We start from the raw sequence: 61813 nt of genomic DNA, 5'->3' as shown, positions 1-61813 counted from the left end.
GGGCTCTTATGTGTAATGCATAGCCTTCGTATGATGCTTTAATTTTGATAATTATCAAGTGACCAACCATCAAACCGTTAATGATATTGCTTTGATTTTAGGATATTAAGTGCTCCGTTTTTACTGTTCCATTGAAAATCATGGACCTGTCCTCATCCACCCACCGACTTCATCAAGAACCGACTTGTGCACATGAAGGCTTTTGCCATCGTTCTCTCAGATTATTTTCTTCTCTTTTATTCCAAGTTTCCAGTTTAAGGATTCCATCGAAATATGAACGTTGCAAGTATAAACAATGCGTTTCGGGCATGGTCTGCCTTGACCCTAGTACATATATTATAGGGAGTTATTAATCTCATGTTGCTTGAGATAGTTCTCTCATGTGTGAGAGATAAATATGTGGGGTCTACACTTTAAAATAAAGGAAAAAGAAATGGAAAAAGCTGGCACAAAATTCGATGGGTGTATAGCATGAGATAGCTATCTCCAACGAAATGAGAAAAATATTTCCCTATATTATATTGGTTGTTGATGTAACCTTTTATTCTTAAACAAATTTCAAGTGTATAATTTAAGGGACATGACATTATGACAGTCACTTAATGTCACAACTCAACCTTATTCTATATAATATGAAAGTAAAGAAATAGAATAATCGAGAAAAAGAAAAGTGAAGTGCCATCTCTTGTCTAACTAACTTGACGGAATAAAAAACCTCCTTTGGCGTTAACACCTGAAAAGTTCCGTAAGAGAGGTTGGGGGTGGTTGAGTTTGTCTGCTTCGTCAATGTTCACCCACAAAACACCACGTTTGGTCAAGCCTATCTTTGTATTTCACAATTATCATTTTGCCCATTAGTAGCTAGGTCCCCTTGCCTCTGGAATTCAAATTAAGCATGGCTTTTTTTCTTTTTCTTTTTCTTTTTCTTTTTGGTAAAGTAAGCATGACTTTTCTAATGCTATAAGAATATGATCTTGATAGTTTTGTAACGATAAGATACTTGCTCACGGGGTGCTAAACGAGTCAGGGGCCTTTCAGGGCCTTTGACTCGGCTCGTGAAGTCATATACATGTCTAAAATTAGTTGTTGGCACCAAGTTTGAACTTGTATAAAAGCTCGTTTGATAAAAAGGCCTCATGCTCCAATTCAAAAGCTCGGCATTAGAGTCTCTCGGGCCGACTTAGTATATTATTTTATATTTATATTTTATATTTTTTATACTACTTGTAATAGTCTTCGCTTTTTCCTCATTCCATTTTATTGGTTAAACAGAGTTTTTGAATGATTTTGTTCTATATTATGCTGTTTGGATATACCTTGAATTTATGAATATTTATTGAATTACTAGTGTTATTGATTATATATTTTGTTTGAATAAATTTTTAGTGTCTTATTTTTTTAAAGCAGGTTAACAGGCTAGATCAGACTTTTATTTTTTGTAAATAAGACAAACTGATCTATTTAAATACAGACTTAATCTTTTAAAAGCAAAGCTTGGCTCGACTCGTTAACACCCCTACTTGCTTGTATTTGGCTTTAAGGTTGAGACTCAAATGACATAATCGCCCCTCCACTTTTAGGTGCATTTAACAAATTAATTATAAAAGTACTTTTGTATTTTAACAAATTAACGTTAACTGAATTCGTATGCGACGGTGTGTTAATTTTACAGAGTGCCACACCATGTACCATAATATGAACAGCGTATGACTTTTTTAAAAAAGAGGTTTATTTTTTATGAAATTTAATGTTGATATATTATCAGCTAAATTTTTTTATAATTACATCTAATGATACATTATGAAATTATTTAATAAAATTGACATCTCGTAAAATTGTTAATATAATCAAATTTATTAAACAAAATATCAAATTAATATTGGATGATAACGTAAAAAATATTTATACTAATAATACAACAGAATTATACTAATTATTATCGTAGTTAAATTTTATTTAATGATACATCAATACATAGTTAAATAATAACTTAAATGTTTACCCAAAAAAAAATAATAACTTGAATTTTTTTTATGAACAGTGAAACAATATAATTTTTTATTTATTTATAAAACTAGGCATATAAGAATATGTAGTTTTTACCATATCGACACATCCATGAATTAAATGCGGTTAAGTTTCTAAGTCACGAAAAGTATATAGACTACAGAGAATTTGGCATGTACCACCAACCTTGGCTTGAGCAAGTTGAAAAGCTTGAAAGCAAGCATTCACAAAGTTCACATCGTATATTGTAATCTAATAATCCGTCTAATAACTTGAAAATGAATGGCCATGCATCCACACAATTTGGTAGACGTTCCCTTTCGGTTAGTGCAATGGTTGTTGGAAAACAGCTACCTCCACAGGCTCCAAGTTATAATGATGAAATTAAAACTGATCATCAATTGTTTGTGGCCATCTCATCCAAATTATTTGCATCTGTTTCGTAGGATTTGCTTCCTAAAGTAGGGGAAAAATTTATGTCCGGTGAGATTATTGCACTAACCTATTAAAAACATAACACAGAGTATAAAAATATATATATGGTATTGTATTATTATTTATTACATGAAAGTTCAAAAGAGAAAAAAAATTATTTTTAAAATTTTTAAAGTATGTCATAAATTTCATAAAGATTTATAACAATATTTGCATGTGAATTACTAATAAATGACCATTAATGTAAATCAAATTTTAAGACTTTTTTTGTTTCACATTATTTAATCTTAAGTCATTTTTCGATGACATATCGATTATAATATACAAACAAGTATTTTTCCTAAAATTGAACCTTATCCCTAGAGCTCCTAGGATGTCGAAATGGGATCGTGATTCATGAAAGTTTAATGCATAAATAACAAGGAGGAACGGACATGATATCAGACACAAAAGTATGAAGGCAAACTTTACTAAAAAGAAAAAAAAAAGGATGAGGGCATAGTCGGGAATTGGACAAAAAGAGTGACGAGCACCACCGGAGTAACGTTCAAAAAATTCAAATTGGTAGTTCGGAACCAAAGCAGTTAGGTTCGGGAAGGCCCACGAGAGCGTCTTAAAAGGGACCCACTTCACTGAAGGTCATGGGTTGTTCATTCAGAAACAAAAAAAAGAAAACATCAGACGGCGATCCTCCAACTGGAGTGAGAGCGAGTCATGATATTTGGCCACGTGGCGCGCCTGCAACCGGCAACTTGCTACTGCGTCATCCAGCGGATGACCCGCTCAATCCAATCCTTCATACGACCACTGCTACCTAAGCGCGTGGATTATCCATAGCTATGTAATAAATTAATATTCATAAATCACTTCTCAGTTAAATTGCTCATTTAGTTTTAATTTTCATGGATTTTTTAAATTTTAAAATAATTTTTTATCATAAATTAATTATAAAAGTATTCATTTCCAAGATTAGTATAAATTTTTTTAAATATATTACAGTTTAAAATTAATTTATATTTAATCTTTGAATTTGAGTAAAGTTAAAGTCAATTATCTATTTTATACCTGCTTTGCAAATATATCTTCGAACATAGTTTTTAAAATTGTCCCAAAAAAAAAAAGTAGTAGTATGAATAATTATATTAATTTAAGAGTATCACCATCTTCCATCATTCCTTTAATATAGATACATGTCTAATATAGTCTATGCTTACATATATACTTGACTGTTAATTTATGTTTATGACAGATAATGTCAATTGTCAACTTAAGAATGTTTCAAAATAAAATTTAAGCTACGAAATTCAAAGCATAGATACAGAATATTACACGCATGGCCTGCAGAATTGCTGATCATTCTAAAAGATAACCAGAAAGGTAATTAATTATCGATAATAATTTGAAATACTGACTAATCTAAGAAAACTTAATAGTTGCAGTTATTATTGAAAGGTTAAAGTAACGTGTTATTGCTTTTTCTTTATGACTTTCACATGTTAAGTGAGCCCAGCTGCTGCCAACAGTACATGATTATATTCGTGAATTCTCTTTGTAAGGTTCACGTCACTTTCTGGTGCAGAAATTTGCAATTTCATGCTGTCAACTCTCAAGATGGCCTGCCACATCATACAATGGAAGCACATGCACCTTCATTTTGTGGAAAGCAATACTCAATCTCTGGACAAGTGTATCCTCCTCCCCCAAAAACCAAATAGTCTCTGCATCATGTATATAGCCCTTTTTTTTTAATCCTTTCCTCCTATAATTTGTATCAATACAAACCCGAATTCCATTTAAAAAAATGGAAATATTCAAAGATCCGTGCATTAAATTTTTTTTAGCTTCGATTCTTATTAAATATATTTTTGAAAAGGGATAAAAAACTTTAACCAACTAAGCTCTTACTCGAAATTAGTTACATAACTAGTTCAATAAATTAAAACTTCTGAGATATCCGAACCGACTTATTTCATAAAAAAAAATTAAAGTTGATATTAAAAAAAATGGGATATTTGAAAATACATGTATTTTTCTGTGGAAGATAGTTTCTGATTGATGACTATAATTAAGACTATGACCGGTTGTTTGACATGGTTAAAAGGAGAGAAACTCTTACGGAGCGTTTGGTAGAAGATAACTTTTTTTTGTCCGGAAATCTCAATTTTCAAAAATATAATTTTTACATTCAGTTTACGATAATATTCAAAAATTAAAAATTTAGAAAAATTCAATTTTCCGAAAATCCTGAAGAATGCTGCGTACCAAACGCCCCCTTAGGGTAACTCAATTGGCACCTAGGGGTTAATTTGTATTACTTAAGGTTTGATCTTTGGTAAATGATTCTTCTCTGAAAGTGGATTAGTCTTACCTTTTTTACGGTGACGAAATCTAATGCGTCCACTATTTCAATAAGAAGCTAGTCTTAGGGCCATACTCTAAAAATAAAGTGACAAGAAAAAGTTGTATAAAAATACCTCGTAGTTAACTATTAAAAAAAAGGGATTTTTTTTCTCATGTTACATGAGATAACATCTCTCGTGTTATAAACACAACAAGTGGTAGGTCTCATCACTTGTTAAAAAAAAAAAAACACGAATTTCGATGACTCACAACATGAGAAAACAATTCCCAACAACATGAGAAAATGATTTAAAAAAAAAAAAAAAAAAAGGAGACAAACGTGTGAACATTTTGATGCTCCTTAATTTTTACAAAAGAAAAAGATTAAAATGAAAAGAGACTTTCTCGATTTCAATACTAACATAAATCAGCGATAATTTACAGTAAAACCCTTGAATTCAAATCTATGCAAAGTATTGTGAATGAAATGTCTATTTTCTATGTTCCACTTTAATTTTTATGTAACATCGGTGTAACTTTTGTCCACTATCCATTACCCCAAAATATAAGAAGATTGTCACTCACTGTATTCATCATAGCAGTGACTTTTTGGAGGATAACTTCGGGTTTCGTAAAAAGGATCCCACAAGGTAAAAGGATCAAAAGAGCTCATTTTTGCTGTCAAAGTTAAAGCATTCATCAAAGTGATCATAATTCCAAGTTTATAAACAAAATTTTTTACAAAATTTAAGATATATGGACATATAATAAATATTTTATAAACTAAAGGGAAGAAGGATAAAGGCCCGGCATAAAGCCTAATCTTTACTTTTTGCAATTCTTTTTTCTTTTGGGTTCTTGTTGCCTTACCAGAATTTTTAAACTCTATAAAAATATTCATTGCACAATAAATTAAGAAAAAAAATGTGTATTATTTTAAACGATAAAAATTATATCATTTTATAAATGTAAAAAAATATGACCCACACCTTTATTTATTTTTTTCAGTGAAAATCACATCTTTTTTGTTTATAAAATAACATAACTTGTATCATTAAAATAATATACATTTTTTCAATGGAATATCATGGTCAAATAAAAAAAGACTTTGATTTTCTTATGTTGTATAAAAATATAATTCTCATATTGTGATTTAATTAATGGTGGACTTTATACTTATTAAAAAAATAAAAAATAAAAAATAAAAACTTTATATACAAATCAAAGGATTACAATATGAAAAAAATATTTTCAATGAACATAAAAAAGTGTTTTTCCCAATAAAAAATGGTGCAGAAAAGAACGATGGTCTCTCTCTCCGAAAAAACGGCATTTGTATAGCATTCCAAGACGAATCATGACAGTTTAGCACTCCCGGTTCCTTTGATGGGTTTAGGCTTTTTGGACCTACCAAGCTATGATGAAATTGAGGGCCCGTTTGTTAGCAAGAATTTTTTTGTTTTTCTGGAATTTTTTAGTTGGGTAAATAAGAATGCATCGTTTGGTATATGTTTTTTAAGAATTTTTTTCGAGAATCTGATGTTTTAGGGATTTTTTTTTTTGTGTAAATTTTTTTAAAAAAACCATCAGGGATACCATTCAGGATATGGTATTTTAGGATTTCTATGACAAGGGAAAATTTAATACAACTAAACACAGCATCAAAAAAATTAATCCAATATTTCCGGAAATATGTTAGTCTACCAAACAATTTTTTGGTAACATTCCTAACAAATTTATTTTCTTATCATATTCCTAAAAATTGTGATTCCGTAAAAAAAAAATTCTCTGTACGAAATGCCCCCTGAAGCTAAAAACTGAAGGAGGACCTGCTCTGCTCTTCATATCCCACTCTCAATCCCGGCCTCATGTTCTCCTTGTTATTCTATATAATACACGGGAATCGTTCCTCGGTGTTAATATTTTATATAACATGACTATATAAATTTTTTATATTTATGATAATTAAACCCTATTTATTTATGCATACAAAGAAAAAAATAAACATAAAAATTTTATATAACCAAATCATATAAAAAATAATTTAGTACATAAACCATGTGAATTTCTAACCTGCTCCGTAGTACAATGACATCTTGTTTCTTTTATCACAACAACACTAACGCCACTCGCACTCAATTTCAATTAGTACCCTCTTGACTTTATCTATCTCGTTTCGTAGCTTCCTACTAATAATAATAAATCATGTTGACAAAACTCCAATACGCTGAAATTAAAACAATAGTCGTTTTCTTTTATTCTTCTCGTTGTGAAAGAAAAGAACTGGACAAACGAATCCAATCCCATGCGTCTTTTCTAGCCGCCTAGGGATGTCTTAAACTTTGGATGCCAAGCAGTGAACGCTAATGCTTAGGTGGGGAGGGAGCAAACTTTTGCTTATTTATTTTTATATTTTTCTCCTTCAAATTTTCTTCATTTAATAAACGAGTATATCAGGTTTGGTATACCCGTAATATTAAAAATGTATAACCCATATTGTACCTTGTAGATATTGGGTGTAAATTGTGTGATTACGAGGGAATGTATTGGATTAAAATTTTAAAAGACTATTCAGAATTGGAGAAACTTTAAAAAAATAATTTACAATCAATATTTCATAAGATTGGATTTTAAAGGATTTTAATAAAATTTATAAGATTTGAAAGGACAATATGAATTTATAAGATTTTAAAAAATCATATGAATTTTTAACAAACATTAAAAATTACAAGAGTCAATAAAAAAGTTAACAAAGAAATGCAATGATATTAATAAAAAAAAAAGTAAAACGTAATATAATTTTCTCAATTAATAAAATTCATGATAAATTTTCGTTTGAAATTTTTTGCAATTGATCTTGTAAACCTTGGAGTTTTTGTTCTACGTGATGAGAGTTTTCTAACAATATATCATTTGCGTATTTTCATTGAGTATTCCAAGAAAATTTTGAATCTGAATTTCTGGATTTTATTACATGAAAGTTTAGAAAATTTCTCAAATTGTTTTCAATCAATACATTGAAATCTTAAATTGCTTTGGAGGTTTCGAAAAAAAAAAATTTAATGATCTATTGACACAGAAATTGTTTGAAATCGTTTCCTGTAGCAAAGGAATTTCGTTCATGAATATATTATTATGAAACATAGGATTCATATTATGCAAGTTTCAATTTTTTTTTAAATCGATCTTGTTTCATTGATGTAAAATGAAATTTGGTTTGAGAAATTTTTGTTCCCATGTTGTTTTCTCACTATTTTATGTTGTTTTTAATATAAAAATCACATATTTTCTACCAAGAAAAATCATGAACAATAGCTTGAAAAAACGTTTTTAAACTTTCAAAAATTGCTTCAAAATCTGTTATTTTTGAGATGAATTATATTAAAATCTTGTTGTGTTGTTGTTTCTGAGTTGTTTTGTGATAAAAATGGCTCAAAAATCTGTTATTTTTGAGTTTTGACAAAGCTCCTATGACGGAACTCAGTTTTGAGTGGGACGACCCACCAAAGGAAGAAGAAGATACTGCACTAGAAAAATTTCAAGAAATCCTAGGAGTTAATGGGAGATTGTGATAGAGACATCCTATTTATATTTCTTACTACAAAGTCTCGCGAAATCCACACAAATAAAAAATCCATTAAAATTGTAAGATTTTTGAAAATCACAAGATTGTTTTTTTTTTTTTGTTTAAAATATTGATTGAATACCAACGGATTCGGACGGACCCTAAAATAATCTTTTAAAATCCTAATCGAATATCACATGACTTTTTTTCAATCCTTTACAATCTTAATCGAATACCAATAGATTTTTTTACTAAAAAATAATCCATTAAAATCCTTTAAAATCTCAATCCAATACACCCTTAAGATGTAAATTTTAACTCAAGTCAAATTACAAGCACTCATACACCCTTACCATTGACCATTCCATAAAAATAACTAAAGTCAAAGGATGTCACACTCATATAAAAATAAGTGGAATTCACAAAAAAAATTCCTCTCTTATCTTTACAACGGAATCCCCTTATTTTTATACTAGTGTGGAGAAATATTTTTCCGAAGTTAGTAACCCCGCTTTATATTCACTTATGAGTTGTCCAATTATGGGCCATCATTATCTCAATTTGCATAACTTAAGTGGCGTTCTTCTTCTTTTTTTGTGGAAATATGTTAACTGGCGTTCTCGTAGAAAGAGGAGGAGGAGAATTTTCTAAACGAGATCCAGCGTAAACTTCAAAAGCTGTATATTTTTTTGGGTTTTATAAAAGTTATAGTGTAAGAAAAGTGATTGTGTAATGTTATAGAGATTCGTTTTGAGAGGCGTAATTTTCTTTTTTTCTTTTTTCTTCAAAAAGTATGAGTCCCACAAAATATTGTGTGTGTAGAAAAATTTGTTGTGTCATGTCGAATGACAAATGCAAACCCCATTTTTTTTATGGCGTAAAAAAAGTAAATAATAAAAAAAAAAAATTAATCGATAATACATGTTCTACTTTAAACACAATATAATGGAGTCATCTAACGGGGAAAAACTCATCTACAGTAAGAAAGGTAACATGCTTCGCAAGGAAACTGATAGAGACGTCTTCTCTTGCTAGAGATAAAACCTCCCTGCTGTTGGACGTTTTGTTTGGTATTCGAAGTCCTTCTGATTTTGACAACTTAACTCGCCCAAAGCTTTCGTCTTCATAAATGTTCTCTCCTACAAGAGCTAGGACCTCTAATCCTATGTCCAAATCGAGTGCTCTTCCTTATTTAATATAATTTAAGAAGAGGAAAGCAACCCACCGTTTTGAGTCCCTATGGGTCTTCCTTTCTTTTTCTTCATTACATTTTAAATATAAAAAAGAAGAGCCATCATTTACACTTTCATTTTCTTCTTCTTCTTTTTTCCTATTAGAATTTTTATTCAAAAAACGATTGTAGGAACCTGCTTACAGCAATATTTATGCTAAAGGACTAAATATTTTTACATAACGAAATTAGCTTATTGTTTGATCATTTAACACACAGTTACTGCATGTCCGATGATCAATTTTTCCTTTTTCTAATTTTCCTCTACCTTCACACATTCCCTTGCAAAGGGGATTTCCCACGCACCCTCTACATGATAACAGGTGACATTGCATATTGTTTTATGCAGTAATTTTGAAGTTGCGTTCAACCTAAGTTCATAACCAGGGCCTACAACCCTTCAATATTGTGATTGCCCTTTGCCACTGAACCTTTATTTCTTGATGAACATTATGATAATGGGTCACCACCAGTAACTTTCCAAAGGCACAAATAACACCCCGCCGCTAGGTGGAGCCCCAATTATTGAGAATCCAAAACACTGTACGCCCCCATCATGCAATAATAAACGCTACATGTACACGTACAGAGTTCTAGCACTTGGGGAGTCTGTCTCAGTTCATAGTTTTAGAATTGTTTAAAAAAATATTATTTGTAGGAAAAAAAAAAGATTCTTTGAATCTTTTACCCTTGATTTAAGGAATATCAGAATGGCTAGAACTGTGAATCAAGATTATTGATGTGGTTAGTACACGGATCTGGATCAAGAATTCAAGATTATTAGATGCAAGCGATGTGAAGCAGCGATTGTAGTAGAGAATCTTAAACAGGATATGATAATTTTAAACAGTTTCCAAATGAAATAAGCAGGACATCCTCGTGCCACCTTATCATTTTTATCGTCATTATCACTCTCGAATCTATAATTATCCCTCGGTCTCCCTACAAAGACAATAACTTGCACAAGTTTGACCAGGGAGACCAGGCTCAATTATGGCTAAAATGATGTGGGACTCTACCGTATATAAACTAAAAATCACAAAGAATGGGATCTGCATTGCCAGGAGAAGGATTACTCAGCTGTACTAGCTTGTGTTTCGGAATCTACTGCTACAGATGACAGATGACAGATGACCGCCATGATCAATCATCACAAAATTTGAGGATGTGGATCAGAAGGAAAATGTGAAACAAGAAAACGGTGTATCATTTCAAAGCTGGTGAATGTGATCACAGCAGCTGGTGTTGTCCTCAGAAGGTTCGTGGCACACCCTCGGTAAAAACCAGGTACACCTTCTTGTTGAAAAACCTTTCTAATACAGTCAATCACACCAGAGTACCTTTTCTCTGAGTGGAGCCCTTGTTCTTGCAGTCTGGAACGTACAACCTGCAAGCAAAATACCAAAATATTTGTTACATTTTAATACTTGTCTGCCCAACAAAATGATAAGTAATAATGAATTCATGAATCCCACCCCAATTAATGGGTATATGGCTTTCTAAGTTGACAATGAAATAAAAAGAGTAAGCTCAAAATATTCAAGAAATAGCTAAATACAGTGAAAATAATATTATTCTAGGATGCTTTAAACATTGAAAATGGACTCTATACCATCTTTCGGTCAAATGATTGGCAAGGTCATTTCATTCACAAGACAAGGCAACTAGAAGTATGATACCTAAGTTTGTGCAGATATCTTGAACTACACTAAGTCAATCAGTCAGCAACATACCTCATGAGGATATGTCAATGTGGATGCAAAAATTTTGGAGACTGATGAGGCAATTGCAACATCACGTGCACCAAGTTTATCCATTGCTGCGTCATCTGATACAAAACAGTGACTGCACTAATTAACTGCCAAAACTCACAAGAGTTCACAGAGAACTAGGACAGGCATGAAATTACCTTGATTAGCCAAATAAAATTTTATTGTCTCATACGTTGGAAATTGGATGGCAACATGACTGATACCAGCCAGGGCAGGTACAAGGCCACTGTTTATGGCAAAGAAAGTAAAAAATGTCGTTAAATTATTAAATATTATATATAACTACATACCATCCTGTTGCATTTATGATAATCAACACAAACCTGTACAGCCCCCGAATGCCCTCCTCATGGGCAATTCTCCTCAATGCAGATAGCGTGCTCCTATATGGCACAACACCAGGTCTCATTCCCTGGGTCTACATTAAAAAAGGCAGCAAACTTTTAGTGCAGAGTACCCACGCACACGCACACACATGCACTGATCACAAGCAAGGTCAAAGAAGCCCTGTAGTTCTATTGTTTCAACACAATATATATGCAAGAAGAAGCTCATAAACCCTTGCTCCTAAATGGATAAAAAGATCTGCCCCAGGCAAAAACATCAAAACTAGATGTTTCATGTGCTTGTTCTTTTCCTGATCCACTAAATAGAGGTTTTGTCATCTTGCATAGATATCATACAGAAAGCCAACAAACAATGTAAAACTTAGAAGGCCTTCATTGCCTTCTCATTTGATTACCACGATTCTAGGAATTCTATGCCAGAAAGAAAATAAAACTCTAAAGTATCGAATTCCATGACACTAATGGTAAATGAGACAATCAAAATAGTTTTATAACCTCTAATAAAGTACAGTATATCACGAAGGATTTAATTAACTCATGCATTATGCCAATTATATGTGATAGGCTGATAGCATAATCAATTAGATCATAATAACATTCAGCATGAACTGAAGATACATACTTGGAGTCTAGTCTTCACAACCCAAAGTGGATTTGTAAACAGGGTAGTTGCAGCCCCAGCACCAGAAGCAGCTATCATATTAGCTCCAATTGAAAGATGATGACTTTCATCTGCATACATACCATAGCTATTACAATTCGTACATCTACATTTTTTGGGGGAGGTGGAGGGCACATCAACTTTGAAAAAACAAAAGACAATTCCTTGTTTGGTTGAATAGGAAAGTAATCAGCAATGGACAAACCATCAGAATGAAGAAGGCTCTTGAGCTGCTCATACATGGTAAAATAAACCTACAAGATTACAATACAAATTGATACAATTAGAGTACTTACTAGAAGAATAGTATTCTTCTTTAAAAATAATGTAGACAGGCTAAATATATAGATTTCTACAGCCCAGTAAAATAAATTATCCAATAGTAAGCTAAATTGATTAAGCAACGAGAAAACCTAAAGGTATAAGTTTAAAGATCAAATCATCTTATTAGTTTGGCTTTAAAAGTAATATTAGAGCTCAATTCATCGTAATACTCATAGCTCTGCGCTGTGTCATAACAATAAAAAATTATTAGGGTTAGTATGTGGTCAATCAGTTTCACTTTAGTTAAGAATCTAAGATGATATTGTTTTAGTCCAGGGTATTTTAGCAATTTCAGTTGGTGTCTTAAAGTCTAGTATTTAGTCTCCACGCTGTGCGCTATTCCTTTATTTGCCGAAATTTGTTTATCCACTTTGTTTGTTAGTAGCAAGTTATTTTAGGTTTAGCTTGGGTATTAAGTTGTGAACAATTTGGTCCACAAGTTGTGAATGGTCCTATACTCCTATTTAAGTTATGTCCACAACAATCGAAGGTTCCATTATTCTAAGCCAATAATTCTTCCCCTTACTTTAGTCCGATATATTCAGTCTTAATCCTACCTAGTCTAAAACCTTAAAATCCTAAAGCACATCTCCATGTGATGAAAGGTTAACTGATTATGAAAATTGCAACCAAAAGTAACTCCCCCTTTGCTAAATACTTTATGGAGGCCAAGAGTTTTGGAGGGATGAAGGGTATGGTGTTATGGAGAGAGCTACATTTGCAATGATACAATGTGTCTTGTTGGAGAGAAATGCAATAAGTTCTAGGTAAAGTTTTATTCCATTGAAAACCTCTGTAGTATGATTATTGGCATCCATACAGTGCTCAGAAAATGAAGCACTCTGAAGAATTTCTTGAATGACAGTGGAAGATATTCAAGGATTTTATTATTTTGGTATACTCTTCGTTTTCATTTTGTTTTTCCTTATTATACGATATAATTAGATAATTTTCCTTGTCTTCTATCATCATACCTTCAGTTCTTCTTGAATAAAATTATAATTTAACACAAAAACACAGTCTATTTCTCATCCTGTTAGCAGAGAGCATTCAAGTAACTTGAACACCCTGAGCCAGCCATAGAAAATAATAGTTGGTACTTGGTTGGGTTATGATCAACCGCACAGCCATCTAGTCCTCTAGCGTATTTCGAGAAAAAACAAGTGAAACCCAATCTTTGTCAAGAAATCATAAAATGCTCATAATCTTAACACAGAAAGGAAGTATGAAAGTTACTCATAAATTACTTCATACTCTCAGAGAGACAACACCAACCCATGGACTACAAACAAATATCTTTAATACAACAGTTTCGTATATGTCAACCTTCCACAAGAGCGAGGTAGGTATATATATATTTCATTCCCAATATGAAGCCAAAAATTGAGAAGGTTAGACATATTGGACGTGAGAATTATACATTGGTGAAGACTCTATTTGTTGTTTACTTCATTAAGAAAATAATGGATACAAAGAAACATTGAGAATGAGCAAGGACTCACCGCCCAGTTTGGAAGTAAAGCCAGCGCAGTGGGAGCCAGCCCACGGTACATGCCGCGTAACCCCTCCTTGTGTAATATTTGTTCCAGACTAGCAACTATTATACTGCGTGCTGACCAAAAAAAACACCCAATCCGCAAAAAAATACAGTATTCAGTTTCAGTATTCTCAATGTTGTTTTATCCTTTTTCATATAATATTAATAACCTCAAATCTGAAAACAATGATTTAAACTCTCAAAGTAAAAGGCTAAACAACGAGTCTTTTGTATGACCTACATGGCAACTCTTCGTTGTATTGTTTTCTCCCCCAAAGTTAAAATTAAATAACCAAATAAATAAATACAAGTAGCATAAGGCAGCTTCTACCTTTAACATTTCCATTAGCGAGCTGCGGTACCCCATGAACTTGAAGCCTAGTTTTGATGACATCTAAAGGACACACAAACGCAGCAGCAATAACTCCTGCATCAAATTAAATAAATAGATGAAACAAACGGACAAACACCGTGTTCGTGTATATACATAAATCAGACAACCAATCCAATTGAATAGAAAAATAAAAAAGAAAATTTAATAAAGAAAATTGATAGAGTAGAGAAGAAAGGGGAGGATACCGGCGGCTGCACCGGCGGCAGCATTGCAGAAGAGACCCTTGGGATTGATATTAGGGGCGGCGTGGGTATCGGAGGACATGGTTGGTGAAATCGAGAAGAGAGAAGGAGATAGTAGCGAAAGTGAATAAGGAGTCCTCTCTGGAGAGGGCGATGGCGGAGGAGCAGAGTCGCATGGCCTGAGAGAGGGAGAAACAGAGTCTCGTTACGATCGAGACCAAGCTTTCAGATTAGATTAGGGTTCAATCAGATCCAAGAACATGAACAAGAACATGAGGAACGCGCAAGTCAAAAACGCCACACTCGTTCCTTGCCTCAAAGCTTCGTTTAATTCTCCGTCACAAAACCACAAATATTAGTCACCTCTCTTTCTTTCATTCACCTCTCGTTATAGTGGGTCCCGCCTTTAAAGTAATAGAATGTTTATCATTGTCCTTAATTCTCTCCTGCTTTTTTTTTTTTTTTCCTTAAAAATTTAAAATGGGAAATATACATTGTTCTCTTTTGTTTACGGGAAAGGATATTGTGACAATCAAGTTATGTTACTACCAAGTGATTACCAATTAATCTTACCGTTAGATCGATTTTATTGATCCAGCGGTTATATTTATTTTTATCTTTGTATGGTTATGATTCCCCAAATTTAATATTTTATATTTATTTTTACCTTTGTATGGTTATGATTTCTCATATTTAATGTTTTCACTTTAAATATGGAGAATCGTGACCATACAAATATGAAAATAAATATAACCGTTAAATCAACATAATCGATGTAACGGTGAGATTGATTAATAGTCACTTGGTAGTAACACAACTTGATCGTCACAATATCCTTCCCCATTATTTATTTTTAAGATAGGTATGTTCTATTTAAGATAAGTATTTGAAATCGGGAAACAGATTCAGTTTTTATCTTTTTATTTGGATTTACTTCTTTACTTCTTGGACCTTCTGGAAGTTTTTTACCTGATTTTTTTTTTTTAAATACTTCCTTTTTTTTATATTTTCTTATTTTTCTAAATCAGGCTGATTTAGTTTTGTATTATGAAATCGGTTTCTCAAAAATCGACTTTACAAAGTTCTATTTTTTTTCATTTAAAAATTCACTTTTCCTTTTGGTAGATAAAAACTTGCTTTAATAATTATAGAAAATGTTAGGAAGTTATTTGTAAGAAATCAACTTTTCAACAGGGAAAACCAATAAAATGGTTAGAAAATCAGTTTAAGGAAAATCAACTTCCTAATAGAATAAATAAAACATAAAAAAGTTAATTTAATAAAAGGGAAAAGTTATTTCTCACGTTATTGGAAATAAAATTATCTTCAGTGAGTTCAAAACGACATCATTTTGAGATATAAGATTAAAAATTTATAATGATAAAGACTAATATAACTTTGCAATATCTTAGAATTATAATAACAAATTAATTTTTATTCTAAAACGACGTTATTTTGAGCTCACCAGAAATAACTTACCTGATGGAGAAATCTTTTACCCTTAATAAAAACCAACTTTCAATATAAATAAAAAGATCTTATTTTATTTTCAAAAAAGGCTTATATTTAAAATAATGAGAAAAGAGTAGTATATTTTTTAAACTTATCTTCCTTTAAAGATCAGACGGAACAACATATGTTGTAGACATAAATTACGAATTTTGTGCATGATCTGATCTGTTTGACTTTAATTACAGAAATAAAATAGATAAGGTTAATCCCAACCAATTTTGTTTTTCAGTTAATCTCTTTTTAATGAGAATATAATTAATGTGGATTTTTCTTATGCTTGAACAGATTTTTAATATTATTTTTCGTATCTTTGAAGTTCCTACATTTAAAAACTATTATTCTCGATAATTTTTTAAAATTTTGTTTAAATACTACAATGCATAAATTCCAAACTCATAATAGTCAATCTAAAACAGATAGCAGAATTAGGGCTGGCAATATGGGCCAGCCCGCCCCGGCCCGCCACTAGCCCGCCCAAAATGGGCTGGCCCGCCCCGGCCCGTTTTGATAAAATGGGTTGAATTGAGTAACCCGGCCCGTTTTATGAGTGGGCTGGCGGGCTACGGGCCAGCCCGCCTAAAATAAAAAATATATAAAAATAAAATACAAAAAATTAAATTCTGCATAAAATCACATAAAAAAATCTGCATAAAAGCATACAAAAATCTGTATAAAATCCTAATGTGCTTATGAAACCAAGAAGATCAGTGTTTAATAATCTGCATATAAATATGCATCTTTCAATCCAAAAATAATAATAAAAAAATAAAATCATATCAGGATAAAATAGAATAACAAAACAAGTAACAAAGTGTTGTATGAGCAGTCCACAACAATTCAAAAAAGCCACTTGCAAGCAGAGAAATCTAAGATACGGAGCTACATAACAATTGGGTAACCTAAAAAAAAAAAAAAAATGACTTGGTGGGCTGACCCATATGGGCTGGCGGGTTTGGCGGGGCGGGTTTGGCGGGCTGGTGGGTTGAAAGACTCAACCCAGCCCGCCCCATTTGGCAGGCGGGGCGGGCCAGCCCGGCGGGCTCAGCTCATTTTGCCGGCCCTAAGCAGAATTAGTCCTCTTTTAGAGTACTATTAAGTCAAATTTAACCTTCTCCGGGCACCATGCCCTTGAGGTACGGCTCATTTGGGCTAGTCCTTCATTGTAAGGGATCTGAACCCTGTTCTTTTAAGGAGGCAATGAAGAGTAAGGAATGGATGGATGCCATGAGTACTGAAATACGTGCTCTTGAGGAAAATAAAACTTGGCGTATTACCGACTTGCCGTTTGGAAAACATGCACTTCCATGTAAGTGGGTCTATAAGATCAAGTACCATTCTAATGGCAGTATTGAGAGGTATAAGGCACGGCTAGTTATTGCTGGGAATCGTCAAATTCCAGGTGAGGATTTCACTGAAACTTTCGCTCCTGTAGCAAAAATGGTGAGCGTTAGAACTCTCTTGGTTGTTGTTGTCGCAAAAGGGTGGGAGCTTCATCAAATGGATGTACACAATGCATTCCTTAATGGTGATCTTGACGAGGAAGTCTATATGCGACTTCCGCCAGGCTTTGATACCATAATAAACACTTCCGCAAAATTGAAACTCTGAGTGAGTGCCTTACGTCAAGTGCGAAAGCTTGGTCAGTTGAGAATGGCTAAGGAGGGAAGTAGCAAAACAAAAATAATCTCGGATCATGGCTCTCCTTTCTATCTGGGAGGGTCTGATAATCCCGGGATTTTGTTGACAACAGTGATGCTAAAAGGTGAAGCCAATTACGAGAATTGGGCTAAGCTCATGAAAAACGCACTCAAGGCCAAAAACAAATTGGGGTTCATTACAGGGTCTGTGAAGACGCCAGAAAAGAATGACACTGAAGAGTGGAATGCATGGGAGATGTGTAACTCAATGATTAATGGTTGGATACACAACACTATTGATCCTACGCTCCAGCCATTCATCATGTGTTTTGATAATGTCAAGGACCTCTGGGACGACTTAAAAGAGCGTTACTCAGTTGCAAATGCTCCAAGAGTATATCAGCTTAAAGCAAGTTTGTCTGCAATTAAACAACAAGGTAGCAGTGTGGGAGCGTATCACACAAAAATGCGAGCCGTATGGGACGAGCTTGAAGGGAGTAAAGTGTACAAGTCTTGTACTTGTGGAGATACATGCGCATATGCAAAAGAAGTAGAGGAAGAGAAGGAAAACGATAGAGTATACCAGTTTCTTATGGGACTCGATGAAGCCACATTCGGGCACCTACGCACACAGATATTGAATACCACACCACTCCCATCACTGAACAAGATTTATGCCATTGTTACACAGGAGGAAACACATCGTTCCATAATTCGTACACAAAATGAAAGAGCTGATGTCATAGGTTGTGCTGCACAAACTGTAGCACCTACAGGGATGGAGAAGTTCGCTGAGCGTGTACCTTGCCGCCATTGTGGAAAGACTAACCATGAATCATCTAAATGTTGGCAAACTTTTGGCTATCCCAATCGTGGAGGTGGCAGGGGGCGAGGACGTGGGCGCTTTGCAGGAGGACGAAGTCATCCAAACTCTAACAACTTTCACACTGCACAGAATAGTGCAAATGCTGCAACAACTAAGGAGTCACAGGAACATGTTGCTGCCTTTTCTGCTCTAACTCCAGAAGTTGTGACAGACGTGGTGACGCGCTTGCTTTCATTGGTGGATAAACCTCATCCTCCTGCTGAAAAATTATCTGGTAACGTTGTTTCTTATGATTGGCTCATTGATAGTGGTGCGTCTCGTCACATGACTGGCTCACTTGAACTGTTGGAGAATGTTAAAAATATTGAATCACTTGCAGTAGGGCTACCTAATGGAGCTGTAACACATGCCATAAAGAAAGGAACTGTTGCACTCAATCCACATTTTCTTTTATCTGATGTATTATTTGTACCCAATCTGAGATGCAATCTGATCTCTGTGTCTCAATTGGTGCAACAACAAGAAGAAGATGTGTTGTTTACTAATGAGAATTGTGTTTTGCAGGACCGCAAGCTGAAGATGGTGATTGGGTTGGGTGATCTCAAAGACGGAGTGTATGTGTTTCGGCAGAACCAAACAGCAGCGTTTGCAGTTCGATCCCATGAATCTCTAGAGCTATGGCATAAACGGATGGGTCATGCCTCTCTTGAAGCTGTTTCAATGATTCCTTTTGTTGCAAAATTTAAATTTGATAGTGTAGATAATAAGGCCTGTGATGTGTGCTGTCGGGCCAAGCAAACTAGAACTATGTTTTCTGTCAGTAATCATCATAGCAATGATTGTTTTGAACTTCTTCATTGTGATATATGGGGACCTTATCGTACTTCTTCTCATTCTGGTGCTCATTATTTTTTAACGATAGTTGATGATTTTAGCCGTTCAGTGTGGGTTTGTCTAATGAGCGAGAAGAGTGAAACTTATGAGAAAATGCGCAGGTTCCTTCTTATGGTGCACAATCAATTTGGTAAATCAGTAAAAATCATTCGTTCAGACAATGGAACTGAGTTTAAGTCTAAAAATATGCTTGAGCTTTTCCGTGAGAAAGGTATTCTCCATCAGACTTCGTGTGTGTATACTCCACAACAAAATGGGAGAGTCGAACGCAAACATAGACATATATTGAATGTGTCACGAGCTTTGTTGTTCCAAGCTCATATGCCAATCGAATTTTGGGGAGAAAGTGTATTAACTGCAGCACACCTCATCAACAGAACGCCCTCTAAGGTCCTTGGTGGAAAGACTCCACATGAGCTCATTCATGGCAATGCAGCCAACTATAGCAATTTAAAAGTATTTGGGTGTTTGTGCTACGCCACTACACAACCCAAACCCACAGATAAGTTTAGTCCGCGCTCAAGGAGATGTGTCTTTGTAGGGTATCCTTATGGACAAAAGGGGTGGAAAGTTTATGATCTTGAGACAAATGAATATTTTGTGTCAAGAGATGTGCAGTTTTGCGAAACAGAATTCCCTTTTGCTATAACATCAGTCACTTCCTCTCCTCCTCAACTTCCTTTGACAATGCCTTTTGATGAAAGACCAGTGGCTGGTTTTTTTGCTGACAATGAGGATGATGAAGCTACCATTTCTCTTGAAGGTACCACAGAGACAGACCAAGAACCATTGCAGGAAAGGGGGAGCACACCAGAGCCTAGTCCTCTTGATGTAATTCCAACAACACCAATACTTGCAGCTCATGAGGAAAGGGGAGCATCACGTCCTACACGTGTCCGTAAGCTGCCTCAATATCTTAGTGAATATCAATGTAACTTGGCGGAAACACATGCACAAAGTCACGATATCACCTCACCTACTCCCATCTCAGGTATGCGATATCCAATACATAATTATGTCACGTTAACTAAATTCTCTAATCAACATCAAGCCTTTGTTGCAGCTATTGATGCAAGATCTGAACCCTGTTCTTTTAAGGAGGCAATGAAGAGTAAGGAATGGATGGATGCCATGAGTACTGAAATACGTGCTCTTGAGGAAAATAAAACTTGGCGTATTACCGACTTGCCGTTTGGAAAACATGCACTTCCATGTAAGTGGGTCTGTAAGATCAAGTACCATTCTAATGGCAGTATTGAGAGGTATAAGGCACGGCTAGTTATTGCTGGGAATCGTCAAATTCCAGGTGAGGATTTCACTGAAACTTTCGCTCCTGTAGCAAAAATGACTTATCGTCAAATTCCGGGCACCATGCCCTTGAGGTACGGCTCATTTGGGCTAGTCCTTCATTGTAAGGGTGAGTGCACTAAGCTTCGCAATCGGAGAAAGGATGAGACTAATACCCCAACCGAAGATTTTTGACTTATCCTCTGGCCCCTAAAGATTTTCCAAGAAACTGCTTGAGGCAGGGTTTGATCCCTGCACCAAGCAATCGCTTGGGAGCTCAGCTGCCAACTGAGCCACCCTTGGGGTTGCGAATCCATTTTTAATATTTGAATTTCAAATCAAACTCAACCCTGACATCCTATATACATATTCTAATTATATAAAAAAACCTTTGTAGGGCGAGGACATTTGATGCTAAAAAAAAAAAAAAAGTAAAAGGTGTGTCATTTTAAATGACACACCTAATATCTTTTCACCCTCATAAAGAGATAGGACTCACACTTTTAAGAATTTTCTCATCTATTTTCTCTCTCATGATTTATCTCTTTCTCTTATTTAAATTGACACAACTTTGTGTCCTTGAAATGATACACACTTTCCAAAAAAAAAAAAACTAGCACAAAAGTCAACACAAACTGTAGGTGTTCGCGGTCTGGATTGGATCGGTTTTGAAAGCAAAAATCATCAGATCCAATCCCTTCGGTTTGGATTTTTTTTCAAATCTGATCCGATCCAATCCAATTTTTTCGGTTTGGATGTGATCGGTTTTCGATTTTTTGAAAATCCTAAAATTTGTTTCATGATTATTGTGCAAATAACTCTTTTTTATATATTGGCTTTGTAGAAATTTTTTTATATATATAAAAGCATTAGGAAACGATAATATACTTTTTTTTTTTTTTTACAATGAGATATGATGCTCTTCGTAGATGAAATTTTGTTGATGAGACGTGACTAAGTTTTTTCTTGGATTTAGTTGATGGGTTAACGGGTCTTGAGTTTAAAATTTTTTGGATTATGATTGGAAAAATACCCAAGTAGGTAGAGGGGAATTAATATATTAGATCAGTTTGGATTGGATCAATTTTCATCAACCAATCCAAAATCTGATATAGTCCAATTAAAATTTGGGATTGATTGATGAACACCCCTAACACAAACTCATTAGGTGTATCTGTTATGGACTTATGGACCCATATCTGAAACCCACTATTGCTAACTGAAACCCACTATTGCTAAGCCCAACAAGGGACAATCTAAGCATAAATCGGACATAATTAAGAAAAGATATTCATCAAGGATACTAATCATAATACGATAGCATAATACATCGGCTTGGGCCATTAGCAAAAGTCATGAAAGTCCAGCACCCAATATCCACAGGTAAACTCTATAAATAAGAGATAAAACCTACAGGTACACACGCTCTCTCTTACTGTTTATGTTCTCATTGTGCATACACACCCTTTGGCAAAGTCGTATATTGTCTTCTGTGTACCTTGGTCTGCTTGACTCAAGGGCATCTAGCTCATAAATACTTTAGATAAGGCACTTAGATCCAAAAGCAACATACTAGTCCATTGAACTAGACATCTCTGTCTCTACCAAAAAAAGAAAAAAAAAAGAAATGTACCCAAATATAAAGGAATTGAACTTGTAAAATTGAACGGACATTATAGCAAAAAAATAAATAAATAAAATTACCATGTCAAAATAAACCATATTAAAAGCATAAAGACACAAATTACATACCCTCCTTTGAGCAAAATTTTAGAAAGGATACTTTAGTCTTAAAATATTAACCCTTTTGGGGACATGAATTTTCAAGGCAAATGCATTTTCAATTTGTATATCTCACAACTCCTTCTAGGCAAGTATTAGGAATGACAATAGTTTTTAGTAAAAGGTTAAAATTATGAAAATCAACACTACAGTAATAAACAATTATGCTAACTCATACATTTTTCACATTAAAATTTAAACAATCATTTATTAGTTAGATAAAAACAATGCAAATTAATACAAACAAAACACTTTGGTGATAAATGCTCATATTAACATAATTTTCACCCTGAAAATTAGAGTAGCTCGTATATGACAACAGAAATATCGTTATGTAATAAGTCAAACATGAGATACAAAACAAAATATATCCATACCAATCATTAAACAATCAGGGGGTGTTTGATAGGTGAAATTTGTTTGCATTCTTGGGAAAGTGATTATGGGAATCTTAATTAGCCATGTTTGATATAAAGGAGTGTAAAAATTTTCTGAGAAAATTATATTTTCAGGATTTTAAAATATGAAAAATAATATCATCCCACATATGGTATTCTACAAATCCCAACCGGTGGAAAAATATCAACTAATTTTTGAGACAAAAATATCCCTGTAGAAAATCACAAAATCAATTTGCTTGTATCCTTGTTCATTCACGCTGCTCTGTTCATCTTCCTCTCTCTCGGGGTTAAATTGACCAGGCTAGCTTCTCTATTTATCTTCCTCTACCCCCTCTCCCCCCTTATGGTTTCTTTTGGTAACCGAATCAAGTACTTTTTCTTTTCTTTTCTTTTTTAATTTTACATAACTTTTCAAAATTTATGCAAACGTGTTTGGTCAAAAAGATTCCCAAAAAAATGCTTCCTTGTGGGTTTTGGGAATGATAAAATAAATTGGCATACATATTTAAAAGTAATGTCACAAGAACATAAATATGTACACAAAACTTAGTTTAGGATATAAAGAGCTTGAACGAAGATTATTCTCAATTGTTTTGGACCGTCAAATATGAAGTCCAATATGTATGTGTGCATGGTATAATAATTAGCATGAATTAATAAAAAATGAACCCAATTTAACAAGTCCTATTAAAAATCAGTATAAAATTATGTTTTGAAACATTGAATTAACGAGGATTGTCCTCAATTGTAAAGGACCCACAAGCACCCATGTCAAGTCTTTTCATACATGTACAAAATATTAGAACTTGGTATAAATCAAAAATATTCGTGGATTCGAATTTGAGTTATCTAATTGGAAAATTTTACAGGAGCACAATAGTCAATCACACTACTATCACATATGATAGCAATTTTAATTTATATATATATATATATATATACATATGGATTTAATGTTTGTCCCTTTAAAGGATAGAGTTTTGTTACTTTAAGTGAGAGAAAGACACAAATAATGAAATTATAAGGAAAGAAAGTAGGTATTTTTTTAATTAAACTTTAAAAAAATATTAATTTATGTATTCCTCTCATCTAAAATGACAAACATTATATTTTTTAAAATGACAAATATTTTTTCCTAAGTGGGAATTTATGTTTTTCATGTTGTAAGAGATAATTTTATCTCCTAGACGTAAAAGCGTGTAAGGCTCACGTTTTCTTTCCTATCTCTTCTCTTCACTTGGTCCCATATGGCGTCCAATATACTTTTATGTTTGTGTAAGAGATAAAATTATCTCCTGCAACTTGAGAAACGATAACTCGTGTATATATATTACAGAAAAATATTTCTTAAGCAGCTTGAGATATATTTATCTCCATCTACCCAAAAACTACGTCATTTTATTTATTTATTTATTTTCTTATATTAATTGATTCACCTTTGTTATCGTTTCTCAAATTGCTGGATGTCCAACTAGGAATCGTAACCATAAATGGGTGGATAAAAGCATTAAATATAGGGAATAAATGAAAATCAACAATCAAGATTAATAGCTGGATGTCCAGCAACTTGAGAAATAATTTCAGCACATATATATTGTTACTTTAGATAATTTTGTCTAATGTTCACCGAAACGACGTCGTTTTGGGTTGAAAAATAAAAAATTGAATGATGAAGACTATTATAACCTCGAAATAAATTAAAATTATAAATACACAATGATTTTCGTCCCAAATCGACATCATTTCGGTGAACATTAGACAAAGTTGTCTAAAGTAATTTTAAAAAAATGAACTCATATATATATCGAAAAAAAATTCTTATGTTAGCGGAAGTTTGTTATATCATGCTCTCCTCACTTCGATTTTCGTACTATTTTTTTCTTTTCTTTACTAAGATTTGGTAGGTCCCGCTTTTTGTCTCAGCAAGAAAATTGCTTTCTCTCCAATTGTTGGAGAAAAGTAAAGCCACACACATATATGTCTGAAATCAATGATGGACCCAAAAAAATTTATGACAAGGGATGAAAATAAAATAAAAGATTATTTATAAATAACAACTTGATTTTTTTTTTTTTTTTTTTAAGGATTTGATCAAAATTTATTCCATTTCAAAGCACTCTAAATCTAATATTTATACAATATTTTTCCATAAAGACTTTTGCTCTGCTAGTACTAAAGACACCACCTCTTTTGAATGTTGTTGGCTTTAATGTTATGACAAATTTATTTTTCTATTTAATTATGAATAAAGCAACATGTATACAGATTTGTACGCACGAGAAGAAATCAAAAGAGATAACAAAAATCAAATGAGATTTTGTCTCGTCACAAAAAAAAAATCATGTGAAATTACAAGTGGTTATATGTGGTATCAAAATTCGCGAATAACATCGTGGGTTGAGATTTCTCGAAAGAATGAGATAAAAGTTATCGTAGTTAATGTTTTATTATTTTTTCTTTTTATAGCTATTTTTTTGGAAGAGTGACCATTTTATCATGTTTTGGAAAAAAATTGATCAAACTCCAACAGTAAATTTTGTCAAAATACCAGCGGCATATTTCGCTACATTGTGTAACGAAATATGTTTGCAAGTAATTCGCTACACAGTGTAACGAAATATGCCATATCAGGATGCACAGTTAGAAAAAAAATGACACGTGTCAAGCAGACAGAATTCAAGCATAATTCGCTACACAGTTTAGCGAATTTCTACATATTTGACACATGTCATTTTTGCTGACTGTGCAGCCTGACAGGACATATTTCGTTACACAGTGTAGCGAAATATGCCACGTGACATTTTGACAAAATTTACTGTTGACGTGACAATTTGGTAAATTTTTTTACCAACGTGACAAAATGGTCGGTGTTCTATTTTTTGTTGTATAAATCATCCGATATTCGATGGTCAAAAGTCCCAACTAATTTGGATTCTAGCCATACATGACCACAAATGTCGTAAAACTTATCTTACCAAGTTTTTAACATAACTACATACTCAAGCTCGAACTCAAAATAATTGATTAAGTTGAAACAGCTCTGTATTAGTTAATCCACAAGAGTTGAGGCAACCATAATAGCGTTTTCTTCACGAATATTATTAAAATATTATTTTATATATATAATAATTAAAAAAATCAAAATAAGGAGGCGGCTGTCAACCATCGTCTCTCCTTTGGATTTGCTGATGTGCGAAATAAAGTTTATAATTTTTTTTTGTTTTGCTTAACTGGTAATGAAAATAGCAGATTAATTTAAGAGTGATGATTTTCGTACTCTTATACTTTTTAACGTTTTATTAATTTACTTTTAATTACCTTATCAAATCAATAATTTTTATTTTCAATATAATTTTACCTATTTTATTCATATTTAATCAAAGATAATTTTGTATAAAAAAAATAAAGATAATTTATAAAATATTCAATTAAAAAAAATATAATTCTGATAATATAAATAATTTTATATTATTTGATAGAATTATAGAACAGTAAACGAGCTCAGCATTAAAAGAAAAAAAGGAAAGACATAAAAAGAAATAAAGAAAAGTAAATAAATGGAGAGTTGGACTCGGAGACAAACAGACCAGCATCGGGGTGACAAGGGATAACCCTAATAGGGTTAGGGTACTATCGTATTCCCTCGAAAAAGCAGATTCACCCTTGTCCTGGAAAACCTTATCCCCACGAAAGCAAACTTCGAACTCTCACCAAGGTGCTCTTTTTTCTTTTATCAATTATCATTAATAATAATTATTTAATTTCAAGAGTCTTATTAATTTATTTAATCGTTTATCGATTTATCTTCGTAACACAATTTGGCACGAAATGGGTTCTTATTAGGTACGAATAATTGTGACTCTCTCACTCTCATTGTGATTCATCATTCTTGCTAATCTTTTATTTTGTCGGATTAGCACGACTATTATCCCTTTACGGTTTATAATTGTTCAATATTGATATTTTTCATGTTCAATTTTTCATTGAGTTGGTTAGTGCAGGCCTTGAACAATGTATACTTCGAAACTCACGCACTGTTTATGATTCTGTTGCAAAAATTCATCAATAGTAATAGGATGAAGTTGATAGTGATACTCTGTTACATTGTAGATAAATGGGTCTCCGAAATGGCAGCGAACGTCTCAGAACAATGTGGACACATGAGATGGATCGGTATTTTGTTGGTCTTTTGTTAGAGCAGGTTGGTCATGGAAGTAGATTTGATGATCATTTGTTCAGCAAAAGAGCTTGGAAGCATATGTCCTCAACGTTCAATGCAAAGTTCAGATTTCAATATGAAAAAGATGTTCTAAAAAATCGCCACAAAACGCTAAGGAATTTGTACAGGGGTGTTAAAAACCTTCTTGCCCTGCCAGGTTTTAGCTGGGATGAAAAGCGAAATATGGTCACTGCTGATAATCATGTTTGGGATGAATATCTCAAGGTATCAAAATTTGAAATTTTTCTAAATCCATTCAACCTTACAAAAGGTGTCTAATAATTTATCTTATGCATAATATCTGCAGGCACATCCCAGTGAACGATCATACAGAATAAAAAGCATTCCTTATTTCAAAGATTTGTGTACTATTTATGGACATGTGGCGATGGAAGAAAAAGGTAGCTTTTCTTGTTGAAGACTACTTTATATATGTCATGCTTGATGCTTAGGAGGTCTAAGATATATTTCAATATCCAATGAATATGGATTCCCAGGTGATAATGAACCAGAAGGGTCATCTAATTCTGGTGAAAATGGAACAAACATACCCTATCTAGCTAAGGATGTTGGTGAGGATGCTGATGAGGTTCTTCATGGCATAAAGATTGATGAAGATTATGGAATCTCTACCTTGGAAAGTACAACTGATGATTCCGAGCAGAGGGCACCTAAGGAAACAGCAACCTCATTTTGTACCCGGACCCGGACCTATTGGCAGCCACCAATGGATCGTTACTTCATTAACCTAATGCTTTCCCATATGCACAGAGGGAGCCGGGCTGATGGTGTCTTCAGTAAACAAGCATGGATGGAGATGATTTCATCATTCAATGAAAAATTTGGTTTTGACTATAGTTTGGATATTCTTAAAAATCGATACAAAACTCTGAGAAGGCAATATAATTTAATTAGAAGTCTTCTTGATTTGGATGGGTTTGTCTGGGATGAAGCACGCCAGATGGTAACTGCTGATGATTGTGTCTGGCAAGATTATATTAAGGTACGTACCTACATGAGAAATCTGCTAGGAAATTGAACCTCTTTGGACTTCTATACAAAGGATTAATTGATTATATTGCGATGAGAATTGCAGTTTGTTTTTATCTGTGTTACCTTCTATGATGATTTTGCCTAGGATATAAGTCTTATTTTTAGTTCTTGGTAGTCAGTTATCTTTCCTGAAAGTAGTTGTATCTACTATTTTTTTTATGCCATTTTTTTAATGAATTTAATGATAGGTTGCTAGCCTTCCTCTGCAAGGTAAAACAGTTAAAACAACTCCATAAATTCTGCAGAGCTCAAGGGTGTGCTTGGTAGTAGAGGTGCAAAATGGAGAAAATAGGAAGGTTTTAATTTTTATTTGCTGATTGTTGGTTATGTAAGATGAATCATAGGATCAATAAAATATTTCTTATTCTTCCTACTAAGATTTTCCCCCATTCTTCGTTGTTTGGTATAAAGGAAAGTCCCACGGAATGAGAAAGTAGGATTGGAATCATCTCATGATTATGTTGTATGAAAAGAGAGGTAGACACAATATCTCTTGCATGGGGATCAAATCTCTGTATTTAGTCGTACAATCTTGCATAGGATATTGTGTTTATTTCTCTCGTAATGTGAAACTCACATGAGAGATATTTTTCCTAGAAAGTGTTACAAATAATTACTGTAATATCCTCATTGGCAATGCTTCTGAGAAAATACAAGGCTAAACAAGTTAATCACATATTTCTATAGTGTTTGGACTCTTGACATTGCATTTTCACTCATTTTTTCTGGAATGAAAATGAAAGACAAATGTTACTCAGTTCATTTTCTTTTACTCTTGTACTTAGAAAGCATGCGGTGATTTTATTTCCTAATTGGTAACCTTCCCATTTTCATCTCAATCTAGCACGCATTAAGGAATTTCAACACTTCTGATGATATCCTGATCTTAATTTTACAAGTTTTAAAAATTTCGAAATGATTGCATGCAGGTGCATACTGATGCACGGCAGTTTATGACCCGACCTTTGCCATATTATAAAGATTTGTGCGTCATATGTGATCCAAATTTTGATGAAAAAGAGTCTACTCTGCCTCTGGATTTAGAGCATGAAAATGTAGTTGATGTTAAGACTGATAGTCATTTGACATCTAAAGCCGGTCAGTCTCCAATTACATCCAGTTCCAATGAAGACCAATTTAGTGGTATCAAGGAGTTAGCTCATATGGGTCGGAAACAAAAGCGTCAATTAGAAAAGCATTGTGGTTCTTCTAGTCCTAAAAAATCAAGGGAGGATGAACAAGGCATGGCTATCGCTCTGCATGAGATGGCAACTGCAGTTTCTACTCTGTCTACAAAAAAGAATGATGATAACTCGATATCAATAGAGAATGTCATAGAAGCAGTACAAGCATTGCCTGATATGGATGAAGATCTGGTTTTGGATGCTTGCGATTTCCTGGAGGATGAAAAAAAAGCCAAAACATTTATTGCATTGGATGCTAAGTTAAGAAAGAAATGGTTGATTAGGAAACTTCGCACACAGGTGTAGCCTGTGCACCCTTTCCTTTCTATTAGTTTATATTTTCTTATTGGTTAATGGTTTTTATCCTTATACTTTTAGCAGGAATAGCTGAATAGATCTTTCTTTTTTGGCAGTCTAAGTAGATTAGTAATTTGGAAGGCAAAGTAATCTTAGATGTAAATACTCATGTTATATGAATGGAAAATGTTTGAAAAATTAGTGGCCTGCAATTGATTGATAATCTCCCCCGTAAAAGTTTTTTTTTTTAATATCATAACTGGGACAGCAGATCATCAAGGTCGCCGCATAATAACTTGCTTTGAGGTCTGTCTTCTGGGTTTGATGTATAAACACTGGCCCTTGCAGTGCTACTCAATACTAAGATTTATTTTACATATGTACCAGTCATTTAATATTTTTTGAAATGTTATTTGTATATTATTTTTTATTACATTTTTATGCTCTTTTTTTAAATATAGTATCTAGCAACATATTTTTTGACATTTTTTTAACATTTCATTATTAAGTGAAATTTCATACTGGTTTCAATTTAGTAACTTGGATTTTCTCTTTATTACTTGACATAAAGTTTTATCTGAATAATTCAAATATGAGTCTCTCTTATATTCATAATCATAAATATTTGAATTAAACAACCCATGCAATGCATAAACTTGATAACTAATACATTTCAAAAACTTCAATTGACCCAATGTGTTAGCAGTTGGTAACACACAAGCTGAGTAGGTGAGGAGAGAATCTGAATTTAATTTTCATCAAATACATCTTTAGAAAGAGGAGATGAACTTTAACAAAAAGAAGAGTGAAATATTCGGAAAATCCAAAGATTTGAATAAGGGCTTCAGTAATAAGTACTAAAAATATTGGAAAGGTTCGAGAAAAATCAAGAAAATACAGGAAGCGTTGACTGCAAATTTTAGTTAACGTATGTAAATTTTTTTTTGCTTGGAAGCTGGAATTAAGGGCATTCAGGATCACTATTGCTTGATGAACTCATCAGGCATCGTCAACGTAACATCATAATTAGCCGAAACAGGGTAAGCAATTGCATTCTTGAACACCTACGGGGTCACAAGTGCTACCAGGACATCCCATCCATATTAAACACATTTTCTCATGCAATGTCAGTTATAGCCCATAGTAAGGCAGTAAGCAACTAAACCACTAACTATTACGATGCAAGAAATGCTGAGAGGGAATAGAAGAGGGTATGCAATTGTTCTGAATTAGTATCTGCATTGCCTTGAAATTCATTACATTTAATTCCTACACATAGCTTAGCTCCCTATAGTCTATACTAGATATTTCACAAAACGTACAACAGAAATATTGATACTATTAATATGAATAATTTTGAAGATTGAAACTGACTTCTTTTTCTCTCCTTTTCCCCCCATCGTATTGAAACTAACAGCTAATGTTCTTGATTGCCTCAATCAGAAGTCAGGATCAATGATAGCAGACGCCAAAAGTCCCAGTACAAATTCACTCTGCCGTGCTTTCTCATCTTTGTCATATAAAGATGACTGAACATCTCTGCAATAATAGAAATATTTGGTCAAATATTTAGAAGAAAGGTAAAAGTATTTACCAAAAAAAGAAGAAGAAGAAAAGATAAAAGTAGTTACGTAATTAAATATCTTAACAAAGAGTACAATGTTAAACAAAAGAGGAAGTGCAAGTCAACCGGAAGTTAAAAGGCACAAATAAGATATATAACCATTTGAATGCCAGAAAGAACCAAAAGGAGCTCAGAAACCCGAGTGTTTTTGGGGACTTGCATATACAGCCAAGTTTTTGGCTCAAATCATCATTGCCTCATTGCCCGACCTATACTAGATGGACCTCAGGTCCTGAAAATGAATACACTTAAATTGCCTCCTCATTAGTATATTACCATGACTACCGTGAAAGCTAGAGATTCATGCATTAATAGTTCTAAAAATTACTCCAAAAACGATGTTAAAGGGATGCTTCCAGTGATTTCAGGCGAAGTGCCTGTTTCCAATATTTCTAGATTACTGCTTCACAAAGTGAAAGGTGATCTCAGAATGTCAAGCTTTTGGCATTATCAATCATCTAATAATGATTTATTGGTCTTGGTCTCAAAACTGACTTTTTTTCTTCCACAAACTCAACAATGATGGATCAAGCAACTTGCATGGGCAACAAATTTATGATTTCTTAGTTGATGTTTGATAATACATGAGGTCATGAGGAATGTGGTATGACACAGTTGACAGAGTGATACTTCATCATACCTTTCTAACACTGTATCATCTGAGGATATTTCTTCAATGCATAATTCACTTGAAAAATCAGGCTGCACATTTTCACGTTCATCAGCAGCAGCTGTACCATATAGAAATGAAACCAATGGATCACATGCTGTCTTAGAGGTAAACATCGCAGGAGATAACCCAGCAGAGAAAGATTGCCAGTGTCCATCCTGTAATCCCTTTCTTGAAAGGGAAAGAGCTGGGTAGGATTCATGTTTGCAGCGTTTTGATTTGAGCTGACTGTAATCTCTAGTCAAGGAAGTATAAACAGTAAAATAATTTCGTAAAAGGAGACAAAAGAGAAACAAATTTAAAGTGTTTATTTTGAATAAATAAAAGCGTTTCTATCAGGCATATCAGAAAGGATATCTTAAATATGTTTTCATGCTGCGCTGCTATGTGCTCAACCATATTCGTCCCCACCCACATGGCACAAACAGGACAAATCTGCAAGTACACACAATGACATAATTGAGTGTAATTCAACAAGCACAACCATTAATAGTACTGCAAATGATTACTTAATAGACAAATACAATAATTGTATAAGAAAAACTATACACACTTTCGAATTTTGGAGCTAATTCAAGTAGCCACCATCAATTATTGAATCCACCAATTGAACCCTCAAATCAGGAGAAATATTACAACTGGTCATTCCATTCCCTTTCTAACCAATTTTGTTAATAATGTGACAATCATGCAATGTCTGTCTAATACACTTGAAAAATATAATAAAGTATTCAATTGTTTTCATATTCTTAAGCATGAAATACTAAAGAAAATTCTCACGTAATGACAAGCAATTAGTGATCACATGATTAACAGAAATTGTTAGACAGATCTGGATTAATAGCCCATTGCAACATTTCTCATAGTTTAAGGGTCTAATTGGTGTTTTTTATTATTATTTTTTTGGGTACATAATTGATGGATTTGAAAGTTCATGGTGGTTACTTGCAATCTTCCTAAAGTTCAACTGGTGAGTGTGTGTGCATTTACATATATTTTTGCCTAATCATATTTAAAATTGGTGGATAAAAAATTAACATCAACTTTACATGGAAGCTCATTCTAGATGTGCCAAACATGGTTATAGAAATCGTCCCATTCATGATTTGAATCATATTGGAGCAAAGTAGTTAGATTCAAGTTGGAGTAACCACTTCAAGTTCTACAAGCTAAGATCTTGTCAGGAACCACATCTTTAAGGGCTTCTGCATAGATGCAAGATATATAGAAATCCAATAAGAAAATCAAGACAAGGTTTCACTTTACAAAACTACATGAATGGTCAACTCCGAGTTGGGATAAACTAGATACCAATCAAGAAACAAAAATAATAATGAATATTTCAGAAGCCATAGGATCCACAATTGCTCAGAGGTCTCAATTGGTTTAACGGTGTTAAAAGGAAAATTTTACACCTGTTGTCTGCAGACTATTTGACAAGGAAGAAATTGACTAAAATTACAAGCATCAAAACCATGGTATATGATATATTCACAAGGTATCAGTTTTTTGCCCCCCTATCAAAATAGGTGGTACTTGTTGGATGCATTATATCTCAAATGCAATCGTAAACAGCTGCTTCTTTGTGAATTTGCTGATCAAAGATAAAAATATGGTTTGGTCCTTCTGGCATTTTGTTTTAAGGGGGAACAAAAAGCAACAAATCAACTAAGCAAGCAGTAAAACAACCCTCAGGGTGATCTCAATGAGGTCTTATTGAAAAAATTACAACATTATAAGGCTTATGATGGAAGTGAAATAAGGTTATCTATGAAAAATACCAACTTGGATAGATAATAGCTAGACAGCAATAAACGAAATATTCCTATGCTAACAATAAAATTTAAAAGTTAATATGAACTGGAAAAGAAGGAAAATAAAATACCCCAGACTTTGCTTCTATTGGATGGTCCACGTCAATATGACAACATAACTCGAGAAGATCAAAATCCTCTGCACAAAACGGGCATGGATAAACCGTCCCTAACTCTTCATCCTCATTGAACTCCTCAAAATCGATTAAGAGCTCTGCTTCAAACATCCAAACAAAAAAGGTTAAACATTTAGCTAACACAAAAGACACCAAAAAACAAAAAAAAAAACAAAAAATAGTTTCCACAAGATTGAAATGAATAAAATGATGTTTGAAAGTAAGGAATCACCGAAGTGGGACATAAGCCTCGATTGGTAGCTTCTAGAAGCAGTAGAGAGGTCCAAGGTCAGAGTCTCGCCTTCCATAGAGTTCTGCTAAGTACTGAGTGATTTTCAGCTAGAAATAGAACAAGCACAATGAAAATCAAAGGGATTTTGACAAGGTATTGGAATTACACAGTGAAGTTGTTTCGGGATTTATCGTCCTTGTTCTTGTGAGTGGTAATGATATATATACATATATATAGTGCTGTGCTGCTATGCTATCACAGGAAGAAGGACGAGGAAAATACCAAGGACTTTCGGTTTCAGATTGTGCGTGGTTGTTGCGTTGGGGATCCTTAATCAGCACGAATTCTAGTTATTCTGTATTTACCAAAATGCCCTCATATTGTCCTGGCTTCGACAAGCCTGGTCATCGGTCAAATACTATATAAATTGTTATTAGTAATACCCAAATCCAATTTTATATTCATATCTCTACTTTTATATATATATATATATATATATATATATATATATGGCTTATCGTTTCTCAAGGTACTTGAGATAATTTTATTTCATTTCTGGCTACTAAATCATAATCGTACAAAGATGAATCAATGGTCATAAAAGAAGAGAGAAAAAGAGAATCACAACCATTCAAAGATAAATCAATTAATATAAAGAAATAATTTATAAATAAATAAAACGACGTAATTTTGGAGTGGCCGGAGATAAACTTATCTCAAGCTGTATGAGAAATATTTTTCCCATATATATATATATATATATATAAGTAAGTTGAGTGATCAATTAAGGATTTATGACTTGGTTGATCTTCTAATCTTGTTTCAAAATAATCTATTTAATAAAATGGATACGTTTTTTTTGTAAAGATGTTTAATTTATTTAATTTAGTAGGTTAAATTTTGAGTATATTTTCAGCGTTCCGGTAGTAACTAATTAACTACTCTCTTAGGAGAAGGTTATACTTACAACCTATTTTTGTTTATAATCTCTTACAACCAATATCTTAATCGTTAATTTTTGTCAATCAACGGTTAAGATTTTCGCAAATAAAATTTATTAATTAATTATTAATTCGCAATAAATGATAACCGTTGATTGACGGAAATCAACGGCTAAGATATTGGTTGTAAGAGGTTGTAAACAAAAATAAATTGTAAGTATAACCTTTCCCACTTTTTTATTTTAAGTAATAAAAAATAAAATTCACGTGGCATAAATCTTAAAAGAGTAATATGATAAATAATATGTGATGGACTTTTTTTCATTCTTAATAAGTTCAAGAGTACTAAAAGTATTGGATCGAAGTAAAAAAAAACATGATTATATAAAAAATCATAACTATATAATGGTAGATTAATGATAATAAAAGAAGAAAAATATATATTAAAATGAATAATTGTAAGATTATAACCGTTGATTTATTTTTGTATGGTTTTTTTTAACACATGACTATATTATGTTTTTTTTTTTTACACAAGAAAATCCATTTCCAAAAGTAATTTTCTAGATCTTAGAGTTTTTGAAAAAACTTATTCAATATAATAAACAAGTTTATTTATTTATTGTTTAGATATATAAATAAAAAATCATAATACTTACATAATTTATTTATTATGAATTAAAAAATATATTAATTTTATTATAATTACACCAATTTAAAAATTTGACTTTATTATCTAATTTGAGAGCTTTTATATAAAATATATTTTTAAACAGACTTTTGAAATACATTTGACTTTATATTTAAAAAAAATAAAATCAAACCAAAAAAAATTATATTAGATAACATATTAAAGTAAAAGTCATACCGATATTTTGTAAAACAAACTTAAACTTACTTAAACAAAACTAATTTATATGTGCAAGCCAATGTTAAGTTGTTATTGTTAAAAAACGGAAAAAATTAAAATTAAAACTCCTTAAAAACGAAGAAATAGAGATGCTGTTTAGGCCCTTTCTTCTTAATGAAATGGATGAGATCAATTTACGAATCTGACCCTTTATGATTCCTAAACCCAAAAACTTGTATGTATGATGACTAATGACTAATGATCGTTCGTTGGTTGTTGTTTCCAATTCCACACCCTCTGTGAGTTTGTGTATTAATTAAGCCAAGGAAAGGAACGGAACGGAACCAGAGTCACCGAGTTGTTCCTTTTCGAAACTTGAATGAATGGCGACGAGAAATCGAACTTTAGAGTTCAGGAAGCACAGAGACGCCGTGAAGAGCGTACGTGCTCCTCTGTCTTCGTCAGCATCTGCTTCCGGCGGTGGTCCTGTCATTGAAATGGTTAGCACTTCGCTTCTTCGTTCCAATCGATCTTCCTATACCCCTCTAAGCACCGAGGATCCAGGTCCAGCAACCTCAAGGTTTTCCTTTTCCCCTTTATCATAACGCAATCCACGTTTGTTTCATCTTTAATGCCTCATGCCCATGATTGTATTAGTATTTGGCCCAATAGTTAAAATTTCTGTCTGGTCTTTTGTGAGTGTGCAAGTTTAGATTTTGATTTGTGGGTAATTGCCCCATCCAATCATCAATAACCTAACATGCCTTTACTAAGTTTGCAACACTGTTGAAATTAGTACCTTCAAGATTTTTTGAATTTCAAACTCAGTGTAATCTCATCAAATGTTGTTGTGTCTTGGTGTGTTAGGGATGCATTTACTGTGGGCTTGCCTCCTTCTTGGGTGGATGATTCCGAAGAAATAGCTACGAATATACAACGTGCTCGAGTTAAAATTGCTGAGTTAATAAAAGCTCATTCAAAGGCTTTAATGCCCTCCTTTGGTGATGGCAAAGATGATCAGCGTCAGATTGAGACTCTCACCCAGGAAATTACAGCTCTCCTCAGAAAGTCTGAAATGAGGCTAAAAAAACTTTCCACTGATAGTGGATCTTCTGAGGATTCTAATGTCAAAAAAAATGTGCAGGTAATTTTGTTTTTAAAAATATTTTATACCATCCTATGCAATGCACACTATTTTGTTCAAACTTTACCCTTTTTTTCTTTCAATTGAGGTTAATTAGTATTGGTCTTAAGGTAGATTTAGGCTCTTGCACGATTAATTGTAGTAGGGGCAAAAAAGAAAGATATAGGTTACTGGATAATCTAAGTTCTGCTTGCTCTTAGTCAGGCCTCGGGAGATTGTCCCAAAGATATATATGCTATTACAGAAAGTTTATCTTTAGTTCCGCTATGATTAGGCTGTTTAGTCAAAATTTTGTTAATAGACAAAGTTAATTGAAAGGTTTGTTTAAAATAAAGTAAAAAAAGAAAAGAAATAGTGTCATACGAACCTTGAGAGAAACTTACCCCCAAAAGCTAGCGCATAAGGTAGAAGAGTCCAAAGTACATATAAACCCACACCATAACCTTATGTTTCCGATGTGGGACTCAAGTCCCATACCTTGCAATTGGATTGTAACATTTCACCCACTTCGTAGCACCGGTGCCCAATCGACATGGCTTTTGCTAGCCCTGGACGAACACTGCAATGCCAGCGTCACTAACTGCGCCGCTCGATTGCAACTGGGAGACATAGTGGAAGGCTCTAATACCAATTTATATGGACCTTGAGAGAACCTCACCCCAAAAGCTAGCTCATAAGATAGGAGAGCCCAAAGTCCTTATAAACCCTACACCAGATGCTTATGTTTCTGATATGGGACTAAAGTTTCATACTTTACAATTGGATCGTAAAACAGTGCCAATCAAATTAACAAGCAAATTAAATTAATTGAAAATGAGTAAGAGACTGTGAATAAGAGCATGTAAATTGAGTAAAGACTAGCAATAATCAAAGACTATGAATAAGAGCGTGTAAATTGCATTTGAATGTTTAAAGAAAACAAAGAAAGAAATTAATCTATGCAATGAAACTAATCAAAGAAATCAATAACAAATAAAAAAATCGAACAATGAAAACAACAATGGAAATAGCAACAAAGTCAGAACAGCACTCGAAATAAAGAACTGACAGGTAATTATCAAAGATAAAGAACAAGTAACTGGTATGGAATTTAATGCAAAGAAAATAAAGAAATGCAAGGAAAGAAGTCAAATAATCTTAAGGATTATCTGATTGAGAGATGAAAAGAAATTGTGAGGAAATTTAAAGAAATAAACTTTTATTGTGTGTGAATATTACATAAAATAAGTCAAGGTGGAAGATATAATTGACTCTCCCCAGACACCTCTGCATCAGAGTGATTTGGATATGTGTAAGGATGTGTTTAAGTGTTTAGTTTCCAACTCCTCTAATGTCTTTCATACTGACAGGATCTCGACTAATATCTTAGTATGATAACTGCCTGACTTTGATGGAGACATTTCTCTTGCAAATTCAACTTCTAATAACTGATGATCTTTAAATTTGAATTCAAATTCAAATGCGTAAAGCTGCTAGCTCTCTCAAAGTCTTCAACACTTGATTTTGATTAGGTTTTCCATGTCTTGGTTTTCCTTCAACTACTTTCTTCAATTAGATCTTCATTCAAGAAGGAGACCAGAGGGTCTTTCTTTTCGATCCTAGTTATATGATGGTTCCTCTTGATAGCCTTAACTATGTTGAGCATTTTTGCTTTATTGCCTGAATAATCAAAATGCCTCCTTTTGATTGTTTGATACATGAATCAAAAAGTTTATTCTATACCAACACTGGCCTTATTGGTGAACTATAGCTTTAGCCTTCCCCATCCTTGAAAAGGTCCAGTTGGCCCTTTTCTTATTTCTCTTTGTTTTTCATGTATTATTCGACATGAATTTATATCCTATCTTCATTTAGATTTTGTTGTTCTTTTAGTTTAACTCAACTGATTTTCTGTCATTTTTTAAAAAACAGTTCCTTGGTAAAAGGTGGTGATTTGTAAATAGATGAGAATTTACTTCTATCTTGAATGCGTGCTTCAAATTTTAAGCAATTTATGATATGCAAATTTTTTTAATATACTTGGTGATTTCTTGGGATTGGCATGACTAGCTTCTGTATCTACTTGTGGCAGCGTTCCCTTGCTACAGACCTTCAGAACCTATCTATGGACCTCCGGCGAAAGCAGTCGGCATATTTGAAACGTTTGCAGCAGCAAAAAGAGGTTGCAACTTTTTTTGTTAGTGAATTTTTCAATTCCAAATTATTTCATATTGTCTTCCACCATTTTTATCAATCCTGTTTCTTTATTTGCTAACTCATGAATCTACTTTCGTGGACTCATTGCTTCTTGATTTTTTGCTATTTTTAATTCTTTTGGTATTTAAATGATTGAATTTATGGTTGCGATCCCAATTCCCAACCCACAAGTCTGTTGTGTCTAGAACTACACCTGTGTTACTATTTTATATTTTTGCTTCACTGATGTTCATATTTGGGTGTAATTATGCAGGGTTATGATGGGGTTGACTTGGAGATGAACTTTAACGGGAATAAATTTGGTTTGCAGGATGATGGATTCAGTGATGTGGTATGTTGTTTATTGTAACTAATCTCTCTAGCAGGGCCATATTATTTTAAGAAATCTTAAGCTGTGCAATTTTAGGAAGGATGCATTTCTTTTTCCTAGTTAAATGACTATTGATAGTTTCTTTTCTTTCCTAGCAATTATTAATGCAAATTATATGGTGAAACTGTAAGACTTCGGTTCAAACTAGGCAATGACCTTTTTTGAGTTTGACTCTTCAGGATTCTCCAGTTGCAAAATGTGGGGTCTTGTGAAAGTCTATAAAAAACCAGAATTTTCAAATTAACATTGCTAGCAATGGTTTTTTATCATGATTTTATGACTAAATTAGTATGATTTCAAAATTATGATTCTGAGATATAGATTCTTTTTATGTTGTATAACTAGAATTTTTAATAATTGATAGTCGACAAGCAAGAAGATGCATATCTTGCTTTATGTGGCATGAGTTTTTCTTGCTTGGTTGTGGGTTTTGGCTCATGGATTTAAAGATATTTTTTTATTTACCCTTTTTTCCTTCTACTGTTTCTATTTTTGGGTTATAATATGCTGTCTCCATTTGTTTAGAAAGAGGATTAGAGATTCCTGATCCTCCTATTATTGTCATTACTTTCTATCTTGCATTTCCTATCCCAAAAAAAAAAAAAAGGAAAAAGAAGAAAGTTTCTGCAATTGGATCTGAATTTTGTAAATAATTCCCGTGTACTTTTTATAAAAAAAAAAAAAAAGGAAAACAAATCCCTTGTCCTTATTTTCAGCGCTTTATCTTTTCTTGAACTTATTAAAATATGAGGATTAAGTTAACAGTTATCTGACCTAAAGGTTCTTTCTGAGGGAGGTAGTGTGATTCATTAGGATCATTTTTGCTTGTGATGGATTTAATCTCTTGGTCCAACTATTTCTATCCTTAGGATGAAGCTGACAGTTTAAAAGGAGTATTAAATGCTATGAAATATTTATTTTTTGTTCTGTCTCGTACATGGATATGGATGAAGTTCTATCCAAAGAAAGAGATAATGATAGTTGGTATTTGATATATTCCAGGGTTTTAGTGAACAACAAATGTCAAAGCTAAAGAAAAGTGAGCAGTTATCAGAGGAAAGGGAAAGAGAGATTGAACAGGCAATTTGAAGGCATTCGGTGTATTGCTTGAAGAAAAATCACTTTGTGTACCTTGTCTGACAATGAGAATTTTGCTGTAGGTCATGAAATCGGTAAACGAACTTGCTCAGATCATGAAGGATCTTTCTGTCCTTGTGATAGACCAGGTTATTGCCCCACCCTTGTTTAAAATGGATTTATAGAATGAAAGGTGACTCAGGAAGCTGATATTCCTGCAGGGAACAATTGTGGATAGAATTGACTACAACATTCAGAGTGTTGCTACATCGGTTGAGGAGGGTTTTAAGCAGTTACAAAAGGTTCTGTTTTCTTTTACCCTCTTACTTGCGTTGAGACTTTTATTGGTTTTTATTTGTGCAAATTGGAGCTTTTATCCACATTTGTTTTGGGATTTTTATCAGCTGTTAGCCTGTAATCATCATCTTTAAACATGTACTTGCAGGCTGAGAGAACGCAGAAACAAGGAGGGGTGATTACGTGTGCAACAGTGCTTGTTATAATGTGCTTTATCATGATAGTTCTCTTGATATTGAAGGAGATACTCTTTTAGTCATATTAATGACCGCTTTACCGTCTGTCACTTTCCTCGTGTCAATATGAATCAAATCACATTGTTTGAAGACTGTATCATCGGCACTGTGATAGTGCACTTCAGGTATGAGAACTTGTTTTATAGAAGGGGATCAGCTCCTTCTTGAGTGGCAATGGGAGATAGCAAAGTACAGTATTGCTTCGTGCAATTATATACAGATAAATAGTTTGTTGTAGGTGCTTGAGATTTGGAAAGAAAATTTGTGCACTATTTAGTTTTAACAAATCATGTAAAGACTGATTTTCAGCAAATTCAAAACTTAAAAAAGAAAAGAAAAAAGAGAGAGAGTTGTGTTAGACACAATTTAGTCATATTCAAAGATAGATCTTGGATAAGACAAAATGGTAGGGGAAATTATATACATCCAAGGGCCATCAAAATGTTAATTTTTTTTTTTTTTGGACATTACAGGGAATAGAACCGCACACCTAATACACCTTAAACACACCCAACACCACTAGGCTGTCCCTTGATGGTACAAAAAATGTTAATTTATGTCAGTTATTCTGTTTATTACTCTACCTAACTACAATTTTTATTTTTATTTTTATAGATGTTTGATTTCTAACGTTATTTTTATCCCACATTCTTTTAATACCCCACTAGAAAAAAAAAATTAAATTATTTTTCAAAACTGTAGTGATTTTAATACCCCATGGCGCATTTTTAGTGCCGTTTTGCGCTCTCGCCATCGTTTGCCCCACCTTGTACCTTGCGATTGGACCCGACCATAAATATTTGATTAAATGTTGGTGTAATTCAAATTTTATGTGAACTAGAAATTAAATGACGAAGGAGCGAAGGGAGGGATGGTTGAAATGGGTTTTCGAGTTAGGTTTGTTTGAAATTTAGCAATAGTGCAGCAGCACCGTAAATTTTTTTGGGGGGCTGTGGAGGGTCATGGGGAGATAGGGAAAACATGCAAGGTAATATGGAAAATCTATTACTTGTTTTTTACCAGGTAATGCGGTGTATTACTGAAAACATCAGAAATTGAAGTCCTTTATTCTTAGGAGGTAATATACTATGTCATGTCCTCATCTAATGCTTCATCTTGAGAGTTGCTGTTACAGAATTTCAAAATGCGAAAAAGCATTTGATTTTATGAAGTATCCAATAAGTATTTTGTAGATTGTATGGGAATTTTTTAATTTAAAAAAATACGAAAAATATAAATTAAAATATTTTAGAAAAAATAACTTATAAAAAAATTTAATAAAAAAATAACCTGTTAATTAGTTATTTTGTAAAATACACTTTAATTTAATATATAAGAGATAACTGTTTGATCCAAATTAATGCACGAATTATAACTCAGTAACTCAACTCAAAGAAACAAAAAATTAAACAAAAGAGAGAAGATGTTGCGATTGCGACAGGTTATTGGACCGTTGAGCTATAAAAGTTGAAACTCGTTTAAGTTGACTCTCTCAAACGGACCGTTTAGATTATTAGAAAGCGAAAAAACGAAAGCATATTCGAGATTCGAGTGAATCAGCGATCTAGATCTACTGACCGTTGGATTTAAATCCCAATGTGTGAACCTTTTTCTTTCCAATTCAAATTCGACCGTTGCTCATTTCTCAAGCTACTTGTGCTTCTTCTTCCTCCTTCTATTCACTTCACTTCACTTCCTATCTCTGTTTTCTCTACTATCCCTTTCACTTTCTGAATCTTTATCGTTTTCTGGGATTCAATAACATGGTGAAGATGGCCTCATCTCCTTCTTCTTCTTCTCCCTCTCCGGTGACCATAACGGTGTCTTCGGGAGGAAAAGCAGGAGGAAGTAGAAGCATGGGGATAACCAGTCCCGTACCACGTGCTTCAGTCTCTAACAACCCAAATTCCCCTCTGGGTGCCGCCAGAAGGAGGGTATCAGGTGGAGGCAACTATTCCTCTATGTCCAAAGAAGATGGTATGGAAGAAATCAATTCACAATACGTAACATACACTGTTCATATTCCTCCAACACCTGACCGCAAGCCCTTATCAACCTCACAGACAAGCCTCCCTGAAGATGGTTGCAAGAACACAAGTTTCATCTCCGGCACAATCTTCACTGGTGGTTACAACTCTGTTACACGAGGGCATGTCCTTGAATCCTCCATGGAAAGCGTGGAGCCACAAAAATCTGGATTGGCTTGCGGAATGGAAGGTTGTGATGAGAAAGCAATCCAAGGGTTTCAGAGTGGTTGTTGTGAGTGCGGGTTTAAGATTTGCAGGGATTGTTACTTGGAGTGTGGTGGAAATGGAGAGGGTAGGTGTCCTGGATGCAAAGAGCCTTACAATTATGTGAGCGATGATGATGATGATGATGAAGAAGAAGAAGAGGAGGAGCATGTATCTGAGGCCAAAGACCAGGCCTTGCCTTTAACTTCAATGCCGGACTTCAAAATGGACAAGAGGCTTTCTTGTGTGAAATCGTTCAAAGCACAGAACCATCCACCTGACTTTGATCACACTCGATGGCTCTTTGAAACTAAGGGAACTTATGGCTATGGAAACGCTGTGTGGCCTAAAGATGAATATGGTGCTAATGGATTTGAACCCCCTCCGGATTTTGGAGAGAAAGCTAGGAGACCTTTGACCCGTAAGGTTGGGGTTTCAGCTGCCATTCTCAGTCCATATAGGTGAGTGAGTGAATGAGTCGAAAGCTTGATTTTTTTATTTTTTTTTATTTTCAAAATATCATAATCCTAATGTGGCTAATGTGTACAATTATTGTGCTTGTTTGTTTCAGAATACTTATTCTGATGCGTCTTGTTGCACTGGGTTTGTTTCTTACATGGAGGATTCGACACCCCAACCGGGAAGCAATGTGGCTGTGGGGGATGTCCATAACTTGTGAGCTATGGTTTGCATTTTCTTGGCTTCTTGATCAGCTCCCTAAGCTCTGCCCTGTGAACAGAGTCACTGACCTGTCTGTTCTGAAAGAGAGGTTTGAGTCACCTAACCTCCGCAACCCAAAAGGTAAATCTGATCTCCCCGGGGTTGATATCTTCGTTTCCACAGCAGACCCAGAAAAGGAGCCTCCTCTTGTCACCGCAAACACCATTCTCTCCATCCTCGCAGTTGATTATCCGGTGGAAAAGGTTGCGTGTTACTTGTCTGATGATGGTGGAGCTCTGTTGACATTTGAGGCTCTTGCTGAGACTGCTAGCTTTGCAAGAACGTGGGTTCCTTTCTGTCGAAAGCACCAAATAGAGCCGAGAAATCCCGAAGCATATTTTGGGCATAAGCGTGATTTTCTCAAGAATAAGGTCCGGTTAGACTTTGTGAGGGAGAGGAGAAGGGTGAAGAGGGAATATGATGAGTTCAAAGTGAGAATAAACTCCTTACCTGAATCCATAAGGAGAAGATCCGATGCTTACAATGCTCATGAGGAGTTACGAGCCAAGAAGAAACAGATGGAAGGTTCCAGTGTCTCCGAACCCATTAAGGTTCCTAAAGCAACATGGATGTCTGATGGTTCTCATTGGCCAGGAACTTGGGCATCAGCAGAACCAGACCACTCAAGAGGGGACCATGCTGGTATAATTCAGGTAACTTCTTCAATACTATCAATATCATGTTGTCTGTGTATTATGTAGTGTTTAAATTGGGTGCTTAAACACTAGGCTTATCTTCTCTCTCTGCTCTGCAGGCAATGTTAGCTCCACCAAATGCAGAACCGAAATTTGGTGCAGAAGCTGATGGGGAGAATTTGATTGACACAACAGATGTTGATATTAGGTTGCCCATGCTTGTTTATGTGTCTCGTGAGAAGAGGCCAGGATATGATCACAACAAGAAAGCAGGAGCCATGAATGCTCTTGTTCGCACTAGCGCCGTCATGTCCAATGGACCATTCGTTCTGAATCTTGACTGTGATCATTATATCTACAACTCCTTGGCTCTTAGGGAAGGTATGTGCTTTATGCTTGATAGGGGCGGTGATAGGATATGTTATGTTCAATTCCCTCAAAGGTTTGAGGGCATTGACCCCAGTGATAGATATGCAAACCACAATACAGTGTTCTTCGATGTGAGCATGAGAGCTCTTGATGGCTTACAGGGCCCAATGTATGTGGGAACGGGCTGCATATTCAGAAGAACGGCTCTTTATGGGTTTAGTCCTCCTAGAGCTACAGAACATCATGGGTGGTTAGGCAGGAAGAAAATCAAGTTGTTTCTGAGAAAGCCCAAGGTGTCAAAAAAGGAAGAAGATGAAGTAGTTGTGCCAATCAATGGTGATCCCAATGACGATGATGCAGATATTGAGTCCTTGCTTCTTCCCAAAAGGTTTGGAAATTCTACTTCTCTCGCTGCATCTATTCCTGTGGCAGAATACCAAGGAAGGTTACTTCAGGATTTGCAAGGAAAGGGAACACACGGAAGGCCAGCAGGTTCTCTTGCTGTGCCTCGTGAACCATTAGATGCTGCTACTGTTGCAGAAGCTATAAGTGTCATATCTTGTTTCTATGAGGATAAAACTGAATGGGGGAAACGAGTTGGGTGGATATATGGTTCCGTTACAGAAGATGTGGTGACCGGTTACAGAATGCACAACAGAGGTTGGAGATCTGTGTACTGTGTTACAAAAAGGGATGCTTTTAGAGGAACAGCTCCAATCAATTTGACAGACAGGCTCCATCAAGTGCTTCGTTGGGCAACAGGATCGGTTGAGATCTTCTTCTCAAGGAACAATGCATTATTGGCCAGTCCTAGAATGAAGTTCTTGCAGAGGGTAGCATATTTCAATGTGGGAATGTACCCTTTCACTTCAATGTTTTTAATTGTCTATTGTTTTCTGCCTGCATTATCCCTATTTTCAGGGCAGTTTATAGTCCAATCCTTGAGTGCAACTTTTCTAGTGTTCTTGCTGGGTATCACAATCACGCTGTGCTTGCTTGCAATACTTGAGATCAAGTGGTCAGGAATCAATCTACATGATTGGTGGCGCAATGAACAGTTCTGGTTAATTGGTGGAACAAGTGCCCATCCTGCTGCTGTTTTACAAGGGTTGTTGAAGGTCATAGCAGGAGTAGACATCTCATTCACCCTGACCTCAAAGTCAGCCACTCCAGAAGATGGAGATGAGGAGTTTGCTGATCTTTACATCGTAAAATGGAGCTTTCTAATGATCCCTCCAATTACAATTATGATGGTGAACACGATTGCTATTGCTGTAGGAGTAGCCAGGACTTTGTACAGCCCATTTCCACAATGGAGCAGACTAGTAGGAGGGGTGTTTTTCAGTTTCTGGGTCTTATGCCATCTTTACCCGTTTGCAAAGGGCTTGTTGGGAAGGAGAGGGAAGGTTCCTACCATCGTCTATGTTTGGTCTGGATTGCTTTCAATTATTATCTCTATGCTTTGGGTGTACATAAACCCTCCTTCTGGAAGACCACAAGATTACATGAATTTCCAGTTCCCTTAGTTTGAGGAAGATGAAGTTTCTCCAAAAGATTACATGAATTTCCATTTCCCTTAGTTTGAGGAAGATGAAGTTCCTCTGCTTCATCTTGTACTGCAAATCATGTGTATGCTTTTTTCTATGTTGTATTAAATTGTGAGTATATCTTACTTTCTGCTATTCTGATTACGTGTGGGCCAATCTCTTGCTGTAGTTATTAGTCCAATTTTATTGTTAATGTCTCAAATGACTGAGATGATATATCATGAATAGCGATTATGTTGTATTAAATTGTGAGTAATCAAGAACATAACAAGAAATGTGCCTTTGTGACTTTAGCCCCTAGTGAGTCCATTCATCACTGTCTAGCAGCCAATAAAAAAAGGGTTTTATAAGAGTTAAATTGTAGGAAAAGTGATTGTGTAATGTTATAGAGATTCGTTTTGCGTGCTTAATTTATTTTTTATTTTTTTTTTAGAAAGTGTGGACCCCACAAAATGTTGTGTGTGTAGGAAAGTTGTTGGTGTCATGTGACATGATAGATGTAAATCCCATAAAAAAATGTAACATGATATTTACAAACGAAAAACAACATAACAAGAAATGTGCCTTTGTGATGTCTAGCAGCCAATAAAAAAATGTAACATGATAATTACAAACGAAAAAGAACATAACAAGAAATGTGCCTTTGTGACTTTGTATATCTGGTATTGCCCCTTGTTTCTAGTGAGTCCATTCATCACTGTCTAGCACAGCCAATAAAAAAATGTAAAATGATAATTACAATCGATAAAGATCACAAATTTTAATAGGATTTTGATTCTCATTCAATAGCTGATATTTGGTTTGTTAACATTTTCGTCAAGACGTCGGTCATAACATACCAATAAAAGCCACCTCGCATAAGAACAAAATCTCCCCCGCGACAACTTACCAAATCAGAATTTGAGTAAGGATTAATGTTTCATTTTGTGCTTAGTATGTGGTTATTGATGTAGTCTTGTTGACGCCAAATTGGGACAAAAACCCATTTGTCATTGGCTGAGGCAAAATTTTCACCTCAAGACCATTTATAGCCGATGGAGAGCGGAACAAAATTACAATGCTCAATCTCATTATTCTCCCTCTGCCCAGAGTTAAAATCAAGACCATATTTACCTACAACTCGTTTACAGCAAATCCACGAAAAGATTTGCATATTGACAATTAAAAATAATAATAAAAGGAATCAGATTCCAATTCCATCCACATGAATGAACTACCTTTACCCACTGAAAATTTGGTGGGAAACAATTCTTTTCAGTGAATATAAACACCTCTTTTATTTAAGGGAATGTTTTATTTTGTTTCATGCAGATGAAAAGTGAAAACCATTGCAAAGTGCCGAGAGTCAAGAAGTGTAAAAATATTCAGGAAATAAATAGAGCCACTTAGAGACCCATAGCCAATTAAGAGAACGAACCACTACGAATCTACGATCACTTGTCGATTGTCCAGTGCAGCTAGCTGCCCCGTGTTAGGCCTCATCTAATCAATATCCCGCACCTATGTGTCTATCTTCACATTCTTGATCCGTCCAAAATATATAGATATCTAATCAAAAACTTGTATTAACTTAGGATTATAATTACTTTTTTTTTTTTTTACTCCACGCCAAGGTAAATTTTGTCAAAATGCCACGTGGTATTTTTTGCAATACTGTGTAGTGAAATATGTGTGCAAATAATTCGCTACACAGTGTAGCAAAATATGTCGCGTGTTATTTTGACAAAATTTATTGTTGACGTGACAATCTGGTATTTTTTTTTTTTTACCAATAGTAACAAAATGGTCACTGTTCCCATTTACTCGGTCAACAAACACGTCAATGACAAAAAAAATTGAGCGTTCACCGTTTGCCTATATCTTCGGCCCAAGTATTCGTTGCCATGTCCAAACTCCTTATTAATAGTATTTTATCCTAAAACCGACACTAGACTTATATTCCACGATTTAAATTACCAACCAAGTATTATACAGCAATTATTAGCAAGGCTAAAAGCCAACGACGTTGCTCGCATATGCATAAATTTGGATTATTCCCAAAGTATATTAGACTATATAATTTATGACAAAACTATCTAGATAGAAACACTTCAGTACAATTCGCACCGTCAGCAATTTTTCGTGATTTGAGAATTTCTAAATGTCATCATAAGTACTAAGTACTTGTCAAAATCTAAAATGTATGTTTAGAGGGGAGTATCTAACGATAGGTCAGTTGGAACTGAGCAGTTGAGGATGAGAGTATGTATTCGATCATTCTCAGTATTATATTTGGAAGAAGTTTAAAACTTTATTCCTGAACTCAGTCCGAACAGAATTACTTTCCGTGGGGGATAAAAAAAAATTAGTATCTAATACTCTCTTTAATTTTTTCTTCTTCTTAGTTCTTTTTTAAAAAAATAACTTTCCGTGGATGATATTTATTTTGTATTGAGGAGACATTTAAAGGCAAAAACGATGTCAGGACCCCTCAGCTCAGACCAGTAGAACCATTTAACTTGATTTATTCCTCCACTAGCTATCACAATCTTTTATATAATATTTATTTTTAAAATTAATATTAAAGTATCCAGCAATGTCAGGAGTCAGGAATAGGACAAACGAGTTTTGTATTAAAAAAAAAAAAAGGAAAAAGGAATAGGACAAACGAGTTTCATTTAGTGTGGAATGTGGAAAATGAAGCATAAATCCTATGGCGATGAGAAAACAGAACACAAAATAATTGCCAGCTATGCGCGCGGTGCCAAGGACAAAGTGATTGAGATAGAGTGACACACAACAAAGAAAAGAGTGGGGAAGACCGAAGCATATGCTTCCCTCAGAGTGCCCCCGAACTTAGCTTAGCTGCCAACTCAATCCAGAGACTCATTGGATTTTTCTCATGACTTATTTAGCTTTGCCTCCGGCAAAAGATTAGATACCTCATGCCCCCCATATATCTTACATTCTTCAAAGCAGCCCCTCGGTTCCTTTTGGCCTCTCTCTGTAGACGTGGACAACTAGGCTATCCACCAAGCACCAACCTACGTGTCTTCCACCTTTGGCTTATATTGACTATATATAAAACATAAAGCATACAAATTCAGCTTCCTTTTCTTTCCTTTTCCTTGTTCCCATTAGCAAGTAGCAGTAGCAACTTAGTCCCTTTTCCCAACATAAAAAATTGAACAGGATAAAATGCAAACTGGTGCTTGGTAAAGTAATTTTTTTTTGGTTGAAACCATGGCAATATGGGGTGGGAAAATTGTTTTTATCATGTTTGTTATGAGTAAAAGTAAAAAAATTTCAAAATATTTTTTTTCTATCATTCTCATTTTTAACTACACATGAAAAACGAAAATGTTATTTCATGTTATGGTATTATTTTTTTCTCACCAACTAAAAAAACACATTTTCACATAAAAAAGCTTATACAATATATCAGCAGATGTGTAAAAAATAAACAATTTTGTCATTTAAGTTCAGATTCCTATCAATATTTTACAATCAACCAAATATAACATCAGTAAAATTAACTCAACTTTTCTGGAAAAATTTTAACCTACTAAACACTTTTTTTAATTTACTCGGAAAAAAAAATTACCATATTCCCATAAATCTTTTTTTTTTCCGATAAAAAAATATTTTTTATCCGTAGGTTGGTCTCCCCGTGAGTTGGCGTATGCAGTAAAGATCATATCATCATAGAAGATGGCACCGAGAAGAAATTCTCCAGAATCAAGCTAGAGCCAAGAACACTAGTCTATCACATTAAATAAAGTTATTTATCCACAGTCGAAGTAATTTTATTGAACGTGTTTACAACAAGCACATTATTTTCTTAATGTTGCAATGTTTGGAAGGCAAGCTTATTCTTTAATTGAGTTGATGCACCAAACATGAGGGGACGTTTGACATAGGAGAAATTTTTCTTTATTTGAAAATTTTGATTTTTAAAAATAATTTTTAAATTCAGTTTACGATAATATCTGAAAATTTAAAATTTTAAAAATTTCAGTTAACTAAGAATTCGAAAAAAATCGGTGTACCAAAGGTTCTAAATGCCACCGAATAATAATATATCTCGCTTAAGCAAAAGAAGAAACCAGAAGACTCACCTGCGCCTTTTTTTTTTTTTTTACATCTTTTTTCAATTTTATTTTCAGTTCATGAATCACAGAATTTTGTAGAATACAAAATGACAGACAAATTGCCTGAGAAAAAAGGTCTAAAGAAGAAATATATAAACAACTAATATGTGATTACTGATTTTATCACAGAAGAGAAAAATAATGAAGGGGAGAAAAAAAAAAAAAAAGACTTTGCTTAAAATGAGAATTAAATGAAATAAACCGAGGCCAAGTGACAAAACAGCGATTACCCTTTGCTGTTAAAATCCATCAATGATGATTGATCAGTGAGTGTGTCCGTACAAGTCAAACGGTGCCCATAGAGAGTCAAGAGGGCAAGGCCGTTTGGAGTCAAGGCGGAGCCATGGCTTGCCACTACCGGACCAATGCAACAGGCTAACTGGACCAGGGTGCAAGTCTCTACAGCTACCCCCAACGTTATCGCCACCCAAACCATGCTGGTTCCAGCGATGCTGAATGGGCGCCACGTGTCCTGCGAAAACAAGCAAGAACGGCGGCAACGAACCAAGCTGGTAGATCCTATCGCTCTTTTGAATTTCCATCCACCTCTCAATCCGCTTCGTGTACCCTTCCTTTCTCCATCTTACCAGATCCATAACCATCACTCCCGTGTTGAAGTAACACGGTTTCCGCTGCGCAAACGTGCCGGAGAACCGCTTGTCCGACCAAAACCCCGCCGTGAAATACTTTGTGAAGTTTGCGTGGCAGTATTCCGGAGCCCCGATTGTCCGAGAACCCAAGCTTGTACTCCACAGTTTGGAAACATCATCCACAACAACGAGATCCGAATCCAAGTAAATAACTCTGTGGACGCAACTCTCCAATAGATCCGCAAGGTAATTCCTAGCGTAATTGAGTGGCTGCTCCAGCGCTTGCCTCACCGAAGTTGAAATCAGGTTTTTCACAATGTTTGGATCGAAGTAATAGACCTTGAACTTCAACTCCGGGAACGTGGATTGAACCAAAAACTCTAGATTCGTCTCTGAGACGAGGAAGTGGAAGAAGATGCTCTCAGGGCAGAGGGAATGTTGCAGGATGGAGTGAACGGCAGCAATCGAACCGCGCAGGTAATCGATGTCTAGGGTTATGGCGACGTGTACAAAGGAAGGGTCACACACAGTTATTTCCCCTGAAATCCAACCACATTCATCGGCATTGCGGAATGAAGGGGCTTTCCGGAAAGAAAATCGGTTATCGGTATCAGCGAAGGGTATGTGAAGGTGCGAGGATCGAATTGCTTCGGCTGGGTGAAAGGATTGGAGGGAGGGAGAGAGAATAATCATGAACATTGCGGCGGAGAAAAACCCGGAGAATCTCATAATCCACAACATTTCCTCGCACCGCAAAAAAAAAAAAAAAAGAAACCCTCCCTCCTACTCGGATTCGAAATCGAAACGGTGAGGATAGGAACTATAGGGTTTCCCTTCCCTTTTTAATAAGGAGACTATGGAAATGGAAAAGGAAAGTAGTTAGAATCAGTCTTTATCTCTATTGCTCTGATGCTTCTTCTTCTTCTTCTGCGAATGAGTGTCATGCAAAGTAAGGATGCCGTGGAGGCGAAGCGAGTTGGAGTATGAAAGGAGAGGAATCCATGGAAAGGCGTGGTGCTTAAGTGCGCACACTCACGCTTTCTAATCTTCCTCTGCCTCTCTTTTTATCATTTTTTTTTTTCCCACTTCAATGCCTCTGCCTCCCCCTAATATGAGTTCTGTTGCAACAAAGAGATTAATATTGGAACAAAAGGGGGGCGATAAGAGTGTGTAGTGGCACGGACTTGTCCATAAAAGAGAGCTTTTTTCTTTCCAGCTTAGCGATTGCGTTTTCCACCGCTGAAATGCAGCGCACGCTTTTAAAACAATTATTATCATTTTTGTGTGAAATTTGTAATCTTTATATTATGAATTCGTGCCTGAATTTAAAGCAAAACATTAATATACTTCATTTTTAATGGAATGGAAAAGGGGCATGGCTATAACTTAAAAAGTACCAGCTGTATTGCCTTCCTCGGAATTGACTATAGTATCCCCCGAACCATATTGTGTTACCCCCACCCGCCCACCCCTTTCGCCCGAAGGATTCTACCATGTCCTGCCTGGGAGTGGTGCACCAATGAGCCACCAATATAACCTGTTGTTATAGAGGGTTAATCATGGTTTTATTATTAACTTTTTGTCTTTTATATATTTTTTACTAGTTAAGTATTAATGAAAGGGAAATCATTTGCATAGATTGATTTCTCATGTTATTCTTCTTCTTCTTCTTATTTTTTTTTTTTCTTCTAAATATTGGTGGGATTCATTTTATTTATCTTTTAACATGATATAACTTCTCTTTTCTCATACTACATGAGATAAGTAATCTCCCTTAATAAAAGGGGAAAAAATTTGTTCAATAGTCATTTTTGTTAAAATAATTATTTTTTATTTAATAATTAAATTAAAAAAATTCTCATTTTTTTCATTATAATTTTTATTGTGTAACTATTTCTCTCTCCATAAAACAATGTAGTTTTGACTAAAATAATATATAGTGCCTGTTTGAATGACTTTTTTTCAGAAAAAAAAGAACTTTTAAAGTCCATTTGGATATTTGTTTTAAAAAAAGTCAAAAATTTGTTTTTTTTTAAAGAAAAAAATTTTAATTTATAAAAAAAATAGAAATCAATAGACAAATATTTTTTTTCGAAAATTAAATATTTTTTAAAAAATCTAGATAATTTTACTTTTTATAAAAATTACTTTTAAAATAAAAAAAATATAAAAAGTTTTTTTTTTTTACAAGCCCATCCAAATTGACCTATAATTTTTTTTTTGACACATTATATTTTTATATTGTTTAAAAGAATAAACACTGATAACTAAATAAAAAGCCTTTGTTTCAAAATTTGTTAACCACGGTCACAGCGCAGGATTTCTTTTCAAATATTGATAAAAAAAGTAAGCTTTTTTATGGACTCAGTTGCAATATTAAAACAAAAGTAACTTGAGCACTAATGAATAGAGGTGTTCATCAACCGATCCAAACCGCGAAAATCAAACTGAAAAATCGATAACCGAATAAATCAAAAACCGAAAAATCAAAAAACGAAAGAAAATCGCAAATTTTAATTGGATTGAATCGGTTTTCAGATGGGTTGATGAAAACCGATACAATCCAAACCGATCCAATATATCAATTATCCTCTACTTACTTGTCATTTCTCCAATTATAGCCCAAAAATTTCTAAACTTAAGACCTATTAACTCATCAACTAAACCCAAAAAAAAAATTTAGTCACGTCTCATCAACTATAGTATTGTTTACTGATATTTTTGTATTTCAATTTTATTTTTTTTTACAAAACCAATATATAGAAAAGATGTTATTTGCACAATAATCATGAAACTAATTTTAGGATATTCAAAAAACCGAAAACCGATCCAATCCAAACCGAAAAAAATTGGATTGGATCGGATCGGATTTGAAAAAAAATCTAAATCGAATGGATGATTACATGATCAAACTGAAGGAATTGGATCGGATAAGTTTTGCTTTCAAAACCGATCCAATCCAAACCACGAACACCCTTACTAACAGACCATTTTTAAGGTGTTGTTTCACCTTGCACTTCTAAAATGCACCTTAAAAAAATACAAAAAATAAAATATAAAATGTACCTTAAAAAGGAGTGGTGCTTCCATGGACCCTTGACTTTACCTGCAAGTCAATAAATTTTGTGTTTTTAATTACGGAAATGTTATTCTTCGTCGACAGGAATATAAACAGTAATTTTTTTTTTTTTTAATAATATAAACAGTAATTTCTATAGAGAGAGATCGATATTTGAATTTTTTATTTTTTATTTTTTATTTGTTTTAATCATAAATGATAAAACCCACAGACAACTGTATCTGCTAGAAAATGGGCTTGTCAACTGCAATATAAGAAAATTCAACCCCTTTAAATTATCAACTTTTTCATCTGCACTCCATTTTAAGGATAATCTAATGGTCCACTTCTTAATAAAGGATGTACTGGGTACGTTTAACAGCCGATGCACCACTTACTTTACAGATTATTGTTTCCTTTATTTTGCATTTTAGTCTTCATGAATATGATTTTTTAAAATTGTAATTTGGTCTTTCATTTTAAATGAATTGGTCTGAAAATTGTTAGATTCAGTTTATCATACAATATCAACAACTTAAACATCAACGATTTTTCCAAAATTATCATACACTTGGTTTTGTTTTAAATTTGAAACATATAATCTAAAGACACATCAAATAAACCTTGAAAAAATTACACGATGTTACAATATCTCATTGATGCTTCAATTTATATTAATGAAAATTTATTGCTTAACAAGTTAATATTATTTATGTTGATTCAAATATTTACTAAAAAATCTATCATTACTAATATACTTTTATAAATAAGTATAGGTTGTATATATAGTGATTTCATAAATATATAAATACCAGTGGTATAACAATTTCTAAAATGAAATTACATATATAGAGAGAGGGAGAGATCGTTCAATTTTAATTTAATTAAAAATTACGAGTTTTACATTTTTAGTTTTTTTATTCAATTTTTTATTTTTTTTGGTTCGATTTTAGTTTTTAAAATTATCGTTAGGTTGCATCGATTAATAAACATGCTGCTTCCAGACCCTTTTACTTCTTCGTTGTCTCCTTTACTATGTCTTCGGAACTAAGGGTGAAGATAGATTAATCTTTAATTTAAATAGGTTACACCTCTGTGAAATATTTTATGTTTAGCTTGACGTGTTAGTTTTATATAAGTGCAAATTATTAGTCTGACCGACTTATATCAAAAAAATAAAAGTCTCAATCTAGGTCAGTAATCTATTAAAAATTTAATAATTAAAAAATAAAAAAGATTTATTATTTAAAATTATTAAAATATTAATTTTATTTACTTTAAAGAAAGTAAATAAAATTATATAGGTCGCTGTGTATGCTTATAGGTCTGGCATGTAAAAGAAAACTTATGACCTCTATTCTAAATAGACTTTTTTAAAAATATTAATCTATTCTATCTGATTATATAAAATAAGTTGAGTCTGACCTAATATGATAAAACATAAACACTATACGTTGGTCTACCTCATTTACAACCCTATTCGCAGTGTACTGATTTTCGAAGGTTGCTCATCTTATTCCACGTCCAAGTTTTCCAAAATCCTACCTGTCCTAGTTGGGACCATTTTGCAGTTCATCATGTTTAAGAGTGATATTATAGTGTGAGACACAGCATTTGCTGCAATTTAGAGATGGGTGATATTTCTAATTATGTAAATAGAAATGTAAAAAAGTATAAAATATTTAATTTAAAATTAATTATTCTACTTATTAATAAAAAAATATGAAAAATAATAATCATATAAAATTAGATTAATAATAATAAAAAAGAAAAATATATTAAAATATATAATTATAAAATTATAACTGTTGATTTATTTTTATACAATTGTAATATATATATATATATATATATATATATATATTTTAACACCATAGGAACATTTTCACTTCAAACACGTACAAAACGCAATACGCCAAGGCCGAGGTGCGAGAAAAAAGAGGTTATAAATTTGAGTGATAGGAGATGAAAAATTCCGCAGAAAGCATGTGGCTGTGGTAAATTTTTTTGTGTGCATCGGATTACCCAACTGTCACTGTGTATTACATTCAAACCTTCAAATATTGGGTTTTTGAGTAGATTAGATCTGTAGCCACATGTATGAATGTGTTGTCAACTCACTGAGAGGGTGCACTGTATAGGTACGGTGCTCCTGCATATCACAGCTGTGAGATTCCATGATTATAGTTCGTGTTGTGGTCTGGTGTCTGCTCTGCATCTCAGACCCTACACTTTCCTATCTTATGCTACACCCTCCAGCCTGTCATCCACTCCCCTCCAATTATTTGGTTCGGGTCTAAGCCACGTACCACGGATCGGATTGCACCCGTCTATCTAATACTCGACATTTGGTGTTTTGGTGCCTTCGTGAACCAGGTGTTAACGGACCGAACCGAACTGAGCTTCGGTTACTTTTTATGAATATAATTATCGGCATATGACCTGACTCATTTACAAAAAAATTTGGTTCAACCTGCTAACCTGTTAAAAAAAACAAGACAACAAAAATTTATCCAAACAGAATATATAATCAATAGCACTAGTAATTACATAAATATTCATAAATTCAATGTATATCCAAACAGCATAATATAGAACAAAATCATTCAAAAAGTCTGGTTAACCAATAAAATGAGACAAAATGGATTGAGAAGAGAGAACTATTACAAGTAGTATAAAAAATAAAATAAAAATTAATATACTAGGCCAGCCTGAGAGACTCTAAGGCCGAGCTTTTCAATTGGAGTTTGACGTCTTTTTATTAAACGAGCTTTTATACAAGTCAAAGTCTGGTTCTAATTTTTTTCTGCACTAACAAAAACTTGTGGGTCCCAGTACTATTTTTTTTTCGAGCGATGAGTGAGAGAGAGAAAGGTGATCATGGGAAGAATCCTGGCAAATCAAGTGAAGAACTTGACATTCTTCAAAGAAGTAATAAGAGGAATAAAGGTGAGGGAGATCAGTTTTCAAATGATGTATCTATGATACCTAGACATGAAGGTTGGATGGAAGATGAGAATGGCCAACGTTCAACCTGGAAGGAAATTCTGATGCGTCATAATGGAGAAGATGATGAATGGGAAGGAGAGGCGTCTGCCGAGGAAGACTTAGATGGGGAGGAACCTGCTGAGGAAGAGGATGTCAACCATGGAGGAATTAAGATGTGGGAGGAAGATGATGGGCGTACTTATTTTAGTTGCACCAAAAGAGCAAGGAAGAGAATGAGGAAACCTTGGGAGAAAGCTCTGATTGTTAAACTCCTTGGGAAGAAAATTGGGGTGGAGTTTATGAAGAAAAAAATAAATGTCTTATGGGCTAGAAAAGGCAAAATCAATGTCACTGATATTGGTAATGACTTTTTCGTAGTCCAGTTTAGTGAGAAGGATGATCTCAATTTTGCGTTGAACGGTGGTCCATGGATTGTTTTGGGTCATTATTTATCGTTGAGGAAGTGGGAACCAACTTTCAGACCTAATAGTGCTGGAATTGCTAAGATTGCTGCTTGGATTCGTCTACCGGATATTCCCATTGAATTCTATGATGAAGCTTTTTTTAGAAGGATTGGAAACTGGTTAGGCAAGATGATCAAGGTAGACAGCAATACAAATGCTCATGTAAGAGGACGGTTTGCAAGAATATGTGTGGAACTGGACCTATCTCAGCCATTAAAGGGTGATTATGTGCTGGAAGGATTTACCAAACAAATTGAGTATGAAGGATTAGGGCTCATTTGTTTTGGTTGTGGGAAATATGGACATAGCACCGAGAATTGTTCAGCTGCTCCAAAGCAACGCAGTTCATCCGATATTCATAATGACGATCAAATTCATCAAGAGGAACCTGGCAACTCAGAATTCCATCGAAGTAAAGGATTGGGACCTTGGATGGTTGTTAATCGTCAACGCAGGAGCCGGCAACCTCCTCAGACGGCCGGTGCAGTCCAGCCAGGCGCTGGTTCAAAAACGTTACAAAGGAATAATGATAAGGGAGTTATGACCAGCGATAATCATGGAGATAATCATGGTGATAAGAGAGTTATGACCAGCGATAATCATGGTAATCATGGTAATAAGGGAGTTATGACCAGCGATAATCATGGAGATAATCATGGTGATAAGGAGGAAATTACGCAATCACGGTTTGCAATCTTAACAGCTGGACCTATTAATGAGGAGGATCATAATCAAATAATTAATTCTGTTACTCCTCATATGGGGGCCCCTCAGTTTGAAATTCCTCAGAAAATATGGACTAAATCCAAAAAGTCCAAAGATACCCCTAGGACTAAATCAACGGTTCCTACTATGCATACGGCTCATTCTTCAAGCACGGGTAAGAGGTGTCCAGTCCAGAGTGAAAATCGTGAAGATCATACTCCCATTCCACCATGTCCATCAATTGCTACTTTCATGGCGGTTAGTCCTATGCAAGCAAATCAACATGATCAGGAAAATGGGATGAAAGCAGATAGCACTTTGAACCAGAATCAAGAGCAGTTATATGACACATTTCATAAAACTGGTCCTGATATATCAGTTGACAACAGCAGCGACATCCAAAATCCTGAAACCTCAACCATCTCTACGTGCATGGAGGTGGACAGAGTTCACCAGGAAGATATTTCAAGAATGAAGGATGCAAGAACCTTGGAGTCTTGCGTTCAACATAGTTTTTAATGAATTTATTCTTCTGGAACTGTAGGGGAGCAGTGAAACCCCAGTTTCAAAATTCGCTTTTTCTGTTTACTAGGAAATATAAGCCTAGTATTGTAGTGATTCTAGAACCTCGGTGTAGTGGTCAAAAAGCTTCTGACATTATCCGAAAATCTGGGTTTAAGCATGCTTTTGTTCAAGAGGCAGAAGGTTACTAATGGGGTATTTGGATCCTCTGGAATGATGAGACTGGTCTCGTTGAAATTATTAATCACACAAAACAGTTTGTTCATTTTAAAGTTCAGAATTTTCATGTTCCTTCCTTTTCTTGCACGGCAGTTTATGCGAGTCCTAGGGAAGAAAATAGAAAGGAGCTATGGGATGATCTGCTAAACATTAGTCTCCATTGTAATGGGCCATGGTTGGTGGCTGGGGATTTTAATGAAATAGCAAATCGGGATTAGAAGAAAGGTGGTTGTAGAGTTAACTTAAACAGATGTTCCAATTTTGCAAATGTTCTTCATAATTGCAAGCTGCTGGATCTTGGAGGATCAGGTCCTTGGTTTACATGGAAGGGTCCGAAGTTTCTTCATCTTGATCGTGTTTTTAAGAGGCTGGACCGAGCCTGTGCTAATGCAAGTTGGAAGACTACCTTTACTGATGCTGGCGTTAAGGTACTTCCACGGATTTATTCTGATCATAGTCCCATTTTGGTCTACTTGTCTAACTTGGACACAGGTTGGAAAAATCGTCCCTTTCGCTTTGAGATTGCTTGGATGGAGCATTATAACTTTACTCAGTTTCTGGCTAGGAGCTGGAATGTTGTGAAAGACACTAGAACGAATCTGCATGATCTGACTCCAAATTTAAAAAGATGGAACAAGATAGCCTTTGGCAACATTTTCAATAGGAAGACTAACCTATTGCATAGTATTGCAGAAATTCAGAATCATGTTGATTATCATACCAACTTATCTCTCCAATCTAGAGAAAAGGAGGTTAGGAAGGACCTTGATGCGGTTCTCATACAAGAAGAGATCTTATGGTTTCAAAAAGCCAGGGTGAAATGGATAAATGATGGGGATAGAAACACCAAATTCTATCACATTAAAACAGCTACTCGAAGAAGTTCGAATAGGATTCTTGAGTTAAAAAATTCTGATGGGATTTGGGTGAAGGAAGCTAGACAACTTCATCAATTGGTAACAGATTTCTATAGCAACTTGTTTAGTGAGGAAGTCCTTAATCGTGATTGGGTGAAATCAAAGACTACTTGGCCTCTTCTGCACGATGATCTGCTATCTAATTTGACTCGTAATCTTTCGGATGACGAAATTTCAAAAGCTGTTTTTAGTATCAATGGGTCAAAAGCTCCAGGGGAAGATGGTTTTCCAGCTGCCTTTTTTCATAAGAATTGGAGTCTTATTAAGACTAATGTTATTAAGGATGTTAACATGATGTTTCAGAATCCCAATCTGATTCACCTTGTGAACTCGACTCTTCTGGTCCTCATTCCAAAAGTAAAGAGACCTGAAAGTGCTAAGCAGCTCAGACCAATCTCTTTGTGCAATGTCATTTATAAAATCCTCAGTAAAATTCTGGTTAACAGAATGAAGCCCCTAATGGAAGAGATGGTGTCTCCCTTCCAAGCTAGTTTTGTTCCTAAACGACATATCCAGGACAACATCATCATCACCCAAGAGCTGATCCATTCAATGCGTAGAATGAGAGGAAGAAAGTGTTTCATGGCAATTAAAATCGACTTGGAAAAGGCTTATGATATGTTAAATTGGGAGTTTGTTCGTAAAATTTTGGATGAAATTCAAATCCCACACTGGTTCACAAATATTATCATGAATTGTATCAACTCTGATAAGGTCTTAGTGCTTTGGAATGGAGCCATTGCAGGTGACTTCCTTCCTTCAAGAGGAGTTCGTCAGGGTGATCCTTTATCTCCCTACATTTTTGTTCTAGCCATGGAAAAATTGTTTCATCTCATTCAAGATGCGGTTGACAATAAGAGATGGAAGCCAATCTCCGTGGGATCAAAAGGTCCTAAGATAGTCCATCTGATGTTTGCTGATGATTTGATGTTGTTTGCAGAAGCTTCTCTAGATCAAATCAAAGTTATAGTGGATTGCTTGGAGACTTTTAGTTCAATGTCTGGCCTAAAGGTTAGTATTCCGAAATCTAGTATTTTTTTCTCGAAAAATACAGATGCTTACATTGCAGATGATATCACAAATGTGTGTGGCTTCAAGCAAACTCACAATATAGGGAGATATCTTGGGACCATGATGAAACATGGTCGAGTAACCAAAGACCATTATGCTAATGTTGTTGCAAGAATTAGGCACAAGTTATCTGGTTGGAGTAACCAGGTCTTATCTTTTGCCGGTCGAATTACACTTTCCAACTCCGTTATTT

General features: G+C 34.3%; 7 protein-coding genes across 11 annotated transcripts; 4 read left to right on the top strand and 3 right to left on the bottom strand.

The window, feature by feature from the left end:
- Positions 1–10393: 10393 nt before the first annotated feature.
- On the bottom strand, positions 10394–15127 carry LOC133308822 (nicotinamide adenine dinucleotide transporter 1, chloroplastic-like). Its single transcript, XM_061509538.1, has 9 exons — positions 14799–15127; positions 14551–14646; positions 14185–14294; positions 12564–12612; positions 12320–12429; positions 11674–11768; positions 11488–11576; positions 11312–11406; positions 10394–10965 (listed from the first exon to the last, which is right to left on the bottom strand). Exons 1-9 carry the CDS (start codon positions 14875–14877, stop codon positions 10729–10731), a joined length of 960 nt encoding a protein of 319 aa, XP_061365522.1. The 5' UTR covers positions 14878–15127; the 3' UTR covers positions 10394–10728.
- Positions 15128–26706: 11579 nt separating this feature from the next.
- On the top strand, positions 26707–30112 carry LOC133308826 (L10-interacting MYB domain-containing protein). The gene is made up of 5 exons (XM_061509545.1): positions 26707–26849; positions 27245–27578; positions 27661–27754; positions 27851–28356; positions 29336–30112. The coding sequence occupies exons 2-5, from the start codon at positions 27249–27251 to the stop codon at positions 29894–29896; spliced, it is 1491 nt and encodes a 496-aa protein (XP_061365529.1). The 5' UTR covers positions 26707–26849; positions 27245–27248; the 3' UTR covers positions 29897–30112.
- A 991-nt stretch (positions 30113–31103) lies between these two features.
- Positions 31104–34632, bottom strand: LOC133308824 (protein DEHYDRATION-INDUCED 19 homolog 6-like). The gene is made up of 5 exons (XM_061509543.1): positions 34344–34632; positions 34067–34209; positions 32539–32616; positions 32152–32411; positions 31104–31426 (listed from the first exon to the last, which is right to left on the bottom strand). The coding sequence occupies exons 1-5, from the start codon at positions 34417–34419 to the stop codon at positions 31327–31329; spliced, it is 657 nt and encodes a 218-aa protein (XP_061365527.1). The 5' UTR covers positions 34420–34632; the 3' UTR covers positions 31104–31326.
- Positions 34633–36374: 1742 nt separating this feature from the next.
- On the top strand, positions 36375–42011 carry LOC133308823 (syntaxin-43-like). 3 transcript variants are annotated; one of them, XM_061509542.1, is made up of 8 exons: positions 36375–36714; positions 37002–37278; positions 39350–39439; positions 39728–39802; positions 40847–40924; positions 41005–41070; positions 41143–41223; positions 41367–42011. In XM_061509542.1, the coding sequence occupies exons 1-8, from the start codon at positions 36518–36520 to the stop codon at positions 41472–41474; spliced, it is 972 nt and encodes a 323-aa protein (XP_061365526.1). In that variant the 5' UTR covers positions 36375–36517; the 3' UTR covers positions 41475–42011. The 3 variants fall into 3 exon arrangements, with proteins under 3 accessions (XP_061365526.1, XP_061365524.1, XP_061365523.1); XM_061509540.1 differs by having other exon boundaries at positions 36377–36714; positions 39350–39442; positions 39728–39805; XM_061509539.1 differs by having other exon boundaries at positions 36380–36714; positions 39728–39805.
- An 840-nt stretch (positions 42012–42851) lies between these two features.
- LOC133308841 (cellulose synthase-like protein D5) lies at positions 42852–47076 on the top strand. 3 transcript variants are annotated; one of them, XM_061509564.1, is made up of 4 exons: positions 42852–43808; positions 43866–44146; positions 44257–45058; positions 45160–47076. In XM_061509564.1, the coding sequence occupies exons 1-4, from the start codon at positions 43218–43220 to the stop codon at positions 46933–46935; spliced, it is 3450 nt and encodes a 1149-aa protein (XP_061365548.1). In that variant the 5' UTR covers positions 42852–43217; the 3' UTR covers positions 46936–47076. The 3 variants fall into 3 exon arrangements, with proteins under 3 accessions (XP_061365548.1, XP_061365547.1, XP_061365546.1); XM_061509563.1 differs by having other exon boundaries at positions 43848–44146; XM_061509562.1 differs by having other exon boundaries at positions 42852–44146.
- Positions 47077–51349: 4273 nt separating this feature from the next.
- Positions 51350–52417, bottom strand: LOC133308842 (probable galacturonosyltransferase-like 7). The gene has a single exon (XM_061509565.1). It carries the CDS (start codon positions 52415–52417, stop codon positions 51350–51352), a length of 1068 nt encoding a protein of 355 aa, XP_061365549.1.
- A 5172-nt stretch (positions 52418–57589) lies between these two features.
- LOC133308813 (uncharacterized) lies at positions 57590–60447 on the top strand (the record flags this gene model as incomplete). Its single annotated transcript, XM_061509524.1, has 4 exons — positions 57590–58688; positions 58836–59385; positions 59436–59596; positions 59942–60447. Coding segments are annotated over exons 1-4 (2316 nt in total), but the record flags the coding sequence as incomplete, so codon positions are not given.
- Between the last annotated feature and the right edge of the window lie 1366 nt (positions 60448–61813).

This window comes from Gastrolobium bilobum, unplaced genomic scaffold, assembly GCF_033153095.1.
Source record: "Gastrolobium bilobum isolate Gb01-03AN ecotype WA unplaced genomic scaffold, APGP_CSIRO_Gbil_v1 utg15473, whole genome shotgun sequence".
NCBI lineage: Eukaryota > Viridiplantae > Streptophyta > Magnoliopsida > Fabales > Fabaceae > Gastrolobium > Gastrolobium bilobum.
Note: the sequence above shows the minus strand (reverse complement) of the source record. Positions and strands in the feature narration are given on the sequence as shown.

Bases quoted from the DNA above. Each gene is read 5' to 3' on its own strand.
- LOC133308823 (XM_061509540.1), top strand. From the start codon at position 36,518: ATGGCGACGAGAAATCGAACTTTAGAGTTCAGGAAGCACAGAGACGCC. The intron at 36,715-37,001 runs GTTTTCCTTTTC...TTGGTGTGTTAG, and splicing joins CCAGGTCCAGCAACCTCAAG to GGATGCATTTACTGTGGGCT. The intron at 41,071-41,142 runs GTTATTGCCCCA...ATATTCCTGCAG, and splicing joins CTGTCCTTGTGATAGACCAG to GGAACAATTGTGGATAGAAT.
- LOC133308822 (XM_061509538.1), bottom strand. From the start codon at position 14,877: ATGTCCTCCGATACCCACGCCGCCCCTAATATCAATCCCAAGGGTCTC. The intron at 12,430-12,563 runs GTTTGTCCATTG...GTATGTATGCAG, and splicing joins GAGCCTTCTTCATTCTGATG to ATGAAAGTCATCATCTTTCA. The intron at 11,769-12,319 runs GTATGTATCTTC...TTTTTAATGTAG, and splicing joins TTGTGAAGACTAGACTCCAA to ACCCAGGGAATGAGACCTGG.
- LOC133308826 (XM_061509545.1), top strand. From the start codon at position 27,249: ATGGGTCTCCGAAATGGCAGCGAACGTCTCAGAACAATGTGGACACAT. The intron at 27,579-27,660 runs GTATCAAAATTT...TAATATCTGCAG, and splicing joins TTTGGGATGAATATCTCAAG to GCACATCCCAGTGAACGATC. The intron at 27,755-27,850 runs GTAGCTTTTCTT...ATGGATTCCCAG, and splicing joins TGTGGCGATGGAAGAAAAAG to GTGATAATGAACCAGAAGGG.
- LOC133308842 (XM_061509565.1), bottom strand. From the start codon at position 52,417: ATGTTGTGGATTATGAGATTCTCCGGGTTTTTCTCCGCCGCAATGTTC.
- LOC133308824 (XM_061509543.1), bottom strand. From the start codon at position 34,419: ATGGAAGGCGAGACTCTGACCTTGGACCTCTCTACTGCTTCTAGAAGC. The intron at 34,210-34,343 runs GTGATTCCTTAC...TGTTTGAAGCAG, and splicing joins GAGGCTTATGTCCCACTTCG to AGCTCTTAATCGATTTTGAG. The intron at 32,617-34,066 runs GTATTTTATTTT...GTGTACTTGCAG, and splicing joins CAATAGAAGCAAAGTCTGGG to ATTTGTCCTGTTTGTGCCAT.
- LOC133308841 (XM_061509562.1), top strand. From the start codon at position 43,218: ATGGTGAAGATGGCCTCATCTCCTTCTTCTTCTTCTCCCTCTCCGGTG. The intron at 44,147-44,256 runs GTGAGTGAGTGA...TGTTTGTTTCAG, and splicing joins GCCATTCTCAGTCCATATAG to AATACTTATTCTGATGCGTC. The intron at 45,059-45,159 runs GTAACTTCTTCA...TCTGCTCTGCAG, and splicing joins ACCATGCTGGTATAATTCAG to GCAATGTTAGCTCCACCAAA.